This window comes from Astatotilapia calliptera, chromosome 22, assembly GCF_900246225.1.
Source record: "Astatotilapia calliptera chromosome 22, fAstCal1.2, whole genome shotgun sequence".
In the NCBI taxonomy this organism is placed as follows: Eukaryota; Metazoa; Chordata; class Actinopteri; order Cichliformes; family Cichlidae; genus Astatotilapia; species Astatotilapia calliptera.
Genome location: NC_039322.1, coordinates 1,786,052 through 1,857,674, shown reverse-complemented (window position 1 = coordinate 1,857,674; position 71,623 = coordinate 1,786,052). Strand labels below are relative to the sequence as shown.

General features: G+C 41.1%; 3 protein-coding genes across 6 annotated transcripts; all 3 read right to left on the bottom strand.

Annotated features, from left to right (window-relative positions):
* Nucleotides 1-1,227: 1,227 nt before the first annotated feature.
* LOC113014108 (CD209 antigen-like protein E) lies at nt 1,228-5,535 on the bottom strand. The gene is made up of 7 exons (XM_026155426.1): nt 5,315-5,535; nt 4,818-4,934; nt 3,243-3,332; nt 3,096-3,158; nt 2,701-2,840; nt 2,334-2,446; nt 1,228-1,605 (listed from the first exon to the last, which is right to left on the bottom strand). The coding sequence occupies exons 1-7, from the start codon at nt 5,469-5,471 to the stop codon at nt 1,485-1,487; spliced, it is 801 nt and encodes a 266-aa protein (XP_026011211.1). The 5' UTR covers nt 5,472-5,535; the 3' UTR covers nt 1,228-1,484.
* Nucleotides 5,536-16,936: 11,401 nt separating this feature from the next.
* On the bottom strand, nt 16,937-23,176 carry LOC113014103 (CD209 antigen-like protein E). 3 transcript variants are annotated; one of them, XM_026155416.1, is made up of 7 exons: nt 22,873-23,176; nt 22,435-22,551; nt 21,029-21,118; nt 20,882-20,944; nt 20,484-20,626; nt 18,043-18,149; nt 16,937-17,314 (listed from the first exon to the last, which is right to left on the bottom strand). In XM_026155416.1, exons 1-7 carry the CDS (start codon nt 23,027-23,029, stop codon nt 17,194-17,196), a joined length of 798 nt encoding a protein of 265 aa, XP_026011201.1. In that variant the 5' UTR covers nt 23,030-23,176; the 3' UTR covers nt 16,937-17,193. The 3 variants fall into 3 exon arrangements, with proteins under 3 accessions (XP_026011201.1, XP_026011199.1, XP_026011200.1); XM_026155414.1 differs by having other exon boundaries at nt 20,882-21,118; XM_026155415.1 differs by lacking the exons at nt 16,937-17,314; nt 18,043-18,149 and having other exon boundaries at nt 20,218-20,626.
* A 7,613-nt stretch (nt 23,177-30,789) lies between these two features.
* LOC113014106 (CD209 antigen-like protein E) lies at nt 30,790-45,576 on the bottom strand. Of its 2 annotated transcripts, XM_026155420.1 has the most exons (8): nt 45,513-45,576; nt 44,773-44,976; nt 43,455-43,565; nt 33,022-33,111; nt 32,874-32,936; nt 32,479-32,618; nt 31,896-32,002; nt 30,790-31,167 (listed from the first exon to the last, which is right to left on the bottom strand). In XM_026155420.1, exons 2-8 carry the CDS (start codon nt 44,915-44,917, stop codon nt 31,047-31,049), a joined length of 777 nt encoding a protein of 258 aa, XP_026011205.1. In that variant the 5' UTR covers nt 44,918-44,976; nt 45,513-45,576; the 3' UTR covers nt 30,790-31,046. The 2 variants fall into 2 exon arrangements, with proteins under 2 accessions (XP_026011205.1, XP_026011204.1); XM_026155419.1 differs by lacking the exons at nt 43,455-43,565; nt 44,773-44,976; nt 45,513-45,576 and adding exons at nt 34,597-34,713; nt 35,035-35,333.
* Between the last annotated feature and the right edge of the window lie 26,047 nt (nt 45,577-71,623).

Genomic DNA, 71,623 nt, shown 5'->3' with positions numbered 1-71,623 from the left:
TTTAAACCCTCTGGTTAAGGTTAATATGGGCATGTGCAGTGAATATCAGCGCTATGTGGCCAGAAGTGTGATAATATAATTTATTTTGTGTAATAAACAACTGTAAGGATGGATGATTACAACAAATAGATGACTAATACATAAAAGTAATACATAGATGAATAATGATGATGAGTTATGATGCGTAATCATGGGAACAAGCGGGTTTACAAACAGGAGCAGCTGATTAGCTTTAGAAAAACTGAAATAATACCTCAACTGAAGCCAATTGTACTAAATGCACTAAATGTGCACTGTTACAAGAATATTTTTGTTCTATTGTTTTATATTAATTTATATAATTTTAAGTTAAGCAGGACAGAGTTCTTTTAAAGAAAGATTTACTTATATTCTCAAAAGTTAAGCATGACAGGCTTCTGTTTAAGAAAGAGACCTGTTTTACTGTGTTAATGTTGTCATTTTGAGCTAAAAATAAATGGCTAAATGATCATTTGTTTCCCATATGGTCATATCACAAAGAATATGCATCTGCTTAAATCAAATTCAAGTCAAATGGTTAAAAAATAATTTCACACACAAAAAAAAGAGCTACAAAATTCACCACACTGGGAAGGGTGAACTGGGTTGCCCGGCCCTGGCCACGAGGTGTCCCTTATTTATTTTTCAGGGAGTTGGCAACCCTAGTACAGGCTGGCATTAGCTGCTTAGAGGATGCTAACTTCAGTTCATATATAGATGTGTTGAACATCACATCAGAGATGTTTTCTTTATATTCTGTTGATGTTTTGAAATATTTCAAAGTGTCTCCAAGTTAAATGTTGAACCTTTAATATAGCGACACTTAGAGCTCTGAAGCCGTTTTCTCTCTTTTACAATTCAACCAATAAGTTACTGAGTAAGTTATTTTATCTGTAATTAAAGTCATCAACACTTAAAGCCTTATATGAAATATTTGTTTTTCAAATCCATCATACAAAAAATTAAATACAACTTCCATATAAAATGCAAAACTAAATATACATGACTCACATAACACAATTAACATTTAATGTCTTTCTGTCACTTTCACATACACAGAGGTTTAAAAATGTCCTTCTGATGTTCCAGCTGATCAGAACCTTTAAAATTCTTATTAATCAAACATATTTTTTGCTGAACTTTTACAAACAAGACATTTACTGCAGTTTTAGGACCAACAGACTGATGAATAAACCAAGTAAAGCAAAGTAAAGACAAGCTGCACTTTGACTTTTATTAGAACAATTTGCTGGAACTACAGAGTAATGAAGTACTTCAAGGTTTTGTGTGGATGACTTCCAACCTTACTGTACAGCACAGAGCACAGAGGGACAATATATGTAATCAATATATGATGCAGAATGAACAAGTAAAGACTGTAAGCTGAGTCTGAGGCTCATGCAGGACATTTCATAGTGAGGTGTCTTTGGTTGGATTATTCAAACATTTACATCAAAGCACCAAACTCATTTCTCACAGATGAAGGTCGTTGATTCATGATCATATGACCCCGTCCATTTCCTATTATTGTCACAGCAGACTCCACGGTATCCAGAATAAGGATCTGACCATCCTTCTGCCCAGAACCTGTCAGAGAGATCAAATCTGATATGAAACTGGACTAAACTCATAACTATTGTCACATTCATATAAATATGCGTCTCTTTTGGAATATTTCCAATATTTGCTGTATTTCTTTCCCAGGTTTCTCGCCCACTTTCCCTCCTTTAGACTTTTCTCTGAGAATCATCATGCACACTAAAACAGCTTTCAAGCTTTGATGAATATGAAATCTTCCTGCTGTAAAAATGGAGAATAAAAAGAAGTCAGAGCTGACTTTCTGCTGTTTGAAACTGTTTTGTCAGCTGTTTACAGACATCACTTTGAAATGTGTGTCTATCAGGTCATATTTACTGAAGCTTCTTCCTTCATATGTTCTGAAGTTTTACAAACACCAAAGAAGAAGAGACAGGAATTCTCTGAAACACTTTTTGTTCTGTGAGAAAAGAAACATTACAGCACAAAAACATGAAGACAAATTGAACAAAGTGAAATGTGTCGGTCGCTGCTTTGAACATGTTTCAATCCTGATTCCTTCAAACTGACTTGTTGTAACTGAACGTCATCACAGACTGCAGATGAAGAGAGTTCAAGCACAGCTGTTCATTCAAAGGAGGATTTCTGCTTTTCTTTACATTCAGTTTGTGGGGCTGTTGGAAAATAGCTCAACTCATGTATTGCTGATCTATCTTCCAAAACATCAGTGTTTCACTTCTAAATAATAACTCTGGAATAGAAACAAACTAATGTCTCACGTTTCTGTCAGCGCTGATCCGTCCACCCATTCCCATTTAGATCCTCTTGATGTCTGTTTGGATCTCAGACCAATCCAGGACTCTCCTCTCATGTTCAGTTCATTGACAAATTCCTGTTTGAGAAGAGACACAAATATTGTCTCCAGTCATAATTCAGCACTTCTGTTGTAGTGACATCATCTTGTGAACATGTCTGAAGGAAGAATAACTGTGATGAAACTTTTCTTCCATTGTGCAGAAATCAGAGAGAAATCCATCAGAGTGGAGACAGGAAGCAGGTCACAGACTGACAGCAGGTCAAAGACACAAGTAACAGATGACTGTCAGCTCCATCAAAGATCACACAGACATGAACAAACACACCCACCTGTTCCTCTTTGCTGTTTATCATCACCAGATCAGCTCCTTTATCCTGACAGGCTCTCCTGCTCTCAGACCAAGTTTTACTCTCAGTGGATTTAAAGTAACAGCTGCATCCAAACCTCCTCCATCCTTCTGGACACTTCTCTTAAAGTCAAACACATGTTTTAAAGTCAGACTTTGTGTCCTGTTGTATCACATTAATCTTTGGTTCCTGTCATTTTCCCTGTAAATGCTTCATTTAAACTCAGGTTTTCTCTCTTATTCATAATGAACTGAAACTTACATTTATACAGAGAAACTGTTACACAGCATCAAACATTTAGGATTCAAAACAAAGACACAATCAGGTTATCACTGTGTAACACTGATGTTTTCTATCAGTTATTCAAACTTTATTACCTTCTATCTTCTCCTTCAGCTTCTTCACTTCTTCCTGTAACTGACTGTTGAGTCGTTTTGTCTCTGTAGAAAAAATCATGTTAAAAATGTAAATATAAATTTTATCTGACATTAGTATTTTCTTGTTAATTTTAAATACTTTCTTACCTTGATGTTCAGTCTGTAGCTCGTTGTAACTGTGGTTCAGTTTATTGTGTTTGAAGTGAAGTTTGTTGTTTTCACTCTTGTTCAAAGCATCTGAAATATTTCAGTGAAAGCAAAATAAAATAAAATAAAATAAAATGAGTGAAACGTTGAACAGAAATAATCTTCTTCCTCTGCTTTGTCAAATATCAATAAGAGTCAGAAACTTGCAGCCATTGTTCTTTAACATGTCCTGTGGGTGGAGGTGTTAGAACTACAGGAAATCTGATGAGCTAAATACGTATCAACTGTGAACAAAAACCACTGACAAGATTCAGAATAATTGTGCTTCAGTGTGGAGGAAGAAGGTGAAGAGTCAAACAGCATTTCTACACCTGTAGTCAGAGATGTTATCTATATGCTTTGAAAGAATAGATTCTGACTCATGTGACATGTGCCTGTTCTCACTGAAAATATGTCTTTTTACATTCAGTCAAAGCTGCTTTGAGGCTTCAACACTTCCTCTTTCTGCTTATTTATAATTAATAAATGTTTCTTCCTGCAGCTTCCAGGAACTTCCTGTTTTCAGACGTCCTTTTGCAGGCGTCTCTGTTCTCACATCATAGATTTGTGATGTTTCTGCTGATCCAGCATTAAGTCTGTCACAGCTCCACCAGGAGCTAAAGGTCAGCTGAAGATCATCAACTGATTTAAAACATAGAATCAAACCACCTTAAAATCCAAACATCAGCAGCTGCTGGGAGTTTTCTCTGTGTTGTTGTTTTTGTTATTGTGGAGTCTTTACCTGATAATATAAAGAACCTCGAGGCAACTGTTGTTGTGATTTGATGTAATAAAAAAAGATTCATTGATATATCCCAGCAGATGAATGGAGCTAACATTAGCTTGTTAGCTACCTGCTTAATACACCAAGTGAACTAACTAGTCGCACAATGACAGACGGCCACTGTCTAACATAGTGTGGCTGCACCTGCATCAGTCTGCAGCAGATGCTGCTGCCTGTCTGCTTTGTTGATGTAATCACAGAATCAGCGTGTTGAGTGAAGAGTTTGAAGGAACAACAAGAACATTCACTCCACAACACACACAAGATATGAGCCAGGAATCATGCACACAGACACACACCTGCTAATCAGTGCTAAGTAACAGACTCATGAAATACTAGAAGCTCAGTCAGCAAAACCAACGTGTTGGTCAGGCTGTACCACACAGCAGCTCATATTATTGATCAGAGAATTCCATTTAAAATGCCACCGTGCAGTTTTTATGAAGAGGAAACTATCCTTAGAGACCAAAACTCATTTGGTCCTGAAGGGAAACATGTTTTTACTGCAGCAAAGGTGCTCATTTTAACATGGGAGTCTGTGGGGACTGACTCGCTTTCAGCATCAGCCTCCAGTGGTCATTAAAGGAACTGCAGTGTTTGCTGCTTCTGTGTTGGCTTCATGTACTTCCTGTATTTGCTGTGGCAGAAGGACACGTTCTGGTTGTGAAGCTGCATGTTTGTTGGCTGCTGGGATTCAGTATCAGTCATACATTCATTTGCAGGAGAAGTTCAGAGGTTGTATCTTATCTTACAGCATATGGACAGGATGATGATCCCAGCTAACATCAGGAGGCACAGCACTCTTAGACCCAGTGTAGCACATCTGAAAGAGCCCTTCAGGACTGAAGGAGGATTCAGAGTCTGTGGTCCTGTTAGAAAGCAGTGTGGATGTTGGTTTGTGCTTATTTCCTGTCACTCTGTGATTAACACATAGTGGTCACTACAGGCTGTTGTCTTGTATTTGTGTCAGTGTTGATGGTCTACTTACACCTAAACCACTACATTGGACACTGATGCGTCACTCCATACCAAATACTTAATTTCAAATGTATGTTGTCCACCTAAGTGGACATGTAAAAAACTCTTTGAAAAGTAATTCATGCACGAAAGGCTTAATAGACCTGCGGTTGAGGTTGTATCAGCTTAGCCAAAAACAAAAGAAATATAACATCTGCGCTGTGACTAAAGTGTGTAAATAAATTTCCTGTTCACAGAGCTCTACAAATTCTTGTTTTTATAATTGACATACCTCCTTCCTCCCATTGAAAATGATCATAACTATCTCTGATCTCATCTGCACTCTCGTAGATATCCACCTCCCTCTGCTCCCACTCTGCTCCGTCCTCCTTTCTGCTGTATCTCACCTTCTTTGATAGATCTGGTTCAGCATAAATATCTGAGGACATCGTGAGAGGACTGAGACGCTGAGCAGGAGTTTAAGCTGTACTCTAACAGTTCTGCAGTACTGACCCTGGAAGATATCAAGCTGTTCTGTACTGATGCTGCTCTCAGTGTTTCTTGTCCAGCCTTCTGTCTTCTTTCAGACAGGAAGAAGCTTTGAGGAAGTGGCAGCATGCAAAGAACCACAGACCTAAACTGTCATTTAATTAATGTGAATAAAAACCTCCAGTGTGGTGGAACACACAAATAGAACATTTCATTGTATTTATATTTGCAAAGCCACTCAGAAAAGTGTGAAAACATTTTGCATGAAACAAGAATAAATAAATTTTTCTTTGTTTAACTAAAGGTGAGCTCATGGTGAGACAAACCACAACCACATTCACACCTCATGCTCACAGTGTGCACAAAGCAGGAAATGTCTCTTTGTCAGCAACACCTTTTTCTTTTGCTTGATAGAAAAACATGTTAAGTTTTAACACTTGCTCTTGACGAAGGAGGTCGCACTTTTCTCCTCCCCTCCTCCTCCAGTCAGTCAGTTGATTTTGGCTACAGCTGAACCTCTGTGCCTGGACCCCTCCATTTCTGTTACTTGCACAGCTAACCGCCTGCTTTACAACAAACAGAAAATGAACACTCGCTCCATGAAATCGCTCCTTAGCTTCCCTGCTTAGCCTCTTATGTCCTTGTCTTGTCTAGTGTTTTTACTTTTCCCTGGACACTCTCTCACAGTCTGTTCTCTAAAACGTAAAAGAGGAATTATGGATTGGATCAACTGGTCCCTGAATGCAATTGACACCCTTTTCTCAACGAGAAGTCTGGGCTCGGGTGAGCCTGAGTGCTGAAGATATCTACGTATTCAGAACCATGATAACAGGGTTCTGGCTGATCGGAGCTGGCTTGGCCCTGACTTATCGAAGAATTAAGAAAGCGGAACCGGCTGTTCAAACCCCCACAAGGCTGCCCGCTGGGATTGAAACGATGGGACGAGGCGTGAGTTTCTCAAAATGGGCTCATTGAGTGCAGCATGGATAAGATCTTGGAGAAGCTTACGGCTGCCGTGAATACTCAGAATAAGACCTCTGAGCACAAACTGGATCACATCTTGGAGAAGCTCACTGCGGTCGTGAGTTCTCAGAATCGGCTCTTTGAGCACAAGAATGACAACATCACAGAGGCAAGTTTGATAACATCATGGAGAAGCTCACGGCTCTCCAACAGGAGACTGAGAGACCAGTGTCAGACTGTTACAGCAGCTTTGAAATTCATATGAGCTGTTCGCACTAAAGTAAAAACCACCATCACTTCATGTGGCTACCCCTTCGGCGCCAGCTGCGGTCTCAAGCCTGGAGCTGAACATCAACACCCTGATAACGACTGTGTTTAGACTGTTCTTCCCATTCCATGCAAGGCCACCTGGGTTGGCTGGAAGACTGTTTACTTAGCCTGGCAGGGCGAAGGACACTGTCTCAGCTGAACTCTGGACACACACACACATACAGACACAGACATATGTACACATGCAGATGTGCACTCATCCCCCCTCCAAACGCCTTTGACGCTTATTCCCCTCTGATGCTGACGGTGGATCAAGGAGACCAGCGCTTATGCTGCAGGCCCAGATGTACTGTCTACACTGGCTGTCTCTCACCCTTTACCCTCCCCTGTTGCTTGTCATGTGTTTCTTTGGTGTATTAAGAGTTTGTTCATGTGCAGAGGTGTTTTTTTCTGTTCTCAAACTGATCTCCCTGTTGGAGCTCAGTCTGGGGGGAGTTATTTTTTTCTCCTTATCTTTTCTCATGTGGTGCATTTTCCATGTTATACCTCTCTGACCTGTCTTCCCCATGTGATGTTTTGTGTAATGTATGTATGGTCAGAGGGTAAGATGGTGCTGGCAAAGGTTGGCAGCCTTAACCCAATTTCCTTCGGGGTCAACCTTCAGGATCAATAAGGTTTTATTGAATTTAAGATTTCATGTGACCAAAGTTACTAAATAGTTTTTTCAGTTTTTCTCAGTCCATAATTAAACATCAAAAAGTTTTCACTACGGTACGTCACAGTGTTGTGAACCAAATATTGAGAATGACACCCAAACGACATATCAGCTTCATGTCTAATTGAACAGAATATTAAGTCAGTTTTGTAACATATGGTCGTTTTATGAGTAGGATTATTAAGGGTCTGCCTACTGGCTAATGACTTGTGACTGATTGTTAGGTTAGCCTGTTCTTTCCTCAGCAGTTTACTCAGATACATTCCACATCCTGTTTCAAACACATTTCATCCATCAGGTGAAGTCACAGTGGCTATAGCCATCTTTTACTCCAGTAGTTTAGCCTACGTTCATATTTTGCACTATTGATTGATGCCACTCAGTTGTTTTGTTTTATTTTCTTTTTGTATATGGCTAGAGCACAGACAACAAGAAGTCTGAAAGAAGAAGAAGAAGTGAAAACCTGAACAGAATCTTAATAAAATGCTCCTCCTCATCCTCACTTCATGCCTCATCTCCTGAGCTGAAGTCAGGAGTCTAACACATGAAACGTGCATAGACATACTTGTTTTTTCTTGATATTGTAACAATTACTTATTGTCAGCAGATTAGACATGCAACCCTCTCATCGCAAAGGAACTATCAACATTTCAACCTATCTTCAAACCTCAGTATGGCTGAGCTTCCCTGACTCCTTTCACAAAGTTTTATGACACTTTCCAGAGTAAATAAAGATTGATGTTTATCACTCATTGACAGCTGAGGAAAACAGTGGAGTGTCAGCCTTCCAAAGATAGGAAAAACTGTGGGCAGATCCGGTCCAACCACTGGTAGAAGCATGCAGGCTGCCTGCCACTGTTATGGGGTCCAATCTAAATGTTATGTTTTTGTCTCACTATAACATGTTTGTCATATAGCAGCCACTTCAGCTATAACTATGCACTTGAATATAATCAAAGAACTATGAGTGGTCTGAAGCAACCATCGAACATTTACTCAACAACAGAGAGCCATGCTGTCAAAAGCCTGTAATAAAAACATGTCATGGTTTGGGTCATTGTGACCCAGTGTTTTTGAGTTCTTGTGTTTTGGTGTCATTTTTGTATTATGGTTTATGTTTTAGGTTCATTAGCAGTCTTTATGTTTGCCCTTGTGTGTATTTATGGCTGCATCTCCCTCTGTCCTGCGTTGCGGTCTCCCTCATACCCAGCTGTGTGTTCTGTTCATAGTCTAGTTTCTAAGTCTCTGTCTTTAAGAGATTCCTGCAGTTTAACTAATTGGTGTGTGTTATCTGGCTTCATGGACAGATAGAATTGGGTGTCATCTGCATAGCAGTGAAACTGTATGCTATGTCTTCTCACGATCCTGCCTAAGGGTAGAGAATTCTAACAATTAGTATAACTTGGAGGTGTTGATTCATTGAAACTAATATAATCATCCTGCTGTAAACATGTTTCTGTAAGCCAGAGTAAGACAGTTTTGATGATCATTATTAATTCATGTACTCACAGAGATTTGGAAGAGAGACACCTAATGTTTAATAATCCACATTCTTCATTTGTTTTTTGTTAGTTTGGGTGCAGACACAGTCTCTAAGTACATGGGGTTTTGGAGCGATAACACAACATGGTAATAAAATTTCTCACAGCGTGTCGTGATTGCAGCCAGAATCAGCAGATACAGCACTCCCAGGTTCACTTCAAAACCTCTGAAACTGCTTCGTTTCCCAGCTGGAAGCTTCTTCTGAGTGTCAACACCTAAAGGGAAAAAACCCAACTTTTTTATATAATAATATTACTGATTTCTTTTTAATTGAGATTTTTAATACTGGTGCATGCCTTAATTAAATGGATCTGCCTTGTAGTAATAATGATATCTCCAACAAGTTGATCTTGTATATTTGAGAATTACAGGAAATCAGGTAAAATGTTCTACTGGAGGAAAACATGGTTGATATAATTTGGTGCAAAATCATATCTTTAGTTTATTCCCACATGTATTGATTCTTCAACAGTGTCTGACAAACCTCTTTTAAAGCAAAGGACAATATTAATAATGATAATTATGAATAATCTTCATAATTTGCTCACAGGAAGACTTATTTTGAGATGTTAGGTCCCAGCCAAGCAGGCATAGAGACCACTTAATGATGGCCAGTTTAACTCATTGGTGTGTGGCTTGATAGACAGATGAAGGTGGGTATCATCTGCATAGCAGTGGTAATGTCTGCTATACCTTGTGATGATACTGCCTAACAGAAGCATGTATAATGTAAACAAAACTGGTCCTAACACTGAACCCTGTGGAACTCCATAATTCACTTTTTGTATGAAGATTCTTCTTTAACATTTACCTTCAAAGTAAAAGCTGAACCTTTTGTACAAACTGGCTTTAGCAACTTTAACCCTGGAGGTAAATGTTCTCTGTTTCTAGTTTGCATCGCACTCGATGCAACACACTTGATCACTTCCACACAAACGTTGCAAGACCAATCTACCAGCAATAGTGTACGAAGGCCACCAATGGGTTACTAACTTGTGTCTAGGCCTGTGTCACTGAAGCCTAAAAAAAACCTAATATTATAATTGGCTCTGAAAAATGTACATCAACTTGTTTTCTGAGGTTATTTGTGCTCCACACAGTTTCTAGCAAGTTTGTTTTTAAACTTCTGTTGCACCACCGAAGAGCTCCTGCTGGATAAGCCATTAGAGTCATGCAGCACTTCCCTCCTTCATTGTAAACTTTTCAAATGTTTGTTGCTTCCTACTTACCAGCTTCTTGTATCCCAACATCAGGATGCTGCTCTCCATCGTCTATCATCTGCACCTCGCTGTACTCTCTCTGTCGTCCATCACTGTGGGTCCTTCTGCTGTATTTCACTCTAAAATCTGCTGCAGCTTGAATTTCTGCAGACATCTTGGTGGGTGAGAGTGTTTGACGAGGCTTCAGTGTCTGTCTGGTTTGTTTCTGAGTCGGGCAGCTTTTAATAGACATCAAACAGGAAGTAGCAGCAGACCAAACCACCAACAGAGGGGCCAACTTCATTTCTGCTTTGCATTGTGGTTAGCAAACTTTTTACTGAGAGTTTGTTTAAAATAAAAAAAGAAGCTAAAAAGTTATTTATAAATATAACTGGCTGTTATACGACAGAAATAGAAACTAAGTCAGCAGCAATAATCGGCACATAATGCCTTTTTCATGAGTCTTCCTGGTTTCATGACTCTGTACACATCATAAGTACGTAGAAGCACATGAGTGTCACAGGAAATATGAGGTCGGGCCCTGTGTCACTGGTGTGTTTCTCTCAGCACAGACTGGCCACCACAGCCTCTTCAGGTCACACACTTTATTTTCCAGCACACACATGAAATGTTTCTGACTGAGCTGCTCTGCTGTTGAGCCCGACTGAGGGAAATGTGTTTTATAGGATTTAGTTCCAGCTTCTCCCAACCGGCCACAGTGAGCTTGTCCACTTACTGCGTGTGTCTTCAGGTCTTAGACACCACCAAAATAGAGATGCAGTCACTCTGTTTTTCAACTGAAGCTTGTCGTGTTCAAAATGTCAGAAGGAATTTCAGGAGAAAATATCTGTCTATTAAAAAGATTTCATTTGCTTTGGTATTTGAAATTCCAATTTTACAGCACTGGACTGTGATGTGATGCCAGAGTCAGCCTCACACCAAAGATGACCCTCAGAGCGGGCCATACAGTTTTATACTACAAGAGGAACATGTATTATTATGACTATGTTCTTCCAGAAGCGGCGTGGCAGTCTGCTACAACTCCTCATTCACTCCACGTCTGCTGCTCCCTCGACCTCCTATCTGCTTCTTTTCCTGGAATCAGAGACACAAGGACACAAAAACACACCCTGCGTAGCCTTGGTTATCTAATGTTGTTATTTATTGTTCTTCTACTGATTCTAAGGTCTGGTTCAGGATACCTAGTTTGGACTCTCTGACCCAGTGTCACAGCTGGTGCAGCTATCGTGTGGTGGCGTGAATGGGGATCCAAGTTGCAGACAGTGGTGGAGATGCGAGTGAGGTTTATTTACAGTGCTCAGTAACAAAAGTGAGGGCGGAACTGAACAAAACCCTAAACTGGGGAGAACTAAAAATAACAAAACAGAAAACTGTAACTCACAAGGTCACAATCAGGGAAACACATAAGGAGGTGAGCTGGGAACAAAGAGCAGGCTGTGGAGCAGAAAGCCGCAGAACAACAGAGTAACACAGACGAACCGATGAGGAACACAGGCAGGCACACACTATATATACAAACACAAGGTAATCAGGTAATGACACACAGGAGGGGAGCACAGCTGAACCTAATTCACAAGACGACAGGAAGACACAAGCTGACACAGTGATAACAGACTTACTTAGACTTAGTTCCTCCTACGCCGGGCGGCGCATCGGGCAGCTAGTGATCTCCATCGATGTCGGTCAGCAGCGACTGCTTCAGCTTCGTCCCAGGCAATGTCGACAGTTCTCAGATCGTCCATAAATGTTCGACGCCATGTGGTCTTTGGTCGGCCTTGCTTTCGCTTGCCAGTGCGTGGATGCCATGCCATGGCAATCTTAGCTGGGCGATGAGGGGGTAGGCGTAAAATATGTCCCGCAAAGCGGAAGCGCCTTTCTGCAACAACATCGGCTAATGGGCGGGTGCCTGCTCTTCGTAGGACCTCATTTGTTATTCGGTCCCGGTAGGAAATTCTCAGGATTCGCCGCAGGCCACGTTGTTGAAGCACATTCAGGTGTTGAATAATTGCACTTGTTGAGCGCCAGGTTTCACTAGCGTAAAGTGCAGTAGGGAAGACGATAGAGTTCAGTAGTCTGATCTTGACCCTAACATTCAGGGAGGTCGAGTTCCAAATAGGTTGGAGACGTCGCAGGACACCAACTGCCTTCCCTACTCTGGCGTCGACATCCCGATCAGAGACCCCGTCATTCGAGATGATGCTGCCAAGATATGTAAAATTCTCCACCTCTTCAGCACGTTGTTGATTGATCATAATAGGAATGCGGGCACGTGCATAGCCAACTCGGAGTACCTTGGTTGTTTTGGCGCTGATTCTTAATCCAACTTTCGTTGCCTCCCTCTGCAGGGCCGCGGTCAACTTTTGGAGGTCTTCCTGAGTCGAGCCCAGCAGGGCGATGTCATCTGCGAAGTCCAAGTCAGTGAGATTACGCGCTTCGTTCCATGGGCACACCGATGCCAGCTTGGTCAACTGATCGTCGCATGATGAAGTCAATTACCAACAGGAAGAGACCAACGATGGGTCGAACACTTCCGCGATACTCTGAACCAACCTGAGCCACCCCAACGGTTCGAGGCCAAAGACCTGGCACCTTCCATGGATCTTCTTCCTGTCGATATCGGACAAATCAGCATCACTGAAGTCAAGACAGCGATCCGACTCCTCAAGAGTGGAAAGGCCGCAGGCCTGGACGAAATCCTCGCCGAAATGCTGAAGCATGGCGGACCCCATCTTGAAGCCGCCCTTACAAGACTCCTAAACGCCTGCTGGTCAACATCACAGTGATAACAGACACAGACCTTCAAAGTAAAACAGGAAATTCACAAAGACAAGCTCAGGGACACGAACAGAGCACAGGAGGGAGAACACTAAAGCACTAATCACATGAACCAAACCCTAAGAACTAATACAAAATAAGAATGAACACAACACATGAGATGACACCAAAATGAACACAAAACGCTGGGTCAACGACCAGGACCATGACACCCAGAGACTTACAGGAAACCATTTTCATGTGTATGTAAGCGTTGCTGCAAAGTCCCCGTGCACTCTATGTCTCTAAGCTTTCGACCTTCGAAAGACAGAGTGCCAACTCATATGAGCACATTTGCATTGTGTATAATAAAATAATTCAAACAGCTGCCTTCAATTTTCAACCCTAATAAACTAACTCCAGATTTCCCTCAGTAATCCTGATTCATGTTGTCACAGTTCACCTGGTGAAGAGCACATTCCCAAAGGATTCTTTTTTCCCAGAGCATTTTAGCATGACACTCTTTGATTACCTCTCCATCACAGATATTTGTTTTTATCACAAAGCTGCTCTTGACAGTCCTGATAGATTTGAAACCATATTGGAAAAGATTTGTGAGAGCTGTTGTAAAAACTTTATCCCACCTTAATAGATCCATCACTAATGCACTGAACTCTTTAGTAAGAATTGGGAGCTCCCCCCCAAAACTGTGTCCTGTTTTCCAATCAGCTGTTTGTGTATAAAGTGCTGTCTCTTTGAGATATCTGTTATGTTCCCTGTATGTCCCTCTGTGATCTCCAGCTCGCTCTTGTTCATTATATATCTGGATGTTAAAGACTTCTTTTTATTCTGAGTCCTGCGTTCGAGTCCTTCCCTCTCTTCCACACCTCGACCTGACAGTTATGTCTTAGACTGGATGTCAAATAGAAGTGAAGCTGAAACATTTTGTGACTAAAATAATATGAGACCATTTTTAGATGTTTAGGCCTCTAAATATAAATATAACTTCCATAGTTCAATGTGTTTAAATATGTGCATTTGCAAACTTTTTGTTTAATATTAATATTTTATATCATCATGAAATGTCACCACAGGGGGCAGCATAGAGCCAGAGAGTGTTAGTGTAGCTGTTCAGCCCTATAGTAAGAAACAAGAAGACTGATGAAGGAAAACACACAGGTTTGTATGAAGTCACACTAACTAACCAGCAGTAACCCACCTTTGATCAAACTGCTTTTATACAAATGATGTGAGGATGTAAAAGGAGCGTTTTGATTATTTATGAATGTATTGATTTAATATGACAATAATGGGGGTGGGGCCACCAGACCTGTCAACACTGGCTGAGTAACAAAAATATGAACACCAGACGAGAGTTAAACATTTTCATCATTTTCTTCCTGTGACTGAAAATCTCTTTGATTATCTCTGATATCGTCTGTACTGTCGTAGATGTGCATGTCCTCTTACACTCTGATGCCTCTTCCTTCACCTTTCTGCTCAGATAGCTGAGTCACAGCTGTGCTTTACTAACAGTTACTGCTCTGTGTTCACTGTGCTTGCACACTGATGCTGTCACAGTCCTGGGTCTATGACCCAGTTTTTGGGTTTTTCTTTTGGATAATTATTTTCTAGTTCCTGATTTGATTTTTTTTGTCTCCTCAGTCTGTCATGTCCTCATGTCTGTTTATCCACAGTTAAAGTGTCAAGTTCACATATTGCCATCTGAGTCTCAGTGTGTTTTTGTTACTTCCTGTTTTACTTTGATAATCTCCCATTTTGTGTGCGTTATATTGGTGTTCATGTCTCATCAGTCAGATTCTGTTCAGCTGTGTTCCCCAGGTGTGTCCACTCTGCACTAATCTCCTCCTGAGTAAATATTGTCTGTCTCCCTCTGGTCTCTGTCATGTTGTCCCATCAAGCTGTGTTCCTGTGAATTTCATGGGTTCTGTGTCCTCCCAGTTGTTTCCCAGTTTCTTAGTTTCTAGTTTAATGTGTTGCCTGAGGTTTTGTTAGTGGTGCCAAGATGAAGCTTCATGAAGCACTGAAGCTTTCCATCCAACTGGCCACTTATGAGCCGACGCTTCATGACGTGTCACTTGCTCTACTGTGCCATCAAGTGGACAATAAATGTAAAACAGGCAAAGACATTATAATGACATGACTTTGGTGTGAAGCTTTGAATAGAACGAATAGAATAGAATAGAATAAATAGAATAGAAAGAATAGAATTAGTGAATAATGTTTGTGATGGCAGTACATAAATTCCAAATATAATCTTAATCTGTCTTTATGATCTTTATGATACAACATGTAATTTATTTTTATATCATAATAACCTTTTATTTTTATTTAATAAAATCTTTTCCACTGTGTTGTGCTTCAGTCAGTTTCTCTTTTTTTGAGATGATTTCACCTGATTTAGAAAAAACCCTTTCACAGCTCACAGATGAAGCAGGTGTAGCCGAAGAAGCAACAGCAAGTTTATACAAGTTGGGATGAACATTTTCAGTCCTGCCCAGTACTCGTGGGGATTCTTCAGTCTTCCACTGTTTGGTTCACTCAGGTATGTTTGGACCTGCACTGTTGTGTCTGTAATAAAATTTTGAGTCCTCGTCTGCAGGACTGTGGTGTCCAAACTAGGCCTGAAAAACCAAAACCCCTGCACCACTTTTATATTTCATGATTCAAATTAAAACAAAACACAACATGCAGAGAAACAGAATCAACTTTCTGGGTTTGTCCAAAGTTTATTTAACAAATTATACAGCATGTATTAATGTTATATTTTTATTTATTCATACATGATTTGAGTTTATGAACTCTACTACTCCCATAGTTATTTCTTCAGTGTTGTTTTTGGACAGAGACCATTGAAACAGTACAGAAAGTGGGGAGAGAGGGGCTGAGCTGCAGCACAGAGCCTGGGCTGAACACAAACCTGAGCCTCTGCAGTACTTTTTACTGCTGCTAGTGTTTCTGTCCTGACAGATGTGATGATATCATCTGTGCTCTGTGATGTGCTGGTGCATGAAAATGTTTGCAGACTTTAGATTGGTCACTGAAAATATAAGACGTGCTGTGGTCGTTATTCTAAATGTGTTCAGAAATGTGGGAAACGATTGAAATACCCTGAAATATCTAAAGATTCAAAGTTCTAACATGGAAGTATTTGGGACAGCAGCTTCATCTAAAATGCAGCGTGGTCTTTCAGTCTGATCCCCCCATGTTTGTATGTCAATTTTTTCTGTTATTTGAGACGTCTGTTGATAAACTGATGGGGAGACTGTGCAAGTAAAGCCTTGTTTTGAGTACATTTTCCTCACCAGTTTCCACTTTAGGCGCTGAAAACACATATTAGACACCAGCTATTTATTTTGTGATTTATATAAATATATTTCATATAAACAGTCAACATGCAGTAAAAGAAATATCTAAATATGTATTTGTATGTATTATTTTCCATCCACGAGTCTGAAAATAATAATGCTGCTCTATGTTCACTGCATCTCAGCACCTGTTTGTATCACTTCTGCTGATGCTGCAGACCGCTGTGTCTATTTTATATTTGAATTGGCCTTTTATATTTTCTTCTACTGTTTCTATTTTGTGTTATTTCTGTTTAAGAAAGACATGGTACAGAGAGGGTGGAGCTGCCTGCAGCTGTCTGTGGTGCTGAAGCTTTCAAACATTTCATACCAACACTGACTACAACTGTGACCACAGGGGGGCAGCATAGAGCCAGAGAGTGTTAGTGTAGCTGTTCAGCCCTATAGTAAGAAACAAGAAGACTGATGAAGGAAAAGCTTCTTCCACTGGTGTAACACACAGGTTTGTATGAAGTCACACTAACTAACCAGCAGTAACCCACATTTGATATTTTTTGCTGAACTTTTAGAAACAAGACATTTACTGTAGTTTTAGGACCAACAGGCTGATGAATAAACCAAGTAAAGCAAAGTAAAGACAAGCTGCACTTTGACTTTTATTAGAACAATTTGCTGGAACTACAGAGTAATGAAGTACTTCAAGGTTTTGTGTGGATGACTTCCAACCTTACTGTACAGCACAGAGCACAGAGGGACAATATATGTAATCAATATATGATGCAGAATGAACAAGTAAAGACTGTAAGCTGAGTCTGAGGCTCATGCAGGACATTTCATAGTGAGGTGTCTTTGGTTGGATTATTCAAACATTTACATCAAAGCACCAAACTCATTTCTCACAGATGAAGGTCTTTGAATAAGAATAATAAGACCGTGTCCATCTCCCATCACCGTCACAGCAGACTCCATAGTGATTATAACTGGGATTCTCATGTTCTGGTGCCCAGAACCTGTCAGAGAGATCAAATCTGATATGAAACTGGACTAAACTCATAACTATTGTCACATTCATATAAATATGCGTCTCTTTTGGAATATTTCCAATATTTGCTGTATTTCTTTCCCAGGTTTCTCGCCCACTTTCCCTCCTTTAGACTTTTCTCTGAGAATCATCATGCACACTAAAACAGCTTTCAAGCTTTGATGAATATGAAATCTTCCTGCTGTAAAAATGGAGAATAAAAAGAAGTCAGAGCTGACTTTCTGCTGTTTGAAACTGTTTTGTCAGCTGTTTACAGACATCACTTTGAAATGTGTGTCTATCAGGTCATATTTACTGAAGCTTCTTCCTTCATATGTTCTGAAGTTTTACAAACACCAAAGAAGAAGAGACAGGAATTCTCTGAAACACTTTTTGTTCTGTGAGAAAAGAAACATTACAGCACAAAAACATGAAGACAAATTGAACAAAGTGAAATGTGTCGGTCGCTGCTTTGAACATGTTTCAATCCTGATTCCTTCAAACTGACTTGTTGTAACTGAACGTCATCACAGACTGCAGATGAAGAGAGTTCAAGCACAGCTGTTCATTCAAAGGAGGATTTCTGCTTTTCTTTACATTCAGTTTGTGGGGCTGTTGGAAAATAGCTCAGCTCATGTATTGCTGATCTATCTTCCAAAACATCAGTGTTTCACTTCTAAATAATAACTCTGGAATAGAAACAAACTAATGTCTCACGTTTCTGTCAGCGCTGATCCGTCCACCCATTCCCATTTAGATCTTCCTGATGTGTATTTAACATACAGACCAATCCAGGACTCTCCTCCAAATTTACTGATAAATTCCTGTTTGAGAAGAGACACAAATATTGTCTCCAGTCATAATTCAGCACTTCTGTTGTAGTGACATCATCTTGTGAACATGTCTGAAGGAAGAATAACTGTGATGAAACTTTTCTTCCATTGTGCAGAAATCAGAAAGAGCCAAAGAATCGATGAATATCAGCTCCTCCTGTAGCTCAGTCAGTGTTGCAGTGGAATCAGTGTTAACAAATCATTTGATTCAGTTGGATTGAATCAGAAAAATAATCTGGATTATGAGGATTTCTCTCATTTTATAACATTTCTGTTATTTCAATGTTTTGTGTTGACTTGGTTTCTAAGGATCATCTGAACTGGTTCCCATTTAATCCTGGTTCTTTAACTGCTTTGAATTCCTCTCCTTCATAATTCAATGTGAATCTCCAGTTTGCTGTATTGTAATCGATCCACCTCCCAAATCCTGCAATCATTTCCTGAATGGATTCTCTAATCTTCTCTCATCGGTTATTGTTCATAAAGTCATTTTAGTAGATGAGTCTAATTTACTTATTGATGATCCCTCTAACAACACTGCCACACAATTGATGAACACTGCAGCATCATTTCATGTAGTGCATCATGTTGTCGGCCCCACACATAACGCTGACCTTCCACATGTCTGACCTACTATCCAATCACAGATGTATCATCTTTGACAGGCTTACAGTCAGTGTTGTCTTCCCAGAGACAAACTGCTGTCACTCCCATGTCTTCTAATGACTGTGGACATTTTTCGATTTCTTCACTGGCAACATCAACAGTATCAGGTCAGAGTTCAAGTCTGTACCTCTTCAACCGCCCCAAGTCTCTCCTCCAGTTCTGTTGTTGGAGTTCAAACTCCTTCCTGCTGCCATCTCCCCCTGACTTCTCTCTATTAGAAACCAGTCCCTTTCATTTCAGCTGACTTTCAAACAGCCAGAGTCTTTGTGAGTGGGATCAACCCTCCTTACATCCCACTGTTTTAAATCAAGTTGCTCGTCAGCTCCTTCAGATCTTTGATCAATTCCAACCTGGTTCCAGACAAACCACAGCACTGAAACAGCTTTCATGAAAGTTACTAACCAGATTCTTCTGCGCTGGGATAAAGACTCCATTTGAGTCCTGCTTGACTTCTCTGCAGCCTTCATACTGTTGATGGTGCTCCTCTTATTAACACACTACAAACTGGCCTCACTGGTGCTGCTCTCACATGCTTTTCTTCATACTTATCAAACAGATACTTCATATTAATCAACGTGTGTCCTCATCTGAGTCCCACATGCCTCAGTCCTTGGACCAGTTCTGTTCTCTTTATAAATGCTGCCCCTGTGACATCTGCTTAATGGTTTTAATGGGATCTCCTAGCACTGCTGTGCAGATGACACACACACTAATGCTTTTCTGTCGAGCCTCTCCTGCCTCAGTGAATGCTTCTCTGTCATCACTTCATGGATTTAAACTTCCTTCATCTCAAACTGAAGTTGTGCTGTTTGGCTCAGTTTCTCTGAGGAGGTCAGTCAGTACATCGTCCCCCTCACCAGTAACATCCAATCACCTGTTAAAGATCATTTTGAACCAACAGCTGCATTTTGAGCCTCACATGTCAAAGGTCAGCCAGTCTTGTTTCCTTTAGCTCAGAAATATTGCAAAGATCAAATCTTTACTGTGATTCAATCATCTGGAACTTTGAGTTCATACTTTCTCCTGCCTGATTATTGTAATTCACTTTTCACCTGCATTTCTCAGTCCTCCATAGTTGGTCTGCAGTTAGTGCAGAACTCAGCAGCAAGGCTGCAAACAAAACCTGGCCTGCAGTCTCATATCTCACCTATTCTTGCTTCTCTTCACTGGCTTACAGTGAAATTCAGAATCCTCTTTTAAATCCTGTTATGAACATATAAAGCTGTGCATGAACAGGCCCCTGCTTATATAGCAGAGCTTCTTGGACCTTATCACTGCAGCCGGCCTCTCTGATCATCTAATCAGTGTCTCCCAACTGTCCCTCGCTCTGATTTGAACACCAGAGGCCATCGTGCTTTTGAGCTTGTTGCAGCCAAACTGTGGAACAGCCTTCCTCAGACTATCAGGTCAGCTGACTGTTAACGGCTGAAACTCATTTTTACAGGTTAGCTCTCCCTCAATCTTTTCCCCTTTATTTTCCTCCATAGTTTCTAACTGTTGTGTTTCTGATGGAATGAATGTGCTGCTTTGTTTATGTGTCTGTATGTTTGCACATGTATACTTATCATCAATGTGTGGCTTTAATTCACAGTATGAAGAACTTTGTAACTCACTGTCAGCTCCATCAAAGATCACACAGACATGAACAAACACACCCACCTGTTCCTCTTTGCTGTTTATCATCACCAGATCAGCTCCTTTATCCTGACAGGCTCTCCTGCTCTCAGACCAAGTTTTCCACTCAGTGGATTTAAAGTAGCAGCTGCATCCAAACCTCGTCCATTCTTCTGGACACCACTTCCCTTAAAGTCAAACACATGTTTTAAAGACAGACTTTGTGTCCTGTTGTATCACATTAATCTTTGGTTCCTGTCATTTTCCCTGTAAATGCTTCATTTAAACTCAGGTTTTCTCTCTTATTCATAATGAACTGAAACTTACATTTATACAGAGAAACTGTTACACAGCATCAAACATTTAGGATTCAAAACAAAGACACAATCAGGTTATCACTGTGTAACACTGATGTTTTCTATCAGTTATTCAAACTTTATTACCTTCTATCTTCTCCTTCAGCTTCTTCACTTCTTCCTGTAACTGACTGTTGAGTCGTTTTGTCTCTATAGAAAAAAACATGTTAAAAATGTAAATATAAATTTTATCTGACATTAGTATTTTCTTGTTAATTTTAAATACTTTCTTACCTTGATGTTCAGTCTGTAGCTCGTTGTAACTGTGGTTCAGTTTATTGTGTTTGAAGTGAAGTTTGTTGTTTTCACTCTTGTTCAAAGCATCTGAAATATTTCAGTGAAACCAAAATAAAATAAAATAAAATAAAATGAGTGAAACGTTGAACAGAAATAATCTTCTTCCTCTGCTTTGTCAAATATCAATAAGAGTCAGAAACTTGCAGCCATTGTTCTTTAACATGTCCTGTGGGTGGAGGTGTTAGAACTACAGGAAATCTGATGAGCTAAATACGTATCAACTGTGAACAAAAACCACTGACAAGATTCAGAATAATTGTGCTTCAGTGTGGAGGAAGAAGGTGAAGAGTCAAACAGCATTTCTACACCTGTAGTCAGAGATGTTATCTACATGCTTTGAAAGAATAGATTCTGACTCATGTGACATGTGCCTGTTCTCACTGAAAATATGTCTTTTTACATTCAGTCAAAGCTGCTCTGAGGCTTCAACACTTCCTCTTTCTGCTTATTTATAATTAATAAATGTTTCTTCCTGCAGCTTCCAGGAACTTCCTGCTTTCAGACGTCCTTTTGCAGGCGTCTCTGTTCTCACATCATAGATTTGTGATGTTTCTGCTGATCCAGCATTAAGTCTGTCACAGCTCCACCAGGAGCTAAAGGTCAGCTGAAGATCAACAACTGATTTAAAACATAGAATCAAACCACCTTAAAATCCAAACATCAGCAGCTGCTGGAAGTTTTCTCTGTGTTGTTGTTTTTGTTATTGTGGAGTCTTTACCTGATAATATAAAGAACCTCGAGGCAACTGTTGTTGTGATTTGATGTAATAAAAAAAGATTAATTGATATATCCCAGCAGATGAATGGAGCTAACATTAGCTTGTTAGCTACCTGCTTAATACACCAAGTGAACTAACTAGTCGCACAATGACAGACGGCCACTGTCTAACATAGTGTGGCTGCACCTGCATCAGTCTGCAGCAGATGCTGCTGCCTGTCTGCTTTGTTGAGATAATCACAGAATCAGCGTGTTGAGTGAAGAGTTTGAAGGAACAACAAGAACATTCACTCCACAACACACACAAGATATGAGCCAGGAATCATGCACACAGACACACACCTGCTAATCAGTGCTAAGTAACAGACTCATGAAATACTAGAAGCTCAGTCAGCAAAACCAACGTGTTGGTCAGGCTGTACCACACAGCAGCTCATATTATTGATCAGAGAATTCCATTTAAAATGCCACCGTGCAGTTTTTATGAGGCTTCATGTACTTCCTGTATTTGCTGTGGCAGAAGGACACGTTCTGGTTGTGAAGCTGCATGTTTGTTGGCTGCTGGGATTCAGTATCAGTCATACATTCATTTGCAGGAGAAGTTCAGAGGTTGTATCTTATCTTACAGCATATGGACAGGATGATGATCCCAGCTAACATCAGGAGGCACAGCACTCTTAGACCCAGTGTAGCACATCTGAAAGAGCCCTTCAGGACTGAAGGAGGATTCAGAGTCTGTGGTCCTGTTAGAAAGCAGTGTGGATGTTGGTTTGTGCTTATTTCCTGTCAGTCTGTGGTTAACAGACCTGTGGTTGTGGTTGTATCAGCTTAATGTCAAAAAAGGGTCGGTTGCCAAAAAACAAAGGAAATATAACATCTGCACTGTGACTGAAAGAAGTTCCTGTTAATCAATAAGTGACGTACAAACTATTGTGGGAAAGAATTTAAATTAAAAAGGTTCATACAGCAAATGGAGAAACAGATGTTTGGTGGGCTGCAGTAATTTGGCATTAAAAGCTGACTGTAACAAACTGGAAGTACATTTAGATTTATAATTGACTTACCTCCTTCCTGTGACTGAAAATGATCATAACTATCTCTGATCTCATCTGTACTCTCGTAGATATCCACCTCCCTCTGCTCCCACTCTGCTCCGTCCTGCTTTCTGCTGTATCTCACCTTCTTTGATAGATCTGGTTTGGCATAAATATCTGAGGACATCGTGAGAGGACGGAGACGCTGAGCAGGAGTTTAAGCTGTACTCTAACAGTTCTGCAGTACTGACCCTGGAAGATATCGAGCTGTTTTATTCTTGTCCAGCCTTCTGTCTGCTTTCAGGCAGGAAGAAGCTTTGAGGAAGTGGCAGCGTGTAAGGAAACACAGACCGTGTGATTAATTTGCATAAAAATGTCTTAACTGCATTTGTTTCTCTTAACTACAGATAAAACTCTGTGTTGTACAATATGTGTACTTTGTTGAGCTTTTGACTGAGTTTGCATAAAGCAGAAAATGTATAAACTCTTCTTTTTCTAAAGACGTTGAACGTTCACACATAAAAGCACAAACACAGTCACACCTCAGTGTCACAGTTGGTTCGACCCAGGAAATGTTATTTTGTCAGTTACAGTTTGTTTTCTTGCTGTTGCCTTATAGAGAAACAAACTGTTGAACTGTTGAGGTTCATCCAGTCGATGTGGAAAGTTTGAACCACGTCTCAAACACTCTTTAAATGAACAACAATTAAATTTAGCTTCACTGCTGACCGAAGATTTTAAAGTTTTTTAAACTGTAACTTTTCCTTTCAATTCTACATTTTGCACTTTCAGGAAAACTGATGCAGTTCATTTTTTGTGTTCTTTGATTTGATTTTCAAAGGAATACAGAAGTACTTGTGTGAAAAAGTGTCCAACATAAGGAGGAAAAGTTTTTTGAAATTACAGTGCACTTAAATGTTGCACATCTTACTGTGAGGTCACCAGGAAATACTCCTTGTTGTTGGGCCGTCCTGGTTAACACACCTCTGCAACATTACATGAGAGTCGGGTACTCGGCCTCTGGATTTGTAAATCTGGGCTGGTGGGTTCAAACACTCCTCAGCCTCCCTGAGAAGGTTTATGTCAGAATATTGAAGGAGAAACTCCATCCAATTGTGAAATCTCAAATTCAGAGCAACAATGTGGTTTCCATCCTGGTCATGCAGCACTGGACGAGCTCTTCATTCTCTCCAGGATGTGTGGGAGTGATGAGCCCAGCTGGAGCTCCTCCACACTGAAAGCACCTGACTAGGATTACACCTGTGTGCTACTTAGGTGTTGGAGGTTTGTCCAACTGGAGGACACACGTTGTCTTAATCATTCAATTCAGTTTTACTTCTACAGCTCCAAATCACAGCAACAGCCTCAAGGTGCTTTATGTTGTGAGGTCGACCCTACAATAACATTATAGTAACACGTTTGCTGTTTGTGTGTTTTCCAGTGAAGTAGGAGAAACACAGCAGTGTGGGAACAGGAACTAAACACAATCAGGTCTGCAGCATCAAATCATTTCACTTCTAATGTTCAAAATCAAACATCTAACATATTGGAATCAAATTCCTCACAGCGTGTCATGATTCCCACCACAATCAGCAGATACAGCACTCCCAGGTTCACTTCAAAAGCTCTGAACCAGCTTCTTGTCACAGCTGGAAGCTTCTTCTCGGTGTGAACATCTACAAAGATAAAACAAAAAGTCCATTTATGAAGCACTAATGAGAGACTTTGGAGCTTTTTATTAATCCTCACTGTAGGAATGATCCCAGTAGAAAGTAAATCAGATTTACCAAACAAATTAGTCGAGTTTGTTAAAAAGTTACAGGAACTCAAACAAGGACAAAGTAACATTAGTCCATTCCAGCTGTTGTGATCGGTCGGTGCATTTCTGGCCACTTCTTGGTCGCAGCTTTTGAATAGATCAGTGAGAGAAAAACAATCCTCCTCTCAATATAAGGACTAAATGAGCAAAACTATCCTGATGGACGTGAGGGAACGTAGAAAGAAGTGTAGAAACCTGAGGGACAAATATGGAGGAGAGTCCCAGAATATTAGTTTCTATGACGATCATCTGCACGCGGGTCAGAGCTGTGAGGAAAGTGTAATGCTGAGGAACAACCATGAACTGTGGAAACTTTAAAGCTGATTTATAACAGAGTGGTGCTGGGTGTGTGTTACTCTGTGTTTGTGCTTCAGTTACACTCAGTTAGCTTTCTGCTAGCTGTTTCCATCAGTTTGCTTCTCTCCTCTCTACACTCACTCATACTGCATTTTGATGCAGCTGAACTCACAATGAATCTGCATCTTTCTGTTCCTGTTGTCAGACCACAGAACAACTATGAACTACTGATTTAAACGTGCTGCGTTAACTACAGGGGGAAGCTGCTAACACACTGCAGCTGCATACCAAGCTGCTGCTCTGCACCTCTGAAAGACGCATTTTTGGAAGCACAACATTGTCGGACAAACTCGACATTCACATATGTTTAAAACAATGACTGTGTGGACAATCTGGCTGTATTTACAGTCATGTTATCACTTGGAGAGGAAGCAGAAAGAGCTGTGCTGCTCCTATTGGCTGCTTCTCTCTGTCACTCACAGACCTCTTCCTGAAAGCAGAGCAGCAGCTGAACCAGTTTGACTTGAAGCCACAGACACTGAAACAGTCAGACGGTTAGAAACGGAGCTCCTAACTGGGAGTAAACAGGCCCAGTGCAACAAATGATCTGTGTGCCAGTTTGGACTGGAAACATATTCTGGGCACATGTGACACGAACACTAATATGTCTTAAAGTGGTCGGATATCAGAGCTTTAAAAGACACTGAACAACACTTTCATCACCAACATTTTCTTTGGTTTGGTCACTTTGATGATTTCCTGCTTACCAGCTTCTTGTAGGCCAACGTCAGGGTGCTGCTCTCCATCATCTAACACCTCCACCTCACTCTGCTCTCTCACTCCTCCATCCTCTTGGGACCCTCTGCTGTATTTCACCCTGAAATCTTCAACACTTTGAATTTCTGTAGACATTTTGAGCTGAAAGATCTTTGAGCAGCTTCACCGTCTGTCTGTGTCTTTAAGTCCGACAGCTTTGACGAGAAAACAAAGAGGAAGTAAAACAGGACGAGTCACAGTTCTTCTGACACGTCAGGAGGTGTCAGACTGTCAGTTATGTACAAATGAAAACAACATTCAACAAGATCTGAAGTTCAGTTACAAGAATGTAAAACACTGAAAGAAGTTTTGTTTTTAATATTTTCTATCACAGAGATAATAAGCTTTAACTCAGCAGCTGCAGTATGTTTATAATAACACGGCTTTGTTAGACGCTGCCTTCTACAAACTGTAAGTACATCGAAGCAGCAGAGAGAAGAAGTGTTTGTGACACAGGAAATATGTCAGAGTGAACTATTTATTCATCTTTATTTTTACCAGCACAGAAACTAACAGGGCAGCGTGGTGCTGCAGTGGTGAGCACCATCACTTCTCAGAAAGAGAGTTCCTGTTTTGGGTGGAGTCTTTCTGTGTGGAGGCTCATGGTCCTGGTCTGTGAGCCAGCGTTTGTGTTTGACGTCTGATTCTGGTTCATTTCATGTTCTGAGGTGAAGTTTTGGTCATGATTGTTGTGTCTCTGTTTGTGTCCCAGGTCTTAGTTTGTTATCTAGCCTCAGGTTTTCTTTTATCATCCCCCCTCTGTGTCCCCGCCCTCTTCCTGTGTTAGTATCTCTCTGTGAAGTCAGTCTTGTCTCCATGCTGATTGGCCTGTTCCCCAGTCGTGTCTCTGTGTTTCTGCTGTTTCCTGTTTTACTCTGACAGTCTCTCGTCCTGTGTGCATCTTGTTTAGTTTTGCTTCCTGGTCTCGTTAGTTTGATTATGTTCAGCTTTGTTCCCACCTGTGATCTGTTCCCTTGTGTTTCTTCTCACAGCCTCCTTCATTCCCTCCAGCTGTGTGTTCGTCTGTTTAGTATTTCTTGGTCTAGTTATGGTGTTTTGTAGTCAGTAATAAATTGTCTTTAAGTTTGGTTTCTGTCTCCGACTCCCACATTTTATCTGCTATCCTGCCTTGCCTCACACAGCGGTACATGACAGGAGATCTCGAGCACTAAAATAAAGCAGCAGACTCCGACCTACAAGTGGCAGCAAGTAGCCGTTTCCTTTCTTGAGGAAAAGCTGAAGTGGAAGCGTTGGCTCACCCCTGGTAGGAGCACATTTTCAGTGGTACTCACCGGGCTCTAAGGGGTCCTCAAAGACGCCGTGTTCGTCCACCTGCTGCCCCGCCTGCACCTGATGCTCTGCAGCTGAAAGTGGGCATCATCCACCCATCTCTGGTTGCTCACAGGGGTTGATCAGCCTCTCTGCTGCCCACTCATTGGCCTGCCTCCTCATAAGCTCTTCCACCTCGATCCTCAAAGAGTTTCCTGTCTGGGGCCATCAGAGGCTCAATTATCCGGTTTCCCTTTTTCCTTCACCAAGAAGAAAAAAGTGCAGATTTCCTTCTCACGTGGAGCAACAACCTATCACCAGCTGCCGACTCCACCTGGATGATGCCGTTTTGCTCGCCAGAGATTTTACGGGCCGGCTCATCACAGGCTCTTCAGCTGGAATGATGTTGCATCAGCAGCTCCAAACTCTCCTGTTTCCTCAGGCCGGAGGAGACGACGCTCCTACTATCCTCCCTCTGTGAGTAAAACTGACGATTAGACTCTGCTCTTTGTTCCCACCTGTGGTCTGTTCCCTTATTGTTTGTATTCATTGTCTGCATTCCCTTGTGTTGCTTGTTGTTGGGTCTGAACATACGACCCTGCTGGATTCAGACCACGAGAGACTGCAAACAGAACACAAGAGCCACTGGTACGGTTTGCTTGCAAGGGGAGATTGCCTCCCAGAACTGACACAAGCTCCCTGTAGCCAACTCCAAACTCCCCTCACAGCCTTTTATTCAGAGAACACACACTGTGAATGTGTTTGTATGTGTGTGTGTGTGTCTCTGTAAACGTGACTTCCTGCTACACAACATATGTTTACAACCGTTTAACAACATCCCTATTCATAAAAGGGTCATCTCCCCCCACCCTGTATATGGCTTAACCCCCTTAATGGTCCACCATATACAAGCATAGGTGAGCCCATGAAGGGCAGGAAGTGGACGTTCCCGAGCAAATAAGGAAACCAGAATCTTTACCTGGAATGTGCCTGCAGTTGAACACTATAGCTGTAGCCTCCCCCACCATCCTACATGCAGGGAGGAGAACAGAAACAAGAATATCTTCAATCATGCAGTTTAAACAAGGTTCACAATTCGAAGCACAACGATGACAATTTTTAACAAAGTCACTCCAACACTTGTCATGATCTCCCTCATCCCTCCGGCTGAGTGTTCTAGTTAGTGTTTCCTGGTTTACTTGTGATGCTTTTGTAATCAAGAACACCATAACTAGCGCAGCAGCCAGACCCTGAACTTCAGCAGGTAACTGATGAGCAGTCAGGCTGCAGCCTCCGTCTCCACCTGTTCATGCTTCTATGATAGAATCACTGGGTAGACCCAGAACAAGCTGGAGAAATTAGATCTCTTGGCTGGCCTGGGAACGCCTTGATGTTCCCTTGGATAAGCTGGAGGAGGTGTAACTTCCGAGTATCCTGAGTCCTCTGAGTTATCCAGCCAAGCCCCAGCAGGGCTCCTGTCTGCCTCCAAGTCTCCAGAGAAACTCTGCCTTTGCAGCCAATCTTCAAAGCAGCCCCTCCACTGTTAGCAACACGTCCGACCTCCAGAGACGTTCTTTCATCTCCTCCGTTTTCATACTGTCCACATGTTCTGAGCCTCTTCTCCTCTCTGCTTCCAGCCCAACCCCACCATTGTTTTTGTTCTTTTACGTTTCTGCTCTCTGGTTTTCATTTTAGTTCTGGGTAAAAATCTTCTTACCGACTGCTGTTACCGTCAAATCTGAGCTTCTCTTGGTCGACTCTAAATCAACATTATCCAGAACCAACAGTTTCTCTATAACGATCAATAACTCGCCGGTCTCCGTTTCTTCCTCTGTGAAAAGTTTGGGTATCATCCTCGACAGTACTCTATCGTTCAGTTCACACATTAATGATGTTACTCAGTCTGCATATTTTCAATTGTGCAACATTAATCGTCTCTGTCCTTTCCTCACTCCACATGCCGCTGCCGTTCTTGTTCACAGTGTTGTTACTGCTCGGATCGATTACTGTGATTCATTTCTTTTTGGTCTTACTCAAAAATCCATTAATGAGCTTTAATGTGTCCAGAACTCTGCTGCTCGTATCATCACCAGGACCCCTTCTACAGATCTCATCACTCCCAGTTAGATATCACATCATTGTCAAAATACTTTTGTACACATTTAAGGCGGTTCATCATCTATCTCTGATGATGATCCCGTCTCGGTGTCTTAGATCTCCTTCTTCTCTTTCTCTCTCTAGCCCCGCCCCCTGTCTTGCCACCGTGGCTTTCAGCTGCTCTGCTCCTCAACTCTGGAGTTCACGACCTCCTGATTTAAGAAATATCACTTCCTTCTCTCTCTTTAAGTCTAGACAAAAACTCACTGGTTCAAAATAGCTTATCCCACATAACCTCTCCACTCTGCTATGTTAAATTAGTTTTATGCCTTATGACTTTATGATTGTGTAAACTGCCTGCTTTTCTGTTGCTTTTATTATTCTGCTGTGTACAGTGTCCTTGAGTGTTCTTCAAGTAAAATGTTGTAAAATGAAACTGATGATGGTGGTACTCTAATGTTTCCATTACTGCCACCATCAGGCCAAACTTTGCTATGATTATAATTATTTAAAGTTGTAGTTATTCTGGGACCACTAACTTTTGTACATTTACATATTTTACACTATTTAACCGTTTTTGTTTTTAAAGAAAAGCAGAACGATGTGCAGCCAGAGTTTATTTCAATGTTTAAATGAACACACTGAAGTTACAGGTTGCAGACATGGTACAGAGAGGGTGGAGCTGCCTGCAGCTGTCTGTGGTGCTGAAGCTTTCAAACATTTCATACCAACACTGACTACAACTGTGACCACAGGGGGGCAGCATAGAGCCAGAGAGTGTTAGTGTAGCTGTTCAGCCCTATAGTAAGAAACAAGAAGACTGATGAAGGAAAAGCTTCTTCCACTGGTGTAACACACAGGTTTGTATGAAGTCACACTAACTAACTAGCAGTAACCCACATTTGATCAAAGCAGGGGCAGAACTTTAATAACAGGTTATAATGTGTCATCACAGTTGTTGTCAATCCAAACACACTTTCTGATTGTTGCTGTTTATTGTAAAAGAACAACACACTTGTGGTCTGACCTAATGCTGTAGTGCAACAACAACTATACAAATGTGAGCTCAGTGCAGACTATGCTGGCTCACTGCAGCCTCTTGTGGTACAAAGTGGTATTACATGAGCGTACAGGCTGGCATCAGCTGGATGCTAACTTCAGTTCATATGTAGATGTGTTGAACATGACATCAGAGATGTTTTCTTTATATTCTGCTGATGTTTTGAAATATTTCAAAGTGTCTCCAAGTTAAATGTTGAGCCTTTAATATAGCGACACTTAGAGCTCTGAAGCCGTTTTCTCTCTTTTACTATTCAACCAATAAGTTACTGAGTAAGTTATTTTATCTGTAATTAAAGTCATCAACACTTAAAGCTTTATATGAAATATTTGTTTTTCAAATCAAAATACAACTTCCATATAAAATGCAAAACTAAATATACATGACTCACATAACACAATTAACATTTAATGTCTTTCTGTCACTTTCACATACACAGAGGTTTAAAAATGTCCTTCTGATGTTCCAGCTGATCAGAACTTTTAAAATTCTTATTAATCAAATATATTTTTTGCTGAACTTTTAGAAACAAGACATTTACTGAAGTTTTAGGACCAACAGGCTGATGAATAAACCAAGTAAAGCAAAGTAAAGACAAGCTGCACTTTGACTTTTATTAGAACAATTTGCTGGAACTACAGAGTAATGAAGTACTTCAAGGTTTTGTGTGGATGACTTCCAACCTTACTGTACAGCACAGAGCACAGAGGGACAATATATGTAATCAATATATGATGCAGAATGAACAAGTAAAGACTGTAAGCTGAGTCTGAGGCTCATGCAGGACATTTCATAGTGAGGTGTCTTTGGTTGGATTATTCAAACATTTACATCAAAGCACCAAACTCATTTCTCACAGATGAAGGTCATTGAATAAGAATAATATAACCCTCTCCATCTCCCATCATCGTCACAGCAGGCTCCATAGTAACCATAACTGGGATTCCCATGTCTTTCTGCCAAGAACCTGTCAGAGAGATCAAATCTGATATGAAACTGGACTAAACTCATAACTATTGTCACATTCATATAAATATGCGTCTCTTTTGGAATATTTCCAATATTTGCTGTATTTCTTTCCCAGGTTTCTCGCCCACTTTCCCTCCTTTAGACTTTTCTCTGAGAATCATCATGCACACTAAAACAGCTTTCAAGCTTTGATGAATATGAAATCTTCCTGCTGTAAAAATGGAGAATAAAAAGAAGTCAGAGCTGACTTTCTGCTGTTTGAAACTGTTTTGTCAGCTGTTTACAGACATCACTTTGAAATGTGTGTCTATCAGGTCATATTTACTGAAGCTTCTTCCTTCATATGTTCTGAAGTTTTACAAACACCAAAGAAGAAGAGACAGGAATTCTCTGAAACACTTTTTGTTCTGTGAGAAAAGAAACATTACAGCACAAAAACATGAAGACAAATTGAACAAAGTGAAATGTGTCGGTCGCTGCTTTGAACATGTTTCAATCCTGATTCCTTCAAACTGACTTGTTGTAACTGAACGTCATCACAGACTGCAGATGAAGAGAGTTCAAGCACAGCTGTTCATTCAAAGGAGGATTTCTGCTTTTCTTTACATTCAGTTTGTGGGGCTGTTGGAAAATAGCTCAGCTCATGTATTGCTGATCTATCTTCCAAAACATCAGTGTTTCACTTCTAAATAATAACTCTGGAATAGAAACAAACTAATTTCTCACCTTTCTGTCAGCGCTGATCCGTCCACCCATTCCCATTTATATCCTCCTGATGTCTGGTTGGCTCTCAGACCAATCCAGGACTCTCCTCTGAAATTACTGACAAATTCCTGTTTGAGAAGAGACACAAATATTGTCTCCAGTCATAATTCAGCACTTCTGTTGTAGTGACATCATCTTGTGAACATGTCTGAAGGAAGAATAACTGTGATGAAACTTTTCTTCCATTGTGCAGAAATCAGAAAGAGCCAAAGAATCAATGAATATCAGCTCCTCCTGTAGCTCAGTCAGTGTTGCAGTGGAATCAGTGTTAACAAATCATTTGATTCAGTTGGATTGAATCAGAAAAATAATCTGGATTATGAGGATTTCTCTCATTTTATAACATTTCTGTGTAAATTAAATGTTTGTCAAATGTGTAAAAACTTTTCGTTTGAATGTGTCTGCAACAAAAAAGGAGAATCCAAGAAATCCATCAGAGTGGAGACAGGAAGCAGGTCACAGACTGACAGCAGGTCAAAGACACAAGTAACAGATGACTGTCAGCTCCATCAAAGATCACACAGACATGAACAAACACACCCACCTGTTCCTCTTTGCTGTTTATCATCACCAGATCAGCTCCTATATCCTGACAGGCTCTCCTGCTGTCAGACCAAGTTTTACTCTCAGTGGGTTTAAAGTAACAGCTGCTTCCAAACCTCGTCCATCCTTCTGGACACTTCTCTTAAAGTCAAACACATGTTTTAAAGTCAGACTTTGTGTCCTGTTGTATCACATTAATCTTTGGTTCCTGTCATTTTCCCTGTAAATGCTTCATTTAAACTCAGGTTTTCTCTCTTATTCATAATGAACTGAAACTTACATTTATACAGAGAAACTGTTACACAGCATCAAACATGTAGGATTCAAAACAAAGACACAATCAGGTTATCACTGTGTAACACTGATGTTTTCTATCAGTTATTCAAACTTTATTACCTTCTATCTTCTCCTTCAGCTTCTTCACTTCTTCCTGTAACTGACTGTTGAGTCGTTTTGTCTCTGTAGAAAAAAACATGTTAAAAAATGTAAATATAAATTTTATCTGACATTAGTATTTTCTTGTTAATTTTAAATACTTTCTTACCTTGATGTTCAGTCTGTAGCTCGTTGTAACTGTGGTTCAGTTTATTGTGTTTGAAGTGAAGTTTGTTGAATTCACTCTTGTTCAAAGCATCTGAAATATTTCAGTGAAACCAAAATAAAATAAAATAAAATAAAATGAGTGAAACGTTGAACAGAAATAATCTTCTTCCTCTGCTTTGTCAAATATCAATAAGAGTCAGAAACTTGCAACCATTGTTCTTTAACATGTCCTGTGGGTGGAGGTGTTAGAACTACAGGAAATCTGATGAGCTAAATACGTATCAACTGTGAACAAAAACCACTGACAAGATTCAGAATAATTGTGCTTCAGTGTGGAGGAAGAAGGTGAAGAGTCAAACAGCATTTCTACACCTGTAGTCAGAGATGTTATCTATATGCTTTGAAAGAATAGATTCTGACTCATGTGACATGTGCCTGTTCTCACTGAAAATATGTCTTTTTACATTCAGTCAAAGCTGCTCTGAGGTTTCAACACTTCCTCTTTCTGCTTATTTATAATTAATAAATGTTTCTTCCTGCAGCTTCCAGGAACTTCCTGCTTTCAGACGTCCTTTTGCAGGCGTCTCTGTTCTCACATCATAGATTTGTGATGTTTCTGCTGATCCAGCATTAAGTCTGTCACAGCTCCACCAGGAGCTAAAGGTCAGCTGAAGATCATCAACTGATTTAAAACATAGAATCAAACCACCTTAAAATCCAAACATCAGCAGCTGCTGGGAGTTTTCTCTGTGTTGTTGTTTTTGTTATTGTGGAGTCTTTACCTGATAATATAAAGAACCTCGAGGCAACTGTTGTTGTGATTTGATGTAATAAAAAAAGATTAATTGATATATCCCAGCAGATGAATGGAGCTAACATTAGCTTGTTAGCTACCTGCTTAATACACCAAGTGAACTAACTAGTCGCACAATGACAGACGGCCACTGTCTAACATAGTGTGGCTGCACCTGCATCAGTCTGCAGCAGATGCTGCTGCCTGTCTGCTTTGTTGAGATAATCACAGAATCACCGTGTTGAGTGAAGAGTTTGAAGGAACAACAAGAACATTCACTCCACAACACACACAAGATATGAGCCAGGAATCATGCACACAGACACACACCTGCTAATCAGTGCTAAGTAACAGACTCATGAAATACTAGAAGCTCAGTCAGCAAAACCAACGTGTTGGTCAGGCTGTACCACACAGCAGCTCATATTATTGATCAGAGAATTCCATTTAAAATGCCACCGTGCAGTTTTTATGAAGAGGAAACTATCCTTAGAGACCAAAACTCATTTGGTCCTGAATGGAAACATGTTTTTACTGCAGCAAAGGTGCTCATTTTAACATGGGAGTCTGTGGGGACTGACTCGCTTTCAGCATCAGCCTCCAGTGGTCATTAAAGGAACTGCAGTGTTTGCTGCTTCTGTGTTGGCTTCATGTACTTCCTGTATTTGCTGTGGCAGAAGGACACGTTCTGGTTGTGAAGCTGCATGTTTGTTGGCTGCTGGGATTCAGTATCAGTCATACATTCATTTGCAGGAGAAGTTCAGAGGTTGTATCTTATCTTACAGCATATGGACAGGATGATGATCCCAGCTAACATCAGGAGGCACAGCACTCTTAGACCCAGTGTAGCACATCTGAAAGAGCCCTTCAGGACTGAAGGAGGATTCAGAGTCTGTGGTCCTGTTAGAAAGCAGTGTGGATGTTGGTTTGTGCTTATTTCCTGTCAGTCTGTGGTTAACAGACCTGTGGTTGTGGTTGTATCAGCTTAACGTCAAAAAAGGGCCGGTTGCCAAAAAACAAAGGAAATATAACATCTGCACTGTGACTGAAAGAAGTTCCTGTTAATCAATAAGTGACGTACAAACTATTGTGGGAAAGAATTTAAATTAAAAAGGTTCATACAGCAAATGGAGAAACAGATGTTTGATGGGCTGCAGTAATTTGGCATTAAAAGCTGACTGTAACAAACTGGAAGTACATTTAGATTCATAATTGACTTACCTCCTTCCTGTGACTGAAAATGATCATAACTATCTCTCATCTCATCTGTACTCTCGTAGATATCCACCTCCCTCTGCTCCCACTCTGCTCCGTCCTGCTTTCTGCTGTATCTCACCTTCTTTGATAGATCTGGTTTGGCATAAATATCTGAGGACATCGTGAGAGGACGGAGACGCTGAGCAGGAGTTTAAGCTGTACTCTAACAGTTCTGCAGTACTGACCCTGGAAGATATCGAGCTGTTTTATTCTTGTCCAGCCTTCTGTCTGCTTTCAGGCAGGAAGAAGCTTTGAGGAAGTGGCAGCGTGTAAGGAAACACAGACCGTGTGATTAATTTGCATAAAAATTTCTTAACTGCATTTTGTGTTTCTCTTAACTACAGATAAAACTCTGTGTTGTACAATACAGTGGGGCAAAAAAGTATTTAGTCAGCCAGCGATTGTGCAAGTTCCCCCACTTAAAATGATGACAGAGGTCAGTAATTTGCACCAGAGGTACACTTCAACTGTGAGAGACAGAATGTGAAAAAAAATCCATGAATCCACATGGTAGGATTTGTAAAGAATTTATTCGTAAATCAGGGTGGAAAATAAGTATTTGGTCACCTCAAACAAGGAAAATCTCTGGCTCTCACAGACCTGTAACGTCTTCTGTAAGAAGCTTTTCTGTCCCCCACTCGTTACCTGTATGAATGGCACCTGTTTGAACTCATCATCTGTATAAAAGACACCTGTCCACAGCCTCAAACAGTCAGACTCCAAACTCCGCCATGGCCAAGACCAAAGAGCTTTCGAAGGACACCAGGAAAAGTATTGTAGACCTGCACCAGACTGGGAAGAGTGAATCTACAATAGGCAAGCAGCTTGGTGTGAAAAAATCAACTGTGGGAGCAATCATCAGAAAATGGAAGACATACAAGACCACTGATAATCTCCCTCCATCTGGGGCTCCACGCAAGATCTCATCCCGTGGGGTCAAAATGATGATGAGAACGGTGAGCAAAGATCCCAGAACCACACGGGGGGACCTGGTGAATGACCTGCAGAGAGCTGGGACCAAAGTAACAAAGGTCACCATCAGTAACACACTACAACGGCAGGGAATCAAATCCCGCAGTGCCAGACGTGTTCCGCTGCTGAAGCCAGTGCATGTCCAGGCCCGTCTGAAGTTTGCCAGAGAGCACATGGATGATACAGCAGAGGATTGGGAGAATGTCATGTGGTCAGATGAAACCAAAGTAGAACTTTTTGGTATAAACTCAACTCGTCGTGTTTGGAGGAAGAAGAATACTGAGTTGCATCCCAAGAACACCATATGAAGGAAAAAATGTCCATCCCGGTTTTCCCTCCAAGGCACGAGCGATAAGCAGAGTTCTGTCCTTTCCTTCTAAGATTCCTAATTATTTAAAGTAACACTCAGGTATGCCATTCAGCGTGTTAGTACGAGCTCGGGAGCAGCTTGGGAGAACAAGAAAACAGAGACTGCTTTAGGTTGCCTTCCCAATCGACTCAAAGGTTTATTTGATACACAGCAGTTTATATAGAGGAAAAAAGGTTCGTGTGTCAGCTTTCCCAGTTCAAACCGGTACAGACTAAATAAGGAAACGTCTTCCTGCCTTCTGAGCAAAGTATCCCTTGTGTAGTTTATCAGTTCAGCTATAATTTATGATCATCCCAGCAAAATACACTCCTAGACATAAAATACAGAGTTCTTTCATTAGTGAATTCTGAAACAAACCACCTAGCCTTTAACGAGCCTTTTCCAGGAGATAAAGAAAAAGGGAGGATGGGAGTAAGGAAGTGGTCTCATCTCTGTGGTGTTTTCGACCTTGGGGGACCAGCTTGTGAGTCTTACACCTTAATTCTTGGGTCACAGAGAAAGAGAAAAACAACTAGTAGATGGGCCTTATTGAGTAACTCTTTTCTGTATAATATCACAATAAAACAATATCCTGTAAATGCTACCATGGTATCAAAATATCACAACACCATACCTACTGTGAAGCATGGGGGTGGAAACATCATGCTATGGGGCTGTTTTTCTGCCAAGGGGACAGGACGACTGATCCGTGTTAAGGACAGAATGAATGGGGCCATGTATCGTGAGATTTTGAGCCAAAACCTCCTTCCATCAGTGAGAACTTTGAAGATGAAACGAGGCTGGGTCTTCCAACATGACAATGATCCAAAACACACCGCCCGGGCAACAAAGGAGTGGCTCCGTAAGAAGCATTTGAAAGTCCTGGAGTGGCCTAGCCAGTCTCCAGACCTCAACCCCATAGAAAATCTGTGGCGGGAGTTGAAAGTCCGTGTTGCTCGGCGACAGCCCCAAAACATCACTGCTCTCGAGAAGATCTGCATGGAGGAATGGGCCAAAATACCAGCTACTGTGTGTGCAAACCTGGTAAAGACCTATAGTAAACGTTTGACCTCTGTTATTGCCAACAAAGGTTATGTTACAAAGTATTGAGTTGTATTTTTGTTATTGACCAAATACTTATTTTCCACCCTGATTTACGAATAAATTCTTTACAAATCCTACCATGTGGATTCATGGATTTTTTTTTCACATTCTGTCTCTTACAGTTGAAGTGTACCTCTGGTGCAAATTACTGACCTCTGTCATCATTTTAGGTGGGGGAACTTGCACAATCGGTGGCTGACTAAATACCGTAATTGTCGGGCTATAAGCCGCTACTTCTTGCACAAGCTTTGAACCCTGCGGCTTTTAGTCAGGTGCGGCTTTTCTATGGATTGTCCATGAGCGGATTTGTTTTGTTTGTTCCGCTGTTGTACGGCACTACATTGCTTGGCGGAAGGATCGGGGTTCAAGAGTGGTATGTTGGTCACATGTCCATCCGCCAGGCAAAGTAGTGCCGTACGAAGTAGCACGAAAAACAAACTTCAAAGTAGCACTACGCGTTCAGCGGGAGGCGTGGATGACGAGCGGCGATAAACTTGCGAAAAGCAAGTTATGCTCAACTCCACCGGTGGATTCTGACAGCGTGGAAAAGTTTGAAAACATCCACGATCACCAACGGATTTCGAAGGGCTGGACTGCTGCATGATGGAGAGGAGGACACCGCCACGGCCCTTCTGAGGGTGTTCGACTCTGACACTGACAACGAGGATTTCTTTTGTTTTGAAAGGGACAACGAAGGAGAAGCGGAGAGTGGATGACGAAGCCATCCTGAACCTGTTCGTTTCTGACACTGGAGGAGAGGACTTTGGTGGTTTTTTGCGCAGGAAGAAAAGAAAGATGGTGAATGACTGACTTTTCTTCTTGTTAAAGCCGTGTCACTGCACCTGAGCCTAAAAGGCCGAATCTATTTTTCTGGTGTGCTGTAGGTTATTGTTATGTACTACATTTGTTACTCATTTATGAAGCACAGTACATGTTTCGTACTTGTAATTACCGCTACTTGTACATATACCCTAAAAAGTGATGTGATGTGTCTCCAAACAGCCGTCTCTTTCCTGACAATTCCCTTTGTGCATATTCTCCTACATATGATGAGTCAACATTGAAACACCTGCGGCTTTTAGTCAGGTGTGGCTAATGTATGTACAAAACAGGATTTTCCCCTGATTTTAGCTTGTGCGGCTAATATTCAGGTGCGCTCTGTAGTCCGGGAAATACGGTACTTTTTGCCCCACTGTATGTGTACTTTGTTGAGCTTTTGACTGAGTTTGCATAAAGCAGAAAATGTATAAACTCTTCTTTTTCTAAAGACGTTGAACGTTCACACATAAAAGCACAAACACAGTCACACCTCAGTGTCACAGTTGGTTCGACCCAGGAAATGTTATTTTGTCAGTTACAGTTTGTTTTCTTGCTGTTGCCTTATAGAGAAACAAACTGTAGAACTGTTGAGGTTCATCCAGTCGATGTGGAAAGTTTGAACCACGTCTCAAACACTCTTTAAATGAACAACAATTAAATTTAGCTTCACTGCTGACCGAAGATTTTAAAAAGAACAAGATGTTTGTGTTCATTCATTTGTGTTTTTCCCTTTTTAGGTCACTCTGTAACTTTTCCTTTCAATTCTACATTTTGCACTTTCAGGAAAACTGATGCAGTTCATTTTTTGAGATCTTTGATTTGATTTTCAAAGGAATACAGAAGTACTTGTGTGAAAAAGTGTCCAACATAAGGAGGAAAAGTTTTTTGAAATTACATTGCACTTAAATGTTGCACATCTTACTGTGAGGTCACCAGGAAATACTCCTTGTTGTTGGGCCGTCCTGGTTAACACACCTCTGCAACATTACATGAGAGTCGGGTACTCGGCCTCTGGATTTGTAAATCTGGGCTGGTGGGTTCAAACTTCAGGAGATCACACTCCTCAGCCTCCCTGAGAAGGTTTATGTCAGAATATTGAAGGAGAAACTCCATCCATGTCACGGACCCGGTGCCGGGGACTCGGGGTTCGTGAACAGTGTGGACCTTTATTGTTATTAGTGTATTGGATGTATGTTTGCTGCACTGTGCTCTTGTGTTCCATGCTGGTGTGTGTGTATGTGTGTGAGGCTGGAGGATGAAGGACAGCCACCTGCAGGCCTGATGGGTGTGGCCCTGCCAGCTGCTGGTCACGCCTAGCTTACCACACACCTGCTTCTGATCAGGATCGTCGGGGGAGCTACTTAACAGAGCGATGGAGCTTCCTCCGGCGCAGGATCGTTGAGTTAGACTCCATGTCAGTGTTTCTAGTGTTGTTAAAGTGTATGCCTGCCGGAGTTGGTGCCATAACGGCTGTGTCTGTGTTTTTCCCCAGGAGGACAGTGGAACACAGGACTGCAAGACACACGGGGTGTGTGAAGGCACAGGGGCAGAGAGCACGGGATACCAGCACTTGGGAGAAGACACGTCACGGGAGTCGAGGGAGCACTTTTGGGGATTCAATGTGTGGTGTACCATTACCTCACTGTAAATAAACCCACTGTTCATTCCATTAAGTCCAGCGTTTGGGTCCTATTTCCCCATCTCCCCACGATCTGCCAGTCAGACCGTGACAATCCAATTGTGAAATCTCAAATTCAGAGCAACAGTGTGGTTTCCATCCTGGTCATGCAGCACTGGACGAGCTCTTCATTCTCTCCAGGATGTGTGGGAGTGATGTCGTCCAGCTTACTGTAGGTTGGTTGAAGTTGAGTGTGAAGTAGTTGGGATGACATTTAGCACTGTTAAGATTCATTATTGAGGAAGGGTACAAGAGGTGATCGAAGAATAACCACACCGATCCGGCCGGGTGAAGTCAAACGAAGATTTTAATGAATACACGCGTGGGAAGACACTCTGTACGCAGACAGCCAGTAGTCTTCGACTTAATCAAAGCATGAACAGATATTTTATAGCATCAGGGTTTGTTTACTGACGCCCCTTCATGCGTCACCGGTACATTTTATACATAGATCAGATCAACATCATCATGACTTTTCACCTAGAAAATCATCTCCTATTTTCATGGCTAGCCCTTCCTGTCTACCTTTCAGTTCTTGTCTTGTTCCTCTTTCTTGCCGAGACACCAAGAAACGGTTCCTCTTTTACCAAGACAATTTTGCAGTTACAGCCAAACATAACTAACCTCTTCCTCTAAATAAATCTAATTTAAAGTGTGTGTGTGTGTGTGTGTTGACCTCACATGCTCTTTGTGTCACCTCTTCACCTACTGTCTGTGTCTCGTCCTCAAATGCTCTTTCTCAATTCACCTGTTGCACTTCTGACCTTTTACCAGACCAGAAGCTCACTGAGACTATGTGTATGTCTTCTACTAAATAAATGTTTTAACCAAGAACCTCTACTAAAACCTTAATATAAAATGATCTGATATATAAGTGTTTTGTAAGCATGTATTGCAATTCCTTCTGTGGCTCCAAGTCACTTGCACAATAGATTGTCCGAACATCGCGCCGAACAAAGCTTCCGACCCCCAATTAATTGACCGAGCTCCAACTCTTTAATAAGCACAGATATGCATTGTGTATAAAATAGTCATAGCTGCTTAAGGCCTTCTTAAAGCTATCTGTTACATTGTTAAAGCCTCGTCTTAGCCTGCGGCTCAAAATAACTTCCTGCTTCTTTCTGCATACAACTTCCTGTCAGCCTGCAACTCAGTCTTTCTGAAAGAGACACTGTTTAAACCTTGGAATGCAATATCCATGCTGCAGATTATATTATTAATGCAATGACAATTATTTAACAATAGCAGTAAAATAATTTCCCTCCTCGACAGCACCTTCAATTCTGAGGTTCTCAGCTGGAAAAGGGTGTTGTGCCTGTTTAAGGCTGGAAATGAGTTTCTTCCAAGTAAAGAAGTTAGAATAGAATAGAATAGAATAGAATAGAATAGAATTCAACTTTATTGTCATTGCACATGCACAGGTACAGGGCAACGAAATGCAGTTTGCATCCATCCAGAAGTGCTTAGTGATATAGATATATTACAATATATATAGCAATAATATAGATATGTAAGTATATTACAGAAATGGGTCTATTATGGTATGTTATAATGTACACGGTATGAAGTATGTTGTGAATATTCTATAACTATAAGTATGTACAGGCTGTAGTGAGTACAAGCTATGTACAGGATATGAACAGGATATAAATATGAAAAACTATACAGAATATGAAATAAATAACTTTACAGAATCTGAGATATACAGCTATACAGAAATGGGAACTATGCAAGTTGTAAACAGTTGTAGGATTAAAAATTATCGTATGTACAGAATGATTGTTTACACAGGGCTATACAGCAGTGCAGTTAAGATAAGTGAGGGTGTAGATAGTTTCTACAGAGGCTATATAAAGTGCTAGTGGCTGTGAGTGGTGGTTCAGTCCATGTTATTATTGTGTGTTTGAGGGTACAGTTGTCCATTGTGGGTGTGTGTATGTTCAGTCCATGAGTTTAACGTGGGTCAGATGTCAGGAGGCAGAGTTCAGGAGTCTGACAGCTGTGGGGAAGAAGCTGTTCCGGTACCTGGTGGTCTTAGTCCGGAGGCTCCTGTAGCGCCTCCCAGAGGGCAGGAGGGTGAAGAGTCCATGTGATGGGTGACTGGGGTCTCTGAGGATTTTCCCAGCCCTTTTCAGACACCGCTTCCTGTAGATGTCTTTTATGGCAGGAAGTGGTGCTCCGGCGATGCGCTGGGCAGTTTTCACGACCCTCTGCAACGCCTTCCGGTCCGAGGCAGAGCAGTTCCCGTACCAGACTGTTATACAGTTGGTCAGGATGCTCTCGATGGTGCAGCGATAGAAGTTCACCAGGATGTCTGAGGACAGGTGGTTCTTCCTCAGAGTCCTCAAGAAGAAGAGGCGCTGGTGAGCCTTCTTGACCAGCTTGGAGCAGTTGGTCGTCCAGGTGAGATCCTCGGAGATGTGGACTCCCAGGAACTTGAAGCTGCTCACACGCTCCACAGCCGTCCCCTTAATGTGGATGGGTGGGTGTGGGTCAGCATTCCTCCTGTAGTCCACGATGAGCTCCTTGGTCTTCTCGGTGTTAAGCAGCAGGTTGTTTGTGTCGCACCACTCAGCCAGACGATCCACCTCCTCCCTGTAGGCGGCCTCATCGTTGTCACTGATGAGGCCAATCACCGTGGTGTCATCTGCAAACTTAATGATGGTGTTGGAACCATCAGCAGGTCTGCAGTCGTGGGTGAAGAGGGAGTAGAGGAAAGGGCTCATCACACAGCCTTGTGGTACACCGGTGTTCATTGTGATGGTAGATGAGCAGCGGTTATCCAGCCGGACATGTTGGGGGCGGTTGGTCAGGAAGTACAGTAACCATTTGCAGATGAGGGAACTGATGCCCATTAACCACAAGTTAATGAATCCTTGAATTTTGTTCTCGAGTGAGAAAAGAAAGCAGCAGGATGTTAGAAGCCAGATTGGTGCAGTGATCCTGTCTGTTGGGGTGAAGAGAGAGCTGAGCATGAAAGTGCTGCTGATTTATCAGATGAGCTACATTCTTACCTTCACCTCAGTAATGAACACAAGCTGTGAGTACTGACTGAAAGAGTGAGATACAAGTGGTGGAAACAAGCTTCTACCTAAAGGTGTCTGTGGGCTCAGAGCTGGAGCTCCTCCACACTGAAAGCACCTGACTAGGATTACACCTGTGTGCTACTTAGGTGTTGGAGGTTTGTCCAACTGGAGGACACACGTTGTCTTAATCATTCAATTCAGTTTTACTTCTACAGCTCCAAATCACAGCAACAGCCTCAAGGTGCTTTATGTTGTGAGGTCGACCCTACAATAACATTACAGTAACAAGTTTGCTGTTTGTGTGTTTTCCAGTGAAGTAGGAGAAACACAGCAGTGTGGGAACAGGAACTAAACACAATCAGGTCTGCAGCATCAAATCATTTCACTTCTAATGTTCAAAATCAAACATCTAACATATTGGAATCAAATTCCTCACAGCGTGTCATGATTCCCACCACAATCAGCAGATACAGCACTCCCAGGTTCACTTCAAAAGCTCTGAACCAGCTTCTTCTCACAGCTGGAAGCTTCTTCTCGGTGTGAACATCTACAAAGATAAAACAAAAAGTCCATTTATGAAGCACTAATGAGAGACTTTGGAGCTTTTTATTAATCCTCACTGTAGGAATGATCCCAGTAGAAAGTAAATCAGATTTACCAAACAAATTAGTCGAGTTTGTTAAAAAGTTACAGGAACTCAAACAAGGACAAAGTAACATTAGTCCATTCCAGCTGTTGTGATCGGTCGGTGCATTTCTGGCCACTTCTTGGTCGCAGCTTTTGAATAGATCAGTGAGAGAAAAACAATCCTCCTCTCAATATAAGGACTAAATGAGCAAAACTATCCTGATGGACGTGAGGGAACGTAGAAAGAAGCGTAGAAACCTGAGGGACAAATATGGAGGAGAGTCCCAGAATATTCGTTTCTATGACGATCATCTGCACGCGGGTCAGAGCTGTGAGGAAAGTGTAATGCTGAGGAACAACCATGAACTGTGGAAACTTTAAAGCTGATTTATAACAGAGTGGTGCTGGGTGTGTGTTACTCTGTGTTTGTGCTTCAGTTACACTCAGTTAGCTTTCTGCTAGCTGTTTCCATCAGTTTGCTTCTCTCCTCTCTACACTCACTCATACTGCATTTTGATGCAGCTGAACTCACAATGAATCTGCATCTTTCTGTTCCTGTTGTCAGACCACAGAACAACTATGACCTACTGATTTAAACGTGCTGCATTAACTACAGGGGGAAGCTGCTAACACACTGCAGCTGCATACCAAGCTGCTGCTCTGCACCTCTGAAAGACGCATTTTTGGAAGCACAACATTGTCGGACAAACTCGACATTCACATATGTTTAAAACAATGACTGTGTGGACAATCTGGCTGTATTTACAGTCATGTTATCACTTGGAGAGGAAGCAGAAAGAGCTGTGCTGCTCCTATTGGCTGCTTCTCTCTGTCACTCACAGACCTCTTCCTGAAAGCAGAGCAGCAGCTGAACCAGTTTGACTTGAAGCCACAGACACTGAAACAGTCAGACGGTTAGAAACGGAGCTCCTAACTGGGAGTAAACAGGCCCAGTGCAACAAATGATCTGTGTGCCAGTTTGGACTGGAAACATATTCTGGGGACATGTGACACGAACACTAATATGTCTTAAAGTGGTCGGATATCAGAGCTTTGAAAGACACTGAACAACACTTTCATCACCAACATTTTCTTTGGTTTGGTCACTTTGATGATTTCCTGCTTACCAGCTTCTTGTAGGCCAACGTCAGGGTGCTGCTCTCCATCATCTAACACCTCCACCTCACTCTGCTCTCTCACTCCTCCATCCTCTTGGGACCCTCTGCTGTATTTCACCCTGAAATCTTCAACACTTTGAATTTCTGTAGACATTTTGAGCTGAAAGATCTTTGAGCAGCTTCACCGTCTGTCTGTGTCTTTAAGTCCGACAGCTTTGAAGAGAAAACAAAGAGGAAGTAAAACAGGACGAGTCACAGTTCTTCTGACACGTCAGGAGGTGTCAGACTGTCAGTTATGTACAAATGAAAACAACATTCAACAAGATCTGAAGTTCAGTTACAAGAATGTAAAACACTGGAAGAAGTTTTGTTTTTAATATTTTCTATCACAGAGATAATAAGCTTTAACTCAGCAGCTGCAGTATGTTTATAATAACACGGCTTTGTTAGACGCTGCCTTCTACAAACTGTAAGTACATCGAAGCAGCAGAGAGAAGAAGTGTTTGTGACACAGGAAATATGTCAGAGTGAACTATTTATTTTTACCAGCACAGAAACTAACAGGGCAGCGTGGTGCTGCAGTGGTGAGCACCATCACTTCTCAGAAAGAGAGTTCCTGTTTTTGTTATGTGACGGCTGTGTGCAGGCAAGAAAAGGACCCAAGGTGCAGACTCCAGAGACAAACGTAAACTGAAACAGCTTTGATGCTGAACTCAAACAGAACAAACGTAAGAATCCAAATAACTTACACGGGCAGACAAAACACACAGCAAAATAAACGGTAGATCACGACAATGACAAACTGCAACACAGAGCTTAAATACATCGAGGGAGCAATCAGGGAATGGACAACAGGAGGGAAACACAGCTGGGGCAAATCAGAACTGACGAGACGAGACAACACTGAGATAAGACAGAGACCTTCAAAGTAAAACAGGAAACACATAACACAGACTGAACAAAGACACAGACTCACACTGCCTGTGAGTCTGCACTACAACAGAGGGAACAGAGACGTGGGACCAGGGCAGACACAGACACTGACTGGACACGGGGATATAGCGGACAGGGGATATAGCAACTAAGGATTACACAGAGACAAACCATAAGACATGACTCTAACAAAAACCCAAAGACTAGAAGTTATAAATAATATAATAAACTCAAAAAACCCTGGGTCAACGACCCAGCCATCCTAACACTTTTGGGTGGAGGCTCATGGTCCTGGTCTGTGAGCCAGCGTTTGTGTTTGACGTCTGATTCTGGTTCATTTCATGTTCTGAGGTGAAGTTTTGGTCATGATTGTTGTGTCTCTGTTTGTGTCCCAGGTCTTAGTTTGTTGTCTAGCCTCAGGTTTTGTGTTATCATCCCCCCTCTGTGTCCCCGCCCTCTTCCTGTGTTAGTATCTCTCTGTGAAGTCAGTCTTGTCTCCATGCTGATTGGCCTGTTCCCCAGTCGTGTCTCTGTGTTTCTGCTGTTTCCTGTTTTACTCTGACAGTCTCTCGTCCTGTGTGCATCTTGTTTAGTTTTGCTTCCTGGTCTCGTTAGTTTGATTATGTTCAGCTTTGTTCCCACCTGTGATCTGTTCCCTTGTGTTTCTTCTCACAGCCTCCTTCATTCCCTCCAGCTGTGTGTTCGTCTGTTTAGTATTTCTTGGTCTAGTTTTGGTGTTTTGTAGTCAGTAATAAATTGTCTTTAAGTTTGGTTTCTGTCTCCGACTCCCACATTTTATCTGCTGTCCTGCCTTGCCTCACACGGCGGTACATGACAGGAGATCTCGAGCACTAAAATAAAGCAGCAGACTCCGACCTACAAGTGGCAGCAAGTAGCCGTTTCCTTTCTTGAGGAAAAGCTGAAGTGGAAGCGTTGGCTCACCCCTGGTAGGAGCACATTTTCAGTGGTACTCACCGGGCTCTAAGGGGTCCTCAAAGACGCCGTGTTCGTCCACCTGCTGCCCCGCCTGCACCTGATGCTCTGCAGCTGAAAGTGGGCATCATCCACCCATCTCTGGTTGCTCACGGTTGTTGATCAGCCTCTCCGCTGCCCGCTCATTGGCCTGCCTCCTCATAAGCTCTTCCACCTCGATCCTCAAAGAGTTTCCTGTCTGGGGCCATCAGAGGCTCAATTATCCGGTTTCCCTTTTTCCTTCACCAAGAAGAAAAAAGTGCAGATTTCCTTCTCACGTGGAGCAACAACCTATCACCAGCTGCCGACTCCACCTGGATGATGCCGTTTTGCTCGCCGGAGATTTTACGGGCCGGCTCATCACAGGCTCCTCAGCTGGAATGATGTTGCATCAGCAGCTCCAAACTCTCCTGTTTCCTCAGGCCGGAGGAGACGACGCTCCTACTATCCTCCCTCTGTGAGTAAAACTGACGATTAGACTCTGCTCTTTGTTCCCACCTGTGGTCTGTTCCCTTATTGTTTGTATTCATTGTCTGCATTCCCTTGTGTTGCTTGTTGTTGGGTCTGAACATACGACCCTGCTGGATTCAGACCACGAGAGACTGCAAACACAACACAAGAGCCACTGGTACGGTTTGCTTGCAAGGGGAGATTGCCTCCCAGAACTGACACAAGCTCCCTGTAGCCAACTCCAAACTCCCCTCACAGCCTTTTATTCAGAGAACACACACTGTGAATGTGTTTGTATGTGTGTGTGTGTCTGTATACGTGACTTCCTGCTACACAACATATGTTTACAACCGTTTAACAACATCCCTATTCATAAAAGGGTCATCTCCCCCCACCCTGTATATGGCTTAACCCCCTTAATGCTCCCCCATATACCTGGAATGTGCCTGCAGTTGAACACTATAGCTGTAGCCTCCCCCACCATCCTACATGCAGGGAGGAGAACAGAAACAAGAATATCTTCAATCATGCAGTTTAAACAAGGTTCACAATTCGAAGCACAACGATGACAATTTTTAACAAAGTCACTCCAACACTTGTCATGATCTCCCTCATCCCTCCAGCTGAGTGTTCCAGTTAGTGTTTCCTGGTTTACTTGTGATGCTTTTGTAATCAAGAACACCATAACTAGCGCAGCAGCCAGACCCTGAACTTCAGCAGGTAACTGATGAGCAGTCAGGCTGCAGCCTCCGTCTCCACCTGTTCATGCTTCTATGATAGAATCACTGGATAGACCCAGAACAAGCTGGAGAAATTAGATCTCTTGGCTGGCCTGGGAACGCCTTGATGTTCCCTTGGATAAGCTGGAGGAGGTGTAACTTCCGAGTATCCTGAGTCCTCTGAGTTATCCAGCCAAGCCCCAGCAGGGCTCCTGTCTGCCTCCAAGTCTCCAGAGAAACTCTGCCTTTGCAGCCAATCTTCAAAGCAGCCCCTCCACTGTTAGCAACACGTCCGACCTCCAGAGACGTTCTTTCATCTCCTCCGTTTTCATACTGTCCACATGTTCTGAGCCTCTTCTCCTCTCTGCTTCCGGGCCAACCCCACCATTGTTTTTGTTCTTTTACGTTTCTGCTCTCTGGTTTTCATTTTAGTTCTGGGTAAAAATCTTCTTACCGACTGCTGTTACCGTCAAATCTGAGCTTCTCTTGGTCGACTCTAAATCAACATTATCCAGAACCAACAGTTTCTCTATAACGATCAATAACTCGCCGGTCTCTGTTTCTTCCTCTGTGAAAAGTTTGGGTATCATCCTCGACAGTACTCTATCGTTCAGTTCACACATTAATGATGTTACTCAGTCTGCATATTTTCAATTGTGCAACATTAGTTGTCTCTGTCCTTTCCTCACTCCACATGCCGCTGCCGTTCTTGTTCACAGTGTTGTTACTGCTCGGATCGATTACTGTGATTCATTTCTTTTTGGTCTTACTCAAAAATCCATTAATGAGCTTTAATGTGTCCAGAACTCTGCTGCTCGTATCATCACCAGGACCCCTTCTATAGATCTCATCACTCCCAGTTAGATATCACATCAATGTCAAAATACTTTTGTACACATTTAAGGCTGTTCATCATCTATCTCTGATGATGATCCCGTCTCGGTGTCTTAGATCTCCTTCTTCTCTTTCTCTCTCTAGCCCCGCCCCCTGTCTTGCCACCGTGGCTTTCAGCTGCTCTGCTCCTCGACTCTGGAGTTCACGACCTCCTGATTTAAGAAATATCTCTTCCTTCTCTCTCTTTAAGTCTAGACAAAAACTCACTTGTTCAAAATAGCTTATCCCACATAACCTCTCCACTCTGCTATGTTAAATTAGTTTTATGCCTTATGACTTTATGATTGTGTAAACTGCCTGCTTTTCTGTTGCTTTTATTATTCTGCTGTGTACAGTGTCCTTGAGTGTTCTTCAAGTAAAATGTTGTAAAATGAAAGTGATGATGGTGGTACTCTAATGTTTCCATTACTGCCACCATCAGGCCAAACTTTGCTATGATTATAATTATTTAAAGTTGTAGTTATTCTGGGACCACTAACTTTTGTACATTTACATATTTTACACTATTTAACCTTTTTAAAAAAAAAGAAAAGCAGAACGATGTGCAGCCAGAGTTTATTTCATCATTTAAATGAACACACTGAAGTTACAGGTTGCAGACATGGTACAGAGAGGGTGGAGCTGCCTGCAGCTGTCTGTGGTGCTGAAGCTTTCAAACATTTCATACCAACACTGACTACAACTGTGACCACAGGGGGGCAGCATAGAGCCAGAGAGTGTTAGTGTAGCTGTTCAGCCCTATAGTAAGAAACAAGAAGACTGATGAAGGAAAAGCTTCTTCCACTGGTGTAACACACAGGTTTGTATGAAGTCACACTAACTAACCAGCAGTAACCCACATTTGATCAAAGCAGGGGCAGAACTTTAATAACAGGTTATAATGTGTCATCACAGTTGTTGTCAATCCAAACACACTTTCTGATTGTTGCTGTTTATTGTAAAAGAACAACACACTTGTGGTCTGACCTAATGCTGTAGTGCAACAACAACTATACAAATGTGAGCTCAGTGCAGACTATGCTGACTCACTGCAGCCTCTTGTGGTACAAAGTGGTATTACATGAGAGTACAGGCTGACATTAGCTGGATGCTAACTTCAGTTCATATGTAGATGTGTTGAACATGACGTCAGAGATGTTTTCTTTATATTCTGCTGATGTTTTGAAATATTTCAAAGTGTCTCCAAGTTAAATGTTGAACCTTTAATATAGCGACACTTAGAGCTCTGAAGCCGTTTTCTCTCTTTTACAATTCAACCAATAAGTTACTGAGTAAGTTATTTTATCTGTAATTAAAGTCATCAACACTTAAAGCCTTATGTGAAATATTTGTTTTTCAAATCAAAATACAACTTCCATATAAAATGCAAAACTAAATATACATGACTCACATAACACAATTAACATTTAATGTCTTTCTGTCACTTTCACATACACAGAGGTATAAAAATGTCCTTCTGATGTTCCAGCTGATCAGAACTTTTAAAATTCTTATTAATCAAATATATTTTTTGCTGAACTTTTAGAAACAAGACATTTACTGAAGTTTTAGGACCAACAGGCTGATGAATAAACCAAGTAAAGCAAAGTAAAGACAAGCTGCACTTTGACTTTTATTAGAACAATTTGCTGGAACTACAGAGTAATGAAGTACTTCAAGGTTTTGTGTGGATGACTTCCAACCTTACTGTACAGCACAGAGCACAGAGGGACAATATATGTAATCAATATATGATGCAGAATGAACAAGTAAAGACTGTAAGCTGAGTCTGAGGCTCATGCAGGACATTTCATAGTGAGGTGTCTTTGGTTGGATTATTCAAACATTTACATCAAAGCACCAAACTCATTTCTCACAGATGAAGGTCTTTGATTCAGAATAATATGACCGTGTCCATCTCCCATCACCGTCACAACAAGCTGCATAGTAAGCCAAACTGTCACTCTGCTGTCCTGCTGCCCAGAAGCTGTCAGAGAGATCAAATATGATATTAAACTGGACTAAATTGTTTCTGCTTTTCTTTACATTCAGTTTGTGGGGCTGGTGAAAAAACATTTCAACTCATGTTTTGCTGATCTAACTTCTATGTATGGTTCTGATAACTTCTGGAATAACTGCGACAGCATTGTAATATGAAATAGTCTCACGTTTCTGTCAGCAGTGATCCATCCATCCATTTCCATTCATGTTTCTGAGAAGTGCGTTCCAGACCAATCCAGGACTCTCCTCTCATGTTCAGTTCATTGACAAATTCCTGTTTTAGAAGAGACACAAATATTGTCTCCAGTCATGATTCAGCACTTCTGTTGTAGTGACATCATCTTGTGAACATGTCTGAAGGAAGAATAACTGTGATGAAACTTTTCTTCCACTGTGCAGAAATCAGAAAGAGCCAAAGAATCGATGAATATCAGCTCCTCCTGTAGCTCAATAACAAACTCAGCTGACATTTCATTTTACTGAGTTTCATTTAACAAAAACAAAGAAAGAGAGAATTATATTTACCAACCAATTTACCAATAAACTCTACATTTCAATCAAGTATTTTGTTCCATAAATTCCTCTTTGCTTTAGAAATTTGTTAAATAAAATGTCTGAATTTGCAACATTACATTTGAATTGTTAAAAACATAAACTCTCAATATGGAAACAAAATAACCAAACACAGAAATCCATCAGAGTGGAGACAGGAAGCAGGTCACAGACTGACAGCAGGTCAAAGACACAAGTAACAGATGACTGTCAGCTCCATCAAAGATCACACAGACATGAACAAACACACCCACCTGTTCCTCTTTGCTGTTTATCATCACCAGATCAGCTCCTTTATCCTGACACAGTTTTCGACTCTCATACCAAGTTTTTGTCTCATTGAACTTAAAGTAACAGCTGCTTCCAAACCTCGTCCATCGATCAGGACACTTCTCTTAAAGTCAAACACATGTTTTAAAGACAGATGTAATTTCACTGAGTATCAAACTGAAAAAATCTGTATTGTGCATGTATTATTATAGTTATATTCTCCTTTTCCCCCAACATGATTTAAATTCATTTGAACTCAGCACAAAACATTTATAATTAAAAATGATTCAGTCAGGTGATCAGTGTGTAAATCTGATGTTTTTAACATTTGTTTAACATCTCTAACCTACTACTGTGTCCTGTGGCTTTCTTCATCCTGTAGCTGTTTAGATTTTTAGATAATAATCATATCATAACTGATCTATAGCTGCTGCAACTGACTGTTGTCGGCTTCATACTGAGAAACAATTGATGAAACAGTCAAAGAACTTGATAAACATGTTTTTACTTATTTGTTTTTCTTACCTGCACAGTTGTTGTTTTGGTTCTGCAGCTGCTGTTTTATCAAAGTAACTAAAATATGTGTTTAGAAATTTAACAAGAAACAGACTGAAAACATGAAATCTACAACCGTGAAACACAACAACATCACAACAATGACTGAAAATCACAATCACACTTTTGTATTCACTGTCTTTGTAATTTACATGTGGATGTTTCTCCTCTGGTGGAAACAGAAGTGAAGCGCACAGCTGAAAATAATAAACTCATAAATGTCACTCTGCCAGGAAATTTTACTGCATTATCAAATATTTATCAGCCAATCGTTTAAACTCATCTGAAAAATCAGATATGCATCATAGAGAACAGCAGGAAAAGAAACAACAACACGTAAAACTGTTTTCAGCATGAAATGATGTTGGTCTGGCTGAAAGCAACTGAAATATTTAAACAGGTATCACAGCAACATCAGAAAAGCTCAGTGAGAGATTCAAACAGAAATAATCTTCTTCCTCTGCTTTTTCAAATATCAATAAGAGTCAGAAACTTGCAGCCATTGTTCTTTAACATGTCCTGTGGGTGGAGGTGTTAGAACTACAGGAAATCTGATGAGCTAAATACGTATCAACTGTGAACAAAAACCACTGACAAGATTCAGAATAATTGTTCTCGGTGTGGAGGAAGGTGTTAGAAATGCAGTCAGAGATGTTATCTTTAGGTTTTTGAAAGAACAGACAAGCTGCCGTGGGAATCAACACTTCCTCATATCAAAGGTGTTTCCATGTGATCAGGTACTTCCTGTATTTGCTGTGGCAGAAGGACACGTTCTGGTTGTGAAGCTGCATGTTTGTTGGCTGCTGGGATTCAGTATCAGTCATACATTCATTTGCAGCCAAGATCCCATCTTTGTAGCTCAGACTGCTGAAGACTCACACTGACTGCCTGCAGCATCTCATATAGCACACACAGCATCAGTGTCTATGATACAGTAACAGACTGAACTTTGACCTGTTGTTATGACTGTCATCATATTTGTGTCATTTTGTGTAACTGCTGTGTTTTTCTGTCCTTCATGCAAAGCTCTGCATGCTGCGCCTCAGCTGTGACTGAATGAGAGGATGATAACGGGCATGTGCAGGTACTCTGCTGTGATTGGTGCACCAACATGCAGCCTAATGATTACATAAAGAGCCAAGATGGCCGCCGTCTGCAGAGGACTTGTTCAGCTTTTCCTTGTTCCAACCTGCCACACCTGTGCAGCTCTCACTCTGTGTTTCCTGTTTCACTCTGAAGGAGTTTGTAGGGCTGAGCTGCCTTTGACTGGGAACAGTTTCTCCTGTTTATGTCAGTTTGGGAGGTCAGCTGAAGCTTATTTCTCTGATACTATTTTTATCAGTTGCATTTGTTGATCTCTTTAATAATTAGAGTATATATTGACAATAACACCCAGTCCAGTCAAAGGAGTCCCTCAAACCAGTGTTATCCTTATGCCAACAACAAACAGGGATAAATGGGGAGGGTTGTGTCAGGAAGGGCATCTGGGGTACAATTCAAACATATAGATAATCACTAAGATTCCTGCACTGGTGGTGCTGTTGCTCAGCAGTTTGCCAACAGTGAGAGAGAGGGAAAGGCTAAAATATAGAGGTGATCTCAGATACTCTAAACATAGAAGTAAGACTGATAAATGGAATGATGTGGCTGATATATCCAAATGAAGGAAGGTAGATTTGTGGGCAGAAGACCAGATAGAAGGGAAGCAAGGCCTGGAGCACTTACGTTCACACTGCAGGTCTTAATGCTCAATTCCAATCTTTTGATCAAATCCTATTTCTTTTGTCTGGTTGTTCACACTACAAATAAAATGTGATGGCAAACGCGCTCTAGTGTGAACTGTTCACGGCCCTCAAAGCTGCCCGCATGAGCAAAAGAAGACGTCACACACAACGCGCTCTGTTTACGGAAATAAAAATGGCGGCTTCAGAGCTAGTAGGTGTTGTTGCAGCAGTCTATCAATTTCTGCACAGTCGTAACCAACACAATTTTCACAAATTAATTACAGAAAGAAGGACGCTGAAAAAAAGAAGAAGAAAAAGACAGCCTGTGATTTAATAATGGCCTTGTTTGGAGCAGTGGCTGCTACCTCCGTGCAGAGGTGTATATGGACACGGAGTCGTTTAGCTTGAATAGAATTGTTTCACCATATGCCAATCAAGTCCAAAACCTCAGTTTCTGTCCATTGACTCGCTTCGTCTCCGGTTTCTGCTGCCATGCTTCCTCGTTTGTCTTCTCTGGCACTGATAATAGGCGTCTGTCTTGTGTCAGTGACGTAAAAGACGGATGACATGACCATTCAAACAGCAGTTGCTTTCTAAAACATCAGATATGTATCGGATTCAGTACCACATACGAAAGTGACCCAGGTCCCATTTGAAAACATCGAATTTGTGCTGTTCAAACTGTCATACCATGATCGGATACGAGTCGCACAGGGTCAAAAAAGTCAGATTTGATGAGCTTTCGTGTGCAGTGTGAACGTAGCCTTAGACGAAGTCAAGCAGTTCTGCCAATAAGGAAGGATAATCTTGAAAGAAGAGTATCTAAGCAGTGTTGTGGAGGTGACGGGAATGCTCTACACAATCATGGATTTGAAGCTGCAAGTTGAAGGTATGATGTTGATATTGTCAGTGTGTGAACCCCACAGGTTGGAGGTCAGTTAGAGGAGAGAGGAATTCTGGAGTAAGGTGGATGCAGTGGAAGAGCCACTTTGTCCAAGAGTGGTGATTGGAGCAGACTTCAGTGGACATGTAGTTGAACAGAGGTGTTGGGTAGGAATAATGTGAAGAAGAGAAATGTAGAAGGACAGATGGTACTGGACCTTTTAAAAGAAAGGATGGAAATGGCAGTGGTGAATATAAGTTTCAAGCAGACACAGGAACACAGGCCGGTAGAGAGGAGCACACAGAAGGACGAGATCTTATTGTATCTTATCTTACAGTGTATGGAGAGGATGATGATCCCAGCTAACATCAGGAGGCACAGCACTGCTAGACCCAGTGTAGCACATCTGAAAGAGCCCTTCTGGACTGAAGGACTCTTAGTCTTTGGTCCTGTTAGAAAACAGTGCAGATGTTGGTTTGTGGTCATTTCGTGTCAATGCCTTTAATAGACCTGTGGTTGTGGTTGGATGAGCTCAACTTCACAAAAGAATCAGATACCAAAATATATCTTTATTGTGATTAACCCTCAACCAACCAAACTATTTATGCAAGACGTCAACTGACTAAAGTTATAGAGTGGGTCATTTATGACCTTACATTTTAGAGTAATATATTCTAAGTGGCTCTTTATTTTTTTATCATACACATACTGTTTTTATTAGCTGTCAAACATATTCTAACCTGATATCATTACTTTTGTTTTATTAAAAAACCCCCCAAAAAGAAGAAGAAGCGGTCTTGTTTAGAAAGAATACGTTTTCTGAAACTGCACTTGTGTCTGAAAGCTAGCAGCTGTTCCTGCACACAGAGCTCAGCAGCAGGCAGATAGTATTTGAGTAACAGTTACAAACATTGTCTGAACATCCCTGAAAGCAGCAGCGTTGTCCATAACCATCCACTGTGCTGGTTTATCATTAAGTCTAAATGTGTTTTCTATGCAGAGCCAACTGTATAAACAGGTAATATGAAGAAATCATGCTGCATAAGAAAAGAGCAAATCAGGTAAAAGGTTCATACAGCACATGGAGATGATTGATGGGCTGCAGTTCATTGGGATTAAAAGCTGACTGTAACAAACTGGAAGCAAACAGATTATTACAGGTGACTTACCTCCTCCTTGTGATTGAATTCCAGTGTGAGCAAAGTCTGCACTGTCGTAGATACACGTAGTATAGATATCCACCTCCCTCTGCTCCCACTCTGCTCCGTCCTCCTTTCTGCTGTTTCTCACCTTCTTTGATAGATCTGGTTTGGCATAGATATGTGAGGACATGTTGAGAGGACTGAGACACTGAGCAGGAGCTTAAACTGCACTCTAACCGTTGTGCACTGCTAACTCTGGCAGATACAATGATATACTGTCCTGACACTGATGTCACTTTTGGCCGGCCTTCTTCCTGCTTTCAGAACGGAAGAAACTTTTCAGAAGCAACAAAGAAGCACAAACCCACAAAACCTCGGCTGTGCTGAGAGGAGCATTTCTTTGTCTTTATATTTGTAAAGCCTGAGACAAACTATAAAAACACTTGTTTAACAAAAGAATAAGTGCATTTTGATCTCAATAAAAAGTGAGCTTAGAGATATGGTAAATGGTCAATGACCTGTATTTGTATAGTGATTTACTTGGTCCCTAAGGACCCCAAAGCGCTTTAAGCATCCAGCCACTCACACACACATTGACACAAGCTACACTGTAGCCACAGCCGCCCGGGGCGCACTGGCAGAGGCGCCAGCACAAACAAATTCAGCCTTTCGCTTGTACTTTCTCAGCTCCACTTTTATTTCTGTTGCATTTTAGAGAAACACACCATTTTGACTGCTTAAGATTGTAGATGCTTTCATTAGATCATCTCTCAGTCACTGAGCACTAAAACAATGATGTGACTGTAATGTTCCCATTACTGCCATCATCATGCCAAATATTATTTAGGTATTTTTCAGATTTCCTTCTCCTTTTGTTCAAGACCTGGCAAACATGGGGACCAGCCAATGGTATCAATTCCTTTAAAAATGTATTTATTTATATATATATATAAAAAAAGATCTAATATTGATTTTCACCTTTTACCATTTCAGACAGATTTTTTCAGATTCTCTGAGCCTTCTGATGTTATTATGCACTGTAGATGATGATTCTTCTGTAATATATACTTTATATAAATTTAATTTCTAAATTTAAGTACTGAATAAGTAATCTTAAGGAGTGTGTGATTTCATGATGTTTGTAATTGTAATGTGAAGGCTGTGTGCAGGCATGAATGGTGAAATGGAGGACCCAAAGTGCAGACTCCGGAGACAAACTGAACTCAAAAACAAACTCCCGAGGTCAACGGCCCAACAACACAAAAGTCCAAAAAACAGTTCAGGAGGCCGACCGCAAAGCCAGTGATGGCGATAGAGCAGGTCCCGAGGCCGGCCGCAATGAGGACATGCGTGGGAGCCGCAGGAGGTGGCGCTGCAGGCACCGGCGTGGGAGTTGCAGGAGGTGGCGCTGCAGACGACGGCGTGGGAGCCCCAGGAGGTGGCGCTGCAGGCGCTGGCGTGGGAGCCGCAGGAGTTGGCGCTGCAGGCGCCGGCGTGGGAGCCCCAGGAGGTGGCGCTGCAGGCGACGGCGTTACTCAAAAAGTAACAAACTTCCAAATAACCTTACGCAGACAGACAGACAGAACACAGCAAGCTGAGGGTAGTTTGCGACACAGACAGATGTATACACAGGGCTTAAATACACAGAGTGGGCAATCAGGGAATGAGAGACAGGAGGGAAACACAGCTGGGGCAGCTCAGGCCTGACGAGACAAAGGAAGCAAAACCAGATGCATTACATGAGACACAGACTTTCAAAGTAAAACAGGAAACATAACACAGAAACACAGACTTGACACAGGGTACAGCAGACCGGGAAGACAGCAACTATGGATCACAGACAGGAAACCAGACGACTACAACTCTAACAAAACCCACACAGAACCTAAACTAAGAATAATCCTATAACCCATAAGGCACAGCTGGAATTTAATAAAATCAACAAAATCAAAGAACCAAAACAAAAACACTGGGTCGATGACCCAGCACCCTAACAGTATCCATCTTTATTCACTTGTTATATACCTTATGGGAAAATGTAATGAAAACTATAAAATGTGCTGTTATAAAGTCAGATTGTATAAAAACAGAACTTATTTCTTATTATCTTTAAATATTTAATAATTTAATCGTCTTTATTATTATTATTTTTTTTAGTTTCAATATATATATGAACCAAAACTGTCACCACAGGGGGCAGCATAGAGCCAGAGAGTGTTAGTGTAGCTGTTCAGCCCTATAGTAAGAAACAAGAAGACTGATGAAGGAAAAGCTTCTTCCACTGGTGTAACACACAGGTTTGTATGAAGTCACACTAACTAACCAGCAGTAACCCACATTTGATCAAAGCAGGGGCAGAACTTTAATAACAGGTTATAATGTGTCATCACAGTTGTTGTCAATCCAAACACACTTTCTGATTGTTGCTGTTTATTGTAAAAGAACAACACACTGGGAGTACAGAGTGTGTATGGGGAGTATGTGTGCTGCATTTATTTGTGTGTGTCTCTATGATAGGTGAGTATTTGTATCTGTGTACATGAGGGTAGGAATGCATGTTTGTGTCTTCTTAGAAGCTTGGAAAGAAAAGCGTCTGGACTTCTTTAAGTTGCTTGAAGACGTTTTCACCTGTTCTCTCTGTTGAAAATGTGAACATTGGCATCCTCGAAGGAGTGTCCTTTAGATGCAGATGGACAGAGTCTTGTCCCGTGGAGGTGGCTCTTGTGTCTGTTTGTCTATGTCTGTCAGGTCAGGTATTAAACTTCACCTCTCTCAGTACATGTTGCTCCCCTGTGGTTTCTCCACTGGCTGCTGGCTGAGCCCCGCGCCTATGACTCTACTCAGCTCATTTCTACAGTGGGATGCAAACGTTTGGGCAACCTTGTTAATAGTCATAATTTTCCTGTATAAATCGTGGTTGTTACAACAAAAAATGTCAGTTAAATATATCGTATAGGAGACACACACAGTGATATTTGAGAAGTGAAATGAAGTTTATTGGATTTACAGAACGTGTGCAAGAATTGTTTAAACAAAATCAGGCAGGTGCATAAATGTGGGCACCACAAAAAAAGAAATGAAATCGATATTTAGTAGATCCGCCTTCTGCAGAAATTACAGCCTCTAAACGCTTCCTGTAGGTCCCGATGAGAGTCTGGATTGCGGTTGAAGGTATTTTGGATCATTCCTCTTTACAGAACATCTCTAGTTCATTCAGGTTTGATGGCTTCTGAGTATGGACAGCTCTCTTTAACTCACACCACAGGTTTTCAAGGTTTTCAGGTCTGGGGACTGAGATGAACGTTCCAGAACGTTGTTCCTCTGCATGAATGCTTTAGTGGATTTTGAGCAGTGTTTCGGGTCGTTGTCTTGTTGAAAGATCCAGCCCCGGCGCAGCTTCAGCTTTGTCACGGCTTTACAAGTAATGGCGTTACCAACGGCGTTACTTTTTTCAGTAACGAGTAATCTAACTAATTACTATTCCTATCGTTACAACGCCGTTACAGTTACTAACAAGAAAATGTGGTCCGTTACTATTTTTCAACAAACAGACGGCTGAAGCTGTGTTCAGCATCTTATAATTATACCCTGGACCCCAGAGGGTTAAACATTTTTTTAAAGTAACGCAGTAGTTACTTTTCAAGTAATTAATTACTTTTAGAATATTGTAACTCAGTTACTAACTCAGTTACTTTTTTGAAGAAGTAACTAGTAACTATAATTAATTACTTTTTCAAAGTAGCTTGCCCAACACTGGTAATGACATGTTCCTTAATAGAGCTACTCAGTCAGTATTAAGACTTTTTGTAATACACAAGTTTTATTCGCCACAATGAGTCCAGGACAGGTATTATATGTTTTTGGTAGAATGCCTCTGAGTGATTATAGAAATCAGTTGAAGTCCTTTATGCATTCTTGGTGCATGCAGAGGTGCCTCTAAGTTAGGCAGATAACTGGTTGGTGCCCAAAGGCAATAGCACCAGCAGGGGGCCCCTTAGGACTGACAATAATAATAATAATAATAATGGATTGGATTTATATAGCGGTTTTCAAGGCACCCAAAGCGCTTTACAATACCACTATTCATTCACACACTGGTGGAGGCAGCTACAGTTGTAGCCACAGCTGCCCTGGGGCAGACTGACGGAAGCGAGGCTGCCATATCGCGCCATCGGCCCCTCTGGCCAACACCAGTGGGCGGTAGGGTAAAGTGTCTTGCCCAAGGACACAACGACCAGGACAGAGAGCCCGGGGATCGAACCGGCAACCTTCCGGTTACAGATGCGCTTCCCAACCCCCTGAGCCACGGTCGCCTGTGGACAAACCAGACACAGCAGCAATGTACAAAGTTTGCAGTGACAGTTAGAGACATGACCTTACTAAGGGGCCCCAGCTGTCTCCATTCAGTCATACTGCAAGGGTCATTTATGAATCATTCTACACAAACATAAGCACTGATGCCAGCCAGTGAAAACTAAGGTGAGATAGACCCTCGGGCAGATATTCTTTTGGACACATGTACCAGAACAAATACAGCATCCCACGTTATCTTTCGCTGTCTTACACACTTGCTATAAATGCTTAAACTGCTGCCACTGTCATTATTGAAACCTGCTGCTGAAATCAAATTTAGAATGAGACAACACATTTTAACAGTAAACCATGAATTAAGAGACAAGTCAGCTTATTTTGCCTCATGTTTACTAATGTCCTTCATCCTGAATCCTTCCATAGCTGCTGTGTTAGAGCTTCACCAGGTGAGGTCTCCACAGCATTGGTGTTGTGTAGTGATGTTTCGATGCTTACCACAAAACACACACAGATCACAGATGAACATCCTCCCCACTCCGCCACCCAGCAAAACATGCAGTGTCTACCTTCTTTAATATATATGTTTGTGTATGAGTTCTTGGTATTTTTGTTCCTGGTGAGTCTCTGGGAGTGTACTCAGAGCCTTAGGATAAGTTCAAAACTTGAAGGATTTGAGGAGTCTTTCTTCAGATAAAAGACAAAATGCAGTACACACAGTATGACATTGACCCTTAGACAAGTGCTTGCTAAGGCTAATGCTATTCTGACACTTTCACCTGAGAAAAAGTGACCCAGCAGACAGAAGTAGACAACACATCAGTACAACAGTGCAATTCGAATGATTCTACAACTCAACCGAAAGCTCTTGAATCCAGTCGAGATTTTCCATCTGCCTAATTTCAGTCAATTTACCAATTACTATGAAAATAGGGTCCTAGAAATTACAGCAAAAAAAAAGGAGCATGTTAGATCACTGGGATTCAGTACAGTGAAAATGCCTTATTGTTGTGACCTTAAATAGTTAAAGCCATGAGTATGTTATTTACCACGTGTGGGACCTCGGTGCTAATGATTAACAGATTTTAATCAGTGTGGTGTGGTTTGAATAAAGTTGGCAAAATGTTGCTGGAAAGTTCTGTTTTCTTTTTTTTTCTTCAAGAGGCAATAAAGAGCAAGGTAGGGACTGACGAGGATGCTACTCTTCAGTCTTTGGTATGCAGTGATGAGGCCATCATACTGCTGATGCCTGAAGATCTGGACAATGAGTGCCAAGCCCACCATGACTGAGTGGAGCTCGGAGACCAAGAGAAAAATGGCAGAGAGCCATTGAGCAAGAGAAAAGCCATGCAGAACATTGACAACTCAGGTGAGCTTATAGGGAAGAAGATTTAAGTGTGAATCTGTTTTTCCCCTGTGAATATCACTGGAAGCAGTGATATTCTGATGCAAAAGGATGCAGGAAAATGTTCTGTATTCCTAATGTTGGACCTCACCAGCCTTTGCAGCCCTTACATTCTAATGAATGCTCTTGGTCCTCTTTCAACATTTGTAAAATCGTCTATCAGCAACCTCGGGGTAACCTTTGATTCTGCTCTTACTTTGGATGTTCACGTCAAATCTCTGGTTCGGTCCTGCTTCTATCATTTAAGAAACATTTCTAAATTGAGCCCTATAGTATCTCATACTGAACTCATACTGTGACACTGTTGCTTATACAGCTGCAGTGGCTCCCCGTTGAATTCACAGTCCATTTTAAGATACTAGTTCTGACCTCCAAAGCTCTTCAAGCACAAGCACCAGCCTACATCACTGAACTTTTACAGTGCTATGTCCCTAGGAGGTCCCTGAGGTAATGCAATCAGGGCTTATTCAGCACACAAGGCTGAGAACTAAGGGAGACGCAGCTTTTGCCACTGTGGCTGCCAGACTGTGGACTCAGTGGTCACTTTTTTAAAAAAACAACTAAAACATCTTTTTAGAATTACATTTTGTTAACTTTTGTCTGCTTTTGTTTTATACTTGTGAAGCACTTTGTGATCTTTTTATATAGAAATGTGCTATATAAATATAAAATTTTACTTACTTACTTATTTACAGTAAAATACGGAGAGTGTCCTAAACGGCCAGAAGAGGGAACGATGTGACACCAAGGGTGAAGAATTAGTCTGACAGACAGCTCACCCAAACAGAGAAAAACATCCTTGCTAAAGGCTTGAATTTTGTTGTCACGCTAAGACAAATCCCGCTAGTAGAGCTGATCACAGCCACAGAAACAGCAATTTGAAAAAAACAATATTGCAGAAGTGGAAGCAGAGCAACTACGAACACAAGTTTCGTCTCAGCAATGCAAAGCCCCCAGCATCCAACATCACCATGGAGGAGAGGAAGGTAATGACAATAACATTATCATCCTTCTGGCAGACAAGGGTAGGTGCACAGCTTTGCTAAACCAGAAAGACTATCATGAGAAAATTTTGTCACTACTCACTGACGAAAATACTTATGAGCCTGTCAAACAACACCCAGGAAGTGGCTGCTGGAAGAGGGTGATGTCTGAAGCAGTTAGAACAACACAAGGCATTGACCAGACCTCATACCACAGGCTGCACCCAGGGTATGGGTAGACTAGACAGACTAGACACTGAACTAAACCTACAGGGAAAACGAGTGCACCAAAACAAAACCTAAGAACTAAACCCTTAACCAGAATAATCTGAAACATGGAAAATAATATTTAAAACAGGATAACTAAAGAATCAGAACATAGACCATCGTATAGATAAATACCAAAAATACAAGAGACAAAAATGCTGGGTCAAAATGACCCAGAACCGTGACACATCGTCTCTCTTAAATGACAAGTTTAAAGGTAGGTGAATTAATTTACAGTGCTGTGAAAAAGCATTTGGCTCCCTCCTGATTTCTTAGTTTTATCCATATCCTGCAAAGCACAGTGGGTAAAATTCCTCCACAGTGACGAGAGACTCACTGCCAGTTAGCACTAATGGTTGATTGCCAATGGTTGCACTCCAGTTATCAGGTTTGGAGGAGGATTACTTTTCACACCAGTTAGGTTTGGATAACCTTTTCCCCTAGTAAATGAAATCATAATTTAAAAGCTGCACTTTGGTCCAAATTTTATGCAAATGTAATTGTTTTAGATTTTCCTAAATTCAAAACACAGTCAGCATAATTTTCGAGTCATCAACCATTTGAGTATATTTCAAACGTAACTGTACAAAACCGCCAATGGAACCAGTGTTTTTCAAAAATAAAAAACTTAAAATGCACTGTTCCAGATTATTACGCACACAGAGTATCAAAACATTTTATAGGTTGAAAATGGTCATTTGTTGAATTTGCAGCATTAGTAGATCAATTTTACTGAAATCAAAAGCTATTTCAATCAAAAATATCTCAACAGGTCAAGTTACATATTAACACAGGAGCCCTTATTTGATATCAGCTTTACAATTCTTGCATCCATGGAACTTGTGAGATTTTGGAGAGTTTCTGCTTGAATGTCTTTGCAGGATGTCAGAATAGCCTCCGAGCTGCTGTTTGGATGCAAACTGCCCCACCCTCATATTTTTTGCTCGAGGATGCTCCAAAGGTTGTCAATAGGATTTTAAGTCTTCTCTTTCTACCATGGAAGAAAGTGGTCAGTCACTCCACATACTTTGCAGAGGTCATTTTCACATCTTCAGGGACCCTAAAGGGCCGATCAGTTCTCTCCCGTGATTCCGGCTCAAAACATGACTCCACCACCTCCTTCTTTAGTAGTTTTTCCTTTAATTGGGCTCAGCTGGCAAACTAATGATCATAGCTGTCTGAGATTGATTTCAGTGATACAAAGAGCCCTGAGACACAATTCAATCCATGGGTTCAATTGAAAAAAAGACTTGTTTAATCTTTATGACACGTAAACACAATTTGCACAATAATTTGGAACGCGGTGTAATTACGTGGCTTATCTTTATCTAATATTAAAATTGGTTTGATTTCATATAGGTGACAAATATATCATAAATATAGCAATCTGATCTTATTTGTAGACTCCCACTCCATTTTGTGTTGATTCAGTATTAAATGAATGTGGATGTAAGACAGTTCACTGATGAACAGTAGAGAACAGCAAGCCTCCAGCTCTGCGCCCAGTCTGAAGGATGAGGAGGAGGGGCTGAAGCAGAAAACCTGCGCATGAATAGCAGACACTGTGTCCAGTTAGCCCTGCTACAAGCCCTCACAACACCCAAACTCAAGAAGATAAGGGAAAGAGATCTGAGCAGCACTTCAGACATTACCGCTACTGCTGACGAAGACAAACATGTCCAGAAAAGCTGTGCTGGGTTTGATTCTTCTTTGTCTGCTTCTCGTCTTCTTCTTCTCTTCTTTTTCACCATCATCTTCTAAAGGTGAGTTTAATAAGTAAGATGTAAATCAGTTCTTTTGGATGTATGTCCAATGTCAAAGTTATACATGTAAGTACAGAGAGGTGTATTTCTGTTAGTCTGTGTTATGTTAGATACTTCGTCTCCTGCACTGTAAGCTTAGTGTCTGAATTGTGAGCGACTGGTGTCGTTGTAGTTATGAATTGAACAGGTGGAGGACAGACAGGTGTTAAGTTAGGGTGTGTGTCATGAGAGGAATCCATCAGGATTCCCCACAACAAAAATAACTAAACAGCAGAACCTCCATCTGAATTTAGCGAAGAAGAGAAAGCTGAATAATTTTAAATTTGTAGCACAATGTTTATCTCATTCATCACAATCTCACTGGTCCAAGATCAGTGTTCCTTAATAGGCACTGAAGTTGGAATCATCCAGTAACAAACTATACATCTGAATTTTAAATATAAATATTCAACTGACAGCAGCTAAAATAATTTGAGGCTATTTTAAAAGTCTTTCATTTAACAAAAAAAAAGAAGGTAAAATCTTCAATTTATTGGGGCAAATCTCTGGTACCATGGCTTTATGAATATGGACTCTCAGAGGTGAAGCTCACATGAAATTATGGATAATTGAAATTCCAAAAATAATTGGATGTCCCACCTTTGACAGCTGATTTGAAAGACTGTAGAAATCACAGCGATGCAGGTAGGGGTCAGATATTTTTCCACGTATAAGGCATAAACTATTGTTTGAAATTGCAATAATTAAGCTAATGGTTTCACAGATACTAAAGAACATAACCAAAAACAAAAATCCAACTTCAGCCTGAAATTCAAGTCATAGCTAGTTTCTGTTAATATAAAATGTTGTACGTTCTCATTGTCTGCAAATTCATTTTTAATACAGCGGTCCCTCGTTTATCGCGGGAGTTACGTTCTAAAAATAACCTGCGAAAGATGAAATCAGCAAAGTAGTGAACTTTATTTCTTACAATTATCATAGATGTTTTAAGGCTGTAAAACCCCTCACTACACACTTTATACACTTTTCTCAGACAGGCATGAACATTTTCACACTTTTCTCTCTTGTTTAAACTCTCAAAGATCAAACTTACGTAGAAAAATAAATCCAGTATTATAGAATGAAACTAAAGATCGAACCCTGTTTTTAGGTCCAGAACATGGAAATAGAGCAGCTGCAAGAGAGTTCAACACTAATGAATCATTAATGAATCAATGGTACAGAAGTAGAGGAAGCAAGAAGAATGAGTTGAGTAAAGTTTGACTCATCTGACTGTTTGGTTTCACTTAATGCGCCTTATAATCCTTTGACGTCGACACTGTTGTGTTTGTTTTCTTCTGCTAGTGAACATTTATGTAAATTTGACAAGCTGAACACATTCGGTGCAGTACAGGAGACACGACACGAGATTGACTGAAAATGGTCTACAGCCAATCAGGACACAGAAGACAATGCGCTGTAAAAAATAAAATATTTGAGATCTAATTATTGTTTTATGAAACTGTTTTAAAATAAAAATGCTGCTTGATCTCACTTTAAACATGTGATCATATTTCAACATGAAATGATGAAACACCGTCAGCCTGCAGACTCAATTCAAAACCTCGCTTTAACCCCCAAAGACCCAAACTCTTTCATGGGATGCATTTTTAGTCACAATTGAGTAACGATGCGCAAAACTCTTTATTTGGTCTACAAAAAATGAGAAACAACAATTTTGTCCCTTTGAGCAATATGGCTCATTTGAAAGAGCAACATTTAGTATTGTGGTGATGTCCTATGAGGTTAAACTATATTTAGTCCAATTTTTAAAGTTTAGAAAAGTCATTTTGAACCCACCTTCACTCGAAATTGTCCATACTTTTAACTACTGATCGTTATGTAATTAGTAGTCTGTCTAAACCTCCATATGTGATTTTATTTTTAGTGCAGTCCAGCTCAGCTTCCAGGTTCAGGTAACTCTAATGGTACCGTAGATGTGGTGTGAAGTGGGTGACTCATCCACTCTGAGATGCATCATGTAGGAGGCTGCAGGAATGAAGACATTTTAAGACCTTGTTGTTCTGCATACATCAATAAAGTGCCATGGGTGCACGTGTATATGTGGCATGGAAATATGTATATGAGCAAATTATCAACATTGACATCACGACATCAGTACTTCTACTTTGTAACTGTGATACTGAGCAGATTGTGTAAAAACTCAGTTTCTGTTTGAGGAAGGGAGACAAGTTTTCCAGCGTGACATCATCTCATAGACGATTCTTACGCTGTGAAAGGTTGAAGTTGTTATTTGACTTCTGTTTGTGGGCAGTTGATTTTCTAAAAGTTTCTCCTCATGTGATTTTCAATAATATTATTCATATTTAGCACACACTGGATTCTGGTTTGTTTGGCATCACAGACGCTTTAAATCCAACCTTTCTGTTCTGTGTTGTTGCTTCTGTCTTTCAGAAATAACAACCATCAGAGCTACGGTCGGACAGGATGTCGTTCTGCCGTGTCACGTTTCAAAAGATAGATCCATCGCAGGCGTCGTGTGGACCCACACTGACACGAAAACACATTATGTTTTTGTGTACTACAGCAATAGCTCTGAAATAATCAGTCAGCAGGAAGAAGTACTGAACTGGATAAGCATAGAGAGAGAGAAGACGGATGGCGATTATTTTGTTTTCTGGCAACACAGGGAGTAACAAACAAATGGCTGTGAGCCATTTTGAAGATTGTCATCAAGCTGACAATGAATCCAATGGGTGAGTTTGTAGAAGAACAGAAGTTTCCGGAGCCTGTACTGGAAAACAAGTTTGCCAATCCAGGGCTTGTTTTCTTTTTTTGAAGAAGGTCTTGTCAGGACCCTTACTGAATACTGGGTGCAAAGGTGTGCAGTCTTAGCACTAAATTATCCAACAACACCAGATTATCATTTCCTCATCTGGCTTCACATTGAAGTAGTTTTCTAATCAGTAGGGCAATGCTAGCTTTATTAATCTATTAATTAATCTGCTTTGACCAATCAGAAATGTGGCCCGTCTAGTGTCAGCAGAGTGACTGATTTTACAAACAGGCTGAAAGCAAAAAAGCAGATATACTCAGATATATGTCAGATTTTCTAAACAAAAGCCCAAAGTTAGCCCAGAAATGTGTTAGGATGTCCAACAATGCTGACTGTTCAAGTTAACAGACTTTTGCAGAATACGTTTCAAGGCTGTTCCTGACAACTAATTTAGTCTTATTTAGACCATATCTACCAGTCGGCCCTTTCATTATTCCTGTTTGGGTTCTTCCTGGCTTCCTTCCACAGTCCAAAGACTCGCTTGCTTTGTTAACTAGTGATTCTAAATCGGCTGTAAGCATAAATGTGAGAACGAATACGTTTGTGCTTCTATGTGCTGGCCTGTGATAGACTGGCTACCTGTCAAAAGTGTTCAAACCACTGCAAATATGAAGTGCGTTGCAGGGGGGTTGGAAGTCTTTCCCCACTTAATTGTAAAGTTGAACCATACAGCTCCAGCTGCCCTGAAAGAACATCAACAAGCTTGTCCTCAATTTTTTGTCTATAACATCAGGATTGATCCCTGGAGTTGAAAAATGAAACTACGTGCTATACAGGGAGTGCAGAATTATTAGGCAAGTTGTATTTCTGAGGAATAATTTTATTATTGAACAACAACCATGTTCTCAATGAACCCAAAAAACTCATTAATATCAAAGCTGAATGTTTTTGGAAGTAGTTTTTAGTTTGTTTTTAGTTTTAGCTATTTTAGGGGGATATCTGTGTGTGCAGGTGACTATTACTGTGCATAATTATTAGGCAACTTAACAAAAAACAAATATATACCCATTTCAATGATTTATTTTTACCAGTGAAACCAATATAACATCTCCACATTCACAAATATACATTTCTGACATTCAAAAACCAAACAAAAACAAATCAGCGACCAATATAGCCACCTTTCTTTGCAAGGACACTCAAAAGCCTGCCATCCATGGATTCTGTCAGTGTTTTGATCTGTTCACCATCAACATTGCGTGCAGCAGCAACCACAGCCTCCCAGACACTGTTCAGAGAGGTGTACTGTTTTCCCTCCTTGTAAATCTCACATTTGATGATGGACCACAGGTTCTCAATGGGGTTCAGATCAGGTGAACAAGGTGGCCATGTCATTAGTTTTTCTTCTTTTATACCCTTTCTTGCAGCCACGCTGTGGAGTACTTGGACGCGTGTGATGGAGCATTGTCCTGCATGAAAATCATGTTTTTCTTGAAGGATGCAGACTTCTTCCTGTACCACTGCTTGAAGAAGGTGTCTTCCAGAAACTGGCAGTAGGACTGGGAGTTGAGCTTGACTCCATCCTCAACCCGAAAAGGCCCCACAAGCTCATCTTTGATGATACCAGCCCAAACCAGTACTCCACCTCCACCTTGCTGGCGTCTGAGTCGGACTGGAGCTCTCTGCCCTTTACCAATCCAGCCACGGGCCCATCCATCTGGCCCATCAAGACTCACTCTCATTTCATCAGTCCATAAAACCTTAGAAAAACCAGTCTTGAGATATTTCTTGGCCCAGTCTTGACGTTTCAGCTTGTGTGTCTTGTTCAGTGGTGGTCGTCTTTCAGCCTTTCTTACCTTGGCCATGTCTCTGAGTATTGCACACCTTGTGCTTTTGGGCACTCCAGTGATGTTGCAGCTCTGAAATATGGCCAAACTGGTGGCAAGTGGCATCTTGGCAGCTGCACGCTTGACTTTTCTCAGTTCATGGGCAGTTATTTTGCGCCTTGGTTTTTCCACACGCTTCTTGCGACCCTGTTGACTATTTTGAATGAAACGCTTGATTGTTCGATGATCACGCTTCAGAAGCTTTGCAGTTTTGAGACTGCTGCATCCCTCTGCAAGATATCTCACTATTTTTGACTTTTCTGAGCCTGTCAAGTCCTTCTTTTGACCCATTTTGCCAAAGGAAAGGACGTTGCCTAATAATTATGCTCACCTGATATAGGGTGTTGATGTCATTAGACCACACCCCTTCTCATTACAGAGATGCACATCACCTAATATGCTTAATTGGTAGTAGGCTTTCGAGCCTATACAGCTTGGAGTAAGACAACATGCATGAAGAGGATGATGTGGACAAAATACTCATTTGCCTAATAATTCTGCACTCCCTGTAGATCCATTCTCTTCCGCTTATCCTTTCTCTAATTTTGCGACTATCCTCTGTCAACCCTACGATATGTTTGTGTGGGAATATCACACACAGCAGTTAGTGTATTTCACCAGTTTCTGAAATACTGAAATGTACAAACTGCTGTTGCATTAAAGGACCAACAAGATCTAAAGGATGTTGCAGAAATTGTGATGCAGTTGTTCGAAGAACTGATTGATTAGTAACCCAATAAGAAGTGATCTGCTTTTCTAAAGCTGCGTCCACAATGGAAGTTATTCAGTCACTGCACATGCTTTGCACACACACATCCCGTACTTCGTGTGTAGGTAACTCTCAAATGTATTTACTTCCTGGTCATGCATCAGTCAGTGATATACTACTGTGTTATTGGTAGTTGCTTCAATTACTCGTCCTCACAGTTGACAAAAGATTATCTCTGGACACACCCACTCAGAATTTCTACAGGTTACTTTGCTTGTACTCATTTGAAGTGGGCGTAGCTTAACACTTAAATCCCAAAGTGGGCTCAGATCCAAGCCTTGTTTCGTAGTACAGGTGTCAGATTGTTTTTGTGAGAAAGAATCATGTGTTTGTAATTCGATATTTCTGTGTTGATGAGACTGTCTCTCTCTCTCGCCTCTCTTCTGTTTCTCACCTGCAGCTGAACCAACAGATGATGGATCAAGAGCGTGTGCTCCACATGCATTGTTTCAGCCACTTGCTTTTACTCTTGGTGTCATTGCAGATGTTTTGAGATGGAAGGCTATCCATGGAGCTGGCTTACTGCGACTCCATGCATGGCCTGCCTGCGTACATGCTTGGTAAATCTTTTTGAACAGTGTCGTACTAGTGCTGGGTGGTATACCACTTGTAACTTTATTTGTGATGTTGAAATTTCAACATAGTATTGAATTGACAAAAAGACCACCATTGATGATAAAAAGGTTGACGAGTGTGTTTAAATGAACTCAAATGGATCTTGTGTACTTTTTCATATCTCAAATACGTTTTAACATATTGTTTTGAAAAGCGGTCCAACCCATTTTTCTCATACATTGAAATCTGAGGCAATGTCTGAACATGAATATTTCAAAGACTATGTAGAATAAAAGCCTAAGTTTTCACTGATCTTCCTTACAATCAAAGTAAATGAGAATCTGTCATGTGGGACATCAACTTATTTTCAAGTATAGTTAGTTAAAATATAAAGAACAAGTCTCGCATTTGCAAAGTTCCATATCTGAGCACACACTAATGACAAAAACAAATAAAACTATAATATGAAAAATACAACTATAATAATTTTAGCAGTCTGTGAGGAAATAGAATAACATTGGGTTGACTAGAAACTGCAGAATTTTGGGGGATTCGATTATCTACTGACATTTTTTGTTTGTTTTTGATAGAAATTGTTGCCTTTGGCTAACATGTTCATGTTGATAAAGTCTACATGCCATGTTGACTTAGGTAAATAGAAAAGTAGGGCCATTGCATCTGAAGTCAGAAAAACGAATTAGCCATGTTTAGCCACCCAACATAATGGCCCTTTTATACAGAGAAATAATAAAAATACTTTGATATACACTCTGGTTGTACCACCGAGCACTATATCTGTCACTGTGGGATTGTGAAAACGTAATGTTTAAATGTTAGCTGTCCCTGTTTATTAAGCATTAAGGCAAATTTACTATATGGACCTCGACTCTAAAAAAATGTGGCATCACTGGGTTGGTTGGTTGGCTGCTGCAAACAGACTTATATTAATTTATGCTAGCTAACTAGTAACTTAGTGAAAAACAATGAAAATGAAACTAAAAAGCAGTATAAGAGGATCACGTTTGTACTGACCGTGGCTGCAACAATGAGTCTTATGTTAAAAATCAAGAAGAT

Bases quoted from the DNA above. Each gene is read 5' to 3' on its own strand.
- LOC113014108 (XM_026155426.1), bottom strand. From the start codon at position 5,471: ATGTCCTCAGATATTTATGCTGAACCAGATCTATCAAAGAAGGTGAGA. The intron at 2,447-2,700 runs GTGGGTGTGTTT...CTTCTCAAACAG, and splicing joins TAAACAGCAAAGAGGAACAG to GAATTTGTCAATGAACTGAA. The intron at 1,606-2,333 runs GTGAGACATTAG...TCTCTCTGACAG, and splicing joins GGATCAGCGCTGACAGAAAC to GTTCTGGGCAGAAGGATGGT.
- LOC113014103 (XM_026155414.1), bottom strand. From the start codon at position 23,029: ATGTCCTCAGATATTTATGCCAAACCAGATCTATCAAAGAAGGTGAGA. The intron at 22,552-22,872 runs GTAAGTCAATTA...GCTTTCTAACAG, and splicing joins TTTTCAGTCACAGGAAGGAG to GACCACAGACTCTGAATCCT. The intron at 20,627-20,881 runs GTAATAAAGTTT...TTTGACTTTAAG, and splicing joins GCTGAAGGAGAAGATAGAAG to GGAAGTGGTGTCCAGAAGAA.
- LOC113014106 (XM_026155419.1), bottom strand. From the start codon at position 35,191: ATGTCCTCAGATATTTATGCCAAACCAGATCTATCAAAGAAGGTGAGA. The intron at 32,003-32,478 runs GTGGGTGTGTTT...CTTCTCAAACAG, and splicing joins TAAACAGCAAAGAGGAACAG to GAATTTGTCAGTAATTTCAG. The intron at 31,168-31,895 runs GTGAGAAATTAG...TCTCTCTGACAG, and splicing joins GGATCAGCGCTGACAGAAAG to GTTCTTGGCAGAAAGACATG.